The sequence below is a fragment of the Humulus lupulus genome, unplaced genomic scaffold, assembly GCF_963169125.1.
Source record: "Humulus lupulus unplaced genomic scaffold, drHumLupu1.1 SCAFFOLD_27, whole genome shotgun sequence".
NCBI classification, from domain to species: Eukaryota; Viridiplantae; Streptophyta; class Magnoliopsida; order Rosales; family Cannabaceae; genus Humulus; species Humulus lupulus.
This window is the reverse complement of record NW_026908703.1, coordinates 165249-237337: the sequence shown is the minus strand read 5'-3', so window position 1 is coordinate 237337 and position 72089 is coordinate 165249. Positions and strand designations below refer to the sequence as shown.

The 72089-nt window shown below is 32.6% G+C and overlaps 3 protein-coding genes and 1 long non-coding RNA gene across 5 annotated transcripts in view; 1 reads left to right on the top strand and 3 right to left on the bottom strand.

The window, feature by feature from the left end:
* Positions 1–9160: 9160 nt before the first annotated feature.
* On the bottom strand, positions 9161–11735 carry LOC133810885 (uncharacterized). 2 transcript variants are annotated; one of them, XR_009882537.1, is made up of 4 exons: positions 11292–11735; positions 10969–11109; positions 9601–9701; positions 9161–9270 (listed from the first exon to the last, which is right to left on the bottom strand). It is a non-coding gene; the product is annotated as an uncharacterized LOC133810885 (long non-coding RNA). The 2 variants fall into 2 exon arrangements; XR_009882538.1 differs by lacking the exons at positions 10969–11109; positions 11292–11735 and adding an exon at positions 9811–10401.
* A 7402-nt stretch (positions 11736–19137) lies between these two features.
* Positions 19138–21458, bottom strand: LOC133810890 (probable caffeine synthase MTL2). Its single transcript, XM_062246092.1, has 4 exons — positions 21325–21458; positions 20813–21235; positions 19936–20196; positions 19138–19701 (listed from the first exon to the last, which is right to left on the bottom strand). Exons 1-4 carry the CDS (start codon positions 21397–21399, stop codon positions 19312–19314), a joined length of 1149 nt encoding a protein of 382 aa, XP_062102076.1. The 5' UTR covers positions 21400–21458; the 3' UTR covers positions 19138–19311.
* Positions 21459–52408: 30950 nt separating this feature from the next.
* Positions 52409–53638, bottom strand: LOC133810897 (uncharacterized). Its single transcript, XM_062246097.1, has 2 exons — positions 53146–53638; positions 52409–53064 (listed from the first exon to the last, which is right to left on the bottom strand). The coding sequence occupies exons 1-2, from the start codon at positions 53636–53638 to the stop codon at positions 52409–52411; spliced, it is 1149 nt and encodes a 382-aa protein (XP_062102081.1).
* Positions 53639–70955: 17317 nt separating this feature from the next.
* The window catches only part of LOC133810886 (probable caffeine synthase MTL2), a 1664-nt gene continuing 530 nt past the window's right edge, over positions 70956–72089 (top strand). Inside the window, exons 1-4 of the mRNA XM_062246089.1 lie at positions 70956–71058; positions 71163–71585; positions 71701–71961; positions 72056–72089. The exon at positions 72056–72089 is cut by the window's right edge and continues 530 nt beyond it. Coding sequence (XP_062102073.1) covers positions 70984–71058; positions 71163–71585; positions 71701–71961; positions 72056–72089 — 793 coding nt within the window. The 5' untranslated portion in view covers positions 70956–70983. The remainder of the gene's footprint in view (positions 71059–71162; positions 71586–71700; positions 71962–72055) is intronic.

The window sequence follows — 72089 nt, the reverse complement described above, 5'->3', positions numbered from 1 at the left end:
GTTTATATTATTTTGTTTTATTTATCTAATGTTTCTGTTTTTATTTTATATATATATGTATATGTATATATATGTGTGTGTCTCTGTGTATATGTGTGTGTATATATATAGATATAGATATAGATATATATATATATATGTATATGTGTATAAATATATGTATGTGTGTATATATAAGTATATAGATATACATGTGTGTGGGTGTGTATGTTGTATAGGTATATGTATGTGAAGTGTATATATATGTTTTATGTATTTATTTTATATGTGTATAATTGTTTTTGTTTTATTAATTTTGTTTTCTATATTGGAGAAAATTAATTGTTGTAATTATTCGAACCTGTTTTTTTTTGGAGCATTTTATTAATTGGTATGTGTCTCTTATTTCTTGGTTTATTATTATTATTATTATTATTATTATTGTTATTGTTGTTATTGTTGTTGTTGTTGTTGTTGTTATTATTATTATTTACTATTGTTAGATGAGTTTGAATATCTAAATATTCATCTATAGTGAAGTAGGTTTTGAGATATACATTGTGTGCTGCGGTGATAGGGGAGTATGAACTTGCATGTACTAGTGAAATAGGTTTTGTGAAATTTTTGTGTGTTGCGAAGATATAAGGAAGAAATTTATAGTGTGTTGTTTGAATTTTTTTTTTAACTACTTACAAATGGCTAGGTCATTAGTATAGGGGAGATGATGCCCAATATTTTGTAGATTTATAGGGTCAGGATAGTGTCGAGGGTTAGGATTTGATCTTTATAGGGTCGAGGTTCAGGATAGAGTCTTTATAGAGTCAGGATAGGGTTCATAGGGTCGGGATAAGGCCTTGATAGGGTTCATAAGGTCGGGATAGGGTCAGTGGATGGGATAGGGTCCTTATAGGGTCGGGGATGGGATAGGGTCCTTATAGGGTCGGGGATCGAGATATGCTCTTAATAGAGTCGGTGGTCGAGATAGGGTTGGGATAGGGTTCATAAGGTCGGGATAGGTCCTTATAGGGTCGGCATTGGGATAGGGTCCTTATAGGCCCGAGATATGGTTCATATGGTAGGGATAGGGTCATAATAGGGTTCATAACGTCAGGATAGGGTCAGGGATCGGGATAGGGTCCTTATAGGGTCGGGGGTCGGGATAGGGTTCATAGGGTCGATATAGGGTCTTTATAGGGTTGGGATAGGGTTCATTGGGTCGGGATAGGGTTCATTGGGTCGGGATTGGGTTCATAAGGACGGGATAGGGTTGGGGGTCAGTATAGAGTCATTATAGGGTGGGGATCAGGATATGGTCTTAATAGGGTCGGGATAGCATTCATAGGGTCGGGGGTCGAGATAGAGTCCTTATAAGGTCGGGGGTCGGGATATGGTCGAAATAAGGTTGGGATAGGGTTCATAGGGTCGATATAGGGTTCATACGGTCAAGATAAGGTCTTTATAGGGTTGGGATAGGGTTCATAGGGTCGGGATAGGGTTCATAGGGTAGGGATTGAGTTTAGGGTCGGGGGTCGGGATATGGTCTTAATAGGGTCGAGATAAGGTTTATAGGGTCGGGGTCGTGTAATGACCCACCTACTCTAGACTTTTGGACCATTAACGAAACTATACATACAAATCCTTAATAAAACTTACATTTGCGAAAATACCATAACTTTATTAGAAACTTGTAGAAATAAGAGTTACTTTCATAAAATATCAAGTAGGATATGGGATCCCATTGTCTTAAAAACAAAACATAATTTAAAATAAAAGGAGTTACATAGCAAGTGCGGAAAAATACATGTAAAACCATAAAACAAGACTACATCCTCGAAAATCGAACTCTCGACTCCTTGACTCCATTCACCACCGATACACATTCCCCAAGCATCCACGAATCTTACCGCTACTATAGCTATTTTCCTGCACATATAAACAAAAAGGAATGAGCCTAATGCCCAGCAAGGAAAATCTACCACATAGTTCATATACATAAATTTCATAAGAAACATAAAAACATAACATTACACTTATTTCATATACATACTATAATGGCCATTATTACTTGGGGTCCCATAGACTGAACAAGTCATATGCCCATAAGATTAGTGGGGTCCTACTAGCTAAGTAGGTCATATGCCCATAATCTATTTGGGGTCTTGTTAGTCATATGGGTCATATGCCCAAGCCTACAAACATACATATCATAACAATTATCATAACATAAGAAACATAAGATAACATATAAAACATATAACATATGAATTTTTATCCTATTTTCCTTACCAAAATACCAGGATAAGAGGACAGCGCTGGGACTTTGGAACACCCCTAAAACCATTATGAAAGGGTGAGTTTAATGAAGAAAAGGAAATGAAAGGAATGGAAGGAATGGAAGGACTAAACCATTGAGAAGCATACTTACCAAAAACTTATGTGCAAGTTCTTAGATTTCCTAACCAAAATAAAGATTAAGGTTAGAGGCTGAGTAGAAGACTATGAGAACTTAAAATAAGATAATACCAAAGAACTAAGGTGTAGAAATACCTTGAAGACTTGTAGACCAATCTAAACCTCGAACCGAAATACTATAGAACCTTACTTCCCAAGTGTTTGATAAGCTTATGATGATCAAGCTTATGATTTCCCCACCCAAGTGTTTACACTCTCACACTCACCTAGCAACTTGTAGCCTCTGAACTTAGAGTAAAAGGTGAATAATGGCTGGGTACTAGGTCCTATTTATAGAGTTTAGGAATGAAAGGATCTTAATTTTACTTGAATAAAAATAATGGCTTTTTAGGTGAAAATAATTTGAATAATCGTTCAGCAGAGGCTGAAGACTCGTTCAAAAAGGTGCTGGACTTATCAAGAGGTTGAATGGCTGAATGGAAAAAGAATTCAAAAACTTTCAAAATAAGCTGAGAGGGGGGCGATATATCACCCCCTGTGGGCGATATATCGCCTGGGCCAGTATGCCCGAGGCAGTCGTGCATCGTTTCGTGTTTTCCGTATCTACGTGCTGCGATATATCGTCCCCTATAGCTGCGATATATCGGCACACGCTGATTATTTAAACATGAAATTACACATTTTTAGCTTAATTCAAAATGAGTTAACAGCCTTGAATAAGCCCTTAAACGTATTCAAAGCTGCTGACTGACCTTAGAGCATTCAAACTTTACCCTTATTAAATTTAATCCTCAAAATACTTAATCCTTAATCACCCATTCATAACATGTGCTTAAAATCCTATTGGTCCTTATCTAAACCTTATAGTATAATAAATATTATCCTTAATATCAGTCATATTAATCAAACCTTAGGATAAAATTAATATTCTTAAACTATATGTTAAACTTAGAAAATCTACAAGTACTACTATGAGTGTCCAAATAATTCCCGGTTTGAACCAAAAATCCACAGCCATAAAGATAATACTATAAATACTATAATACTACTATCTAACTAGCTAAGTAAAGTTCTTGGACTCTATAGGTCGGGATAGGGTCCTTATAGGTTCAATGGTCGGGATAGGGTCCTTATTGGTTCGGGGGTCGAGATATGGCCTTAATAGAGTTGGGATAGGGTTCATAGGGTCGAGGGTCATGATAGGGTCAGGATAGGATAAGATGGTTACTTTCACATAGTGACAATTGTTATTATTTCTAATAACAAAAAAATGTTATTATTTTTTATAACAAAAAAAACTATTATTATTTCTAATAACAAAACTTTTGATGGTACATGTAATTGCAAAGAACCTTTTTCTTTTCTACTATAAAAATGATAGAGTAACAGAGGGTTCGCGTTGGTGTATGCTCTTGGAAAAAACCTTTTAAGTACCAACATGATCATAATGATGTGTCTATTATTTCATTCTAACTTTTTTTTTATAATAGAAAATAAAATTGGTAGACATGCTCACCGAGAAAGTCAATCAATTGACATAATTAATATTTTAAAATTGTATGTTCTTATATTTACCGTAAATGGCGATTGATAAGAGTTGGGAGAATAAGATGTCCATGCGATAGATGCATGAATCTGAGACTGCAAACTTTGGATGTCGTTCAGGCACATATATTTGATCGGAGTTTCCAACAGAGTTATGAACAGTGGATTTACCATTGGGAAGTCGAGGAAGATGTTGTTGATGAAGGGGTGGATGAGCATGAGCCCGTAGAAGAGATGTGAGATGTTGTTGATGATTTCCTTTTACCGAATAATGCTGAAGAAGTTATTAGTGGAATAGGTAATTACTATGACGAGTTATTCGACGAGATTAAAGCTGAGCTGTATCCAAGTTGTGATTGGATATCATCACTTAACTTTTAGTTAAGTTGATTCACTTGAAAGTGAGGAGGAAGATAACGAACAACACATTTGATGAATTGTTGAAGTTATTAAAGTTTGCATTTTCGAAGGAAAACAAAATTCCAGCATCCCACTACGAGGCTAAAAAATGAGTAAATTAGGGTTGGGATACCAATCAATACATGTGGGTAAATATGATTGCTGCTTATTTTATAATGAGCATGCATCTAAAGATTCATGTCTGGTGTTCCAGAGTAGAGGTCGATAAATGAGAAGAATAAAGGGAAAAAGGTTCTGCATAAGGTGATTCATTATTTTTCGTTGATTTCCTGATTAAAAAGATTGTACAGTTTAAGGCATACAACGGAAGAGATGTTATGGCATCGTACTGGGAGATCAAAAGAAGAGGGGATGATGCGCCATCCTATTGATGGGTTAGCATGGAAGGATTTTTACGTCCGACATCCTAATTTTGCAAGAGATTATAGAAATGTTCATCTCGGCATGGCTATCGATGGGTTTAATCCATTTGGAAACATGAGTTTATCGTACAACATTTGGCCTGTTGTGTTGACGAACTATAATCTGCCACCCTGGCTTTGTATGAAGGACCGTTATTTCATGCTGACTCTTCTTATTCTGGGCCAAAATCACTAGGTAAGGACATGGATGTATTTTTTAGGCCATTGGTGGATGAGTTGAAAGAGTTGTGGATTAACGGGGTGGAAACTAGGGATTTTAAAAACAACATGTTCAAGATGCATGCAGCCCTTTCGCGGACGGTGAACGATTTTGCTGCTCGAGGTAGTTTTTCTGGATGCAGTGGTCAGGGTTACAAGGCTTGCCCTACATGCAACGAAGACACATCCTCTATCCAGGTGATTCCTAAGACATCTTATGATTGTCATAGACGATTCTTGGCTAGTAATCATTGGTGGAGAAAGGATACTGAATTTGACAGAAAAGTTGAAATAATATGTTCTCCTAGAAAGTTTACTTGTCAGGATATCTTAGATCAAGTTAATACCCTACCACCTCAAGTCACGGGAAAACATGAGAGGTTTGGAGGTTTGAAACGAAAAAGAGGTGTGGATGATAGTAACTAGAGGAAAAAAATCATCTCACTACTACAAAACTAGGCTTTCCCGACACCTAACCACGACAGTCAACTCTGTTGACTGTCGTAATTGCTTAACGAAACTCTACGCCGACAGTTAAAAACTGTAGGCATAGAGACCAACGCCGACAGCTAATAACTGTCACCATTGCTTTTGGCTGTCGCTATTGACCCCAGCGCTGACAGTTAATTCGAGAGCAATGCTGACAGTTAAAATGTGTCGCTATTGACACCAACGCCAACAGTTAATTCGAGACCAATGTCGACAGTTAAAATGTGTTGCTATTGACCCCAACGCCGACATTTAATTCGAGACCAATGCCGACAGTTATAAAATGTCACAAAAATTCAAATAATTTTTTTTAAAATATAATAAAATTTTAAAAATAAAATAAAATATGTAAATATGTATTTATTAAAAACTTTTAAAACTATATATTTTTTTTCTAAATTTTTCATATTATTAATTTTTGTATTTATAATAATTTTTATATCAAATTTTAAATTAATTATGGACTTGCTACAGTTGAGGAAGAACTTTCTAGGGTACATAACGAGAAATGGAGAGCTGCAATGTTGGAAGAAATGGATTCTTTGAGAATAAATAAAACATGGGAATTGGTACAAAGACCAGAAAATCAAAAGATAATTGCCTGGAAATTGATATTCAAAGCCAAGGAAGGATCATCAGAGAATAAACAAGTTAGGTTCAAGGCAAGGCTATTGGCTAAGGGTTTTACTCAGGTGGAAGGAATTGATTATATAGACATATTCTCACCTGTAGTAAAGTATAAAACCATGAGGATGATGCTATCAATTGTTGCACATCAAGATCTAAAGGTAGAACAACTCAACGTGAAGACAACCTTATTGAATGGTTTTTTAGATGAAGTTATTTACATGGATCAGCAACCAGGTTTTCAGGTGGAAACAAGTAGGAAAGAAATGGTATGCTTACTCAATAGGTCTTTGAATGGACTTAAATAGTCCCCAGACAATGGAACAAGAGATTTAATCTCTTTGCTCAAGAAATTGGTTTCAAAAGATCAAAGTTTGATTCTTTTCCTTTACTTCAAGGATTTAGACTCATAAAATACAATATACTTACTGTTGTATGTTGATGATATGATAATAATTAGTAGAGATAAGTAAAAAATTAAATTCATTAAAGAGAAGCTGAAATCAGAGTTTGAAATGAAGGACCTTAGACCCGTTAAGAAGATTCTTGGAATTGAAGTCATAAGGCAGAGATAATAAGGAAGAATAATACTTACACAAGCTAGCTATATTTCCAAAGTGGTGAAACGATTCAATATAGAATAAGCCAAGGTAACTACAGTACTTTAGCTGGTCATTTTAAACCGTCAAGTGACCAATGCCTGAAAAATGAAGACGAGAGAAAAGAAATGGAAAAAGTTCCTTATGTTGTTGTTGTGGGTTGTCTAATGTAGATTATGGTCAACACTGGACCTGAATTTTCTTATTATCTAAGTGTATTGAGCAGGTATATGTCAAACCTCATACTTTAGAATTAGAATGCTCTTAAATGATTGTTAAGATACTTGAAGGGAACCTCTAAATATGCTTTGATATATAAGCAAACTTCAGGAAAAGTGACTCTTAATGGCTATGTAGATGCTGGTTTTGCTTCCAATAAAGACAATAGAAGATCCACAACAACTTATGTTTTCCTATTGAACCAAAATTGCATTTGTTGGAAATCTCAACAGCAACAAGTAGTTACTCTATCCACCACTAAAGTTGAATTTTTTGCCACTGTAGAAGCTTTTAAAGAAGCAATTTGGCTACAAGGAATACTTCAATAGCTGAAGCTACTCAATGTTAAAGGTATTGTATACTCTGATAGCCAATCTTCCATTCACTTATGTAGAAATCCAGTTTACCATGAGAAAAGTAAACATATTGATATCTGACTATATTTGGATAAGAGAGAAGATTGTAGACATAGTTTTGGAACTAGAAAAGGTACCTACGGAGGATAATCCAGCAAATGTGGGAATTAAAGTTTTCACATTCAGTAAGCTTAATCACTGCCGAAGCTTACTAAACATTGGAGAAGGATAGGAGGTTTCAAGATCATCGCAAGGTTCACACTCCTACAGTTGAGTCTTGAAGAATTAAGGTAGAATTTATTGAATTAATTCTACAATGACTCAACATCACCTTTTGACAGCTGGGTCTAAATATTATGACAATTGTAAAAGTCAAACTTCTTATTCCAAAAGCATGACAAATATTATATTTAATGCCTATCCCTTTCAGTTTTGGGGTACACTGTTCTAGAGTGAGAAACAAAGAGAGAAAAACACTAAGAAAAAAGAATATTGTACTGAGAAGAAGACTAAGCACGACACCACTGGTTTTTTTGGATTGTCAAGTTTGGGTGTAATGGGGTACATGGATGACTGCGATGACTGAGTGTTCATTTTTATTTTGAGAGAGCCAATATTCTTGTCTGTATAGTATGTATACTTTATTCTCATATATATAAGAGCCTTGTCTTTTTCCAAACTTGATGTAGGTTTAAGATCATTTTATATCTTTATCTAAACCAGTATCACTTGTTGTGTTCTTTAATTTTCCTGCTCTGTTTTGATTTCTGGTTTGTTTATTTAGTGACTTCTTGGTGTTTGTGATATTGCTTCTAGGTGAATCTTGATGTTGTGAAAGACAACATTAATTTTGTAAATTACATTATGATTTTCAATCCCTATGAAGACTATACTTGGCTTATCACTTTACTACTTGTTGACTACATACATTGTGCAAATCTTAAATTTTGCAACAAGTTTTTGCCAGGTTTCTATATCACAATTTCTTTAATGAGAGTATCAACTTGAAGTTTTGCTCAATGGGTTGAATGCCACAACTAGAGAATGTATAAAAAGAGGAGATGGTACCAGGTACCAATTTTTGCCAGATATTCGTGAATGAAGCGTCTATTGGATGTTGGAATAGGACAAGTAGTGTTGTCACTACTACAAAAATTGCATGAGAAGTCGGTTAAAAACCGACTTATAAACATTCATAAGTCGGTTTGGAACCGACCTCCCATGCAATGACTTACCATGTGAATACATGGTAGGTCGGTTGCACAACCGACCTATGGTGTACAGCAGGGTAAGTCGGTTGCCCAACCGACCTATGGTGTACAGCAGGAGAGGTCGGTTGGACAACCAACCTATGGTGTACAGCAGGGTAGGTCGGTTGCACAACCGACCTATGGTGTACAGCAGGGGAGGTCCGTTGTACAACCGACCTGTGGTGTTCTACATCACACCTCAGTTTTTGTACACCCGACTTGTGGTGTTCTATTTTTTTTTCATATTAACTTGTATATTTTTTTTTCATATTAACTTGTAGATACCTCACACTATTGAAATCGAGCATTAGAATGAATAGAACCAATATCAAAATTACAATAAATCTTTAGATCTATACAAATTTATAGTATATACAATATATACATACAAATATAGAATACTCATATCTATCCAAATTTACATATATAATACATTAATACATTGTACAAATATACAAAACATAGATTAATAGATTGATGACCATAAAAAATACCCAAACTCCAACCATAAGAAGCAGAGCAATGGACTTCATGACCACAACAAGCACTCCCATAGATGCCAATACTATTCTTTGTTGTGCCATTGCCATTGCATATTACAGCACCTACAGGTTACAGCACCAATGGGTGACCTAGTATGCCTTAGAGAAATACAAGATGAATAAAAACCTATTTTTTTCGCTGCTCAGCCTCAATTTCATCTGCATCCAGTGGCTTCTTCGGCAAATAATAAATTGGAGGCTCTGTCTTAGTCCTGAAAAGAATAAATTCAAAACAATAAAATATGGGCCAATAAGTAAAACAAATGGGTTTTGAATTTCTACCTAAAACCTTGCTATACAGCAAGAAACTTCACTCATTCATCAAGTTGCTTCAATACTACTATGCACATGAACAGAAAAACTTATCTTCGGCTCAATAAAATGTGAATATGGACACTTTTGGGCCAAACATAAAAATAACCTGCAAAAAAGTTACAGTTAAAATTTTACCATATTGGATTCATAAATTTTGAAAGAACACTGATAAAGGGATAAACACTAACTTAAAACCAAAAAAAAAAAATCATTGATGGAGACTCTACCTTATAAAATTGCAAAGTTTTTTATGGTGCTCACTCCACCGAAGATACAGTAATTCCAACTTCTTCTCTTCTGTCTTGGCATAAACACGTGCCCGCAGAGTCTGACACAACATGGGCAAAAGCATAAAAAAATAATTAGTATAGCTAGATTTCCTAATAGAAAAGCATTGATGTTCACCAGCAGGCCAATTACATATGTGATTAACAAACCAGATCTCTCCTCCGCTTTTCAAGCCTCTACACAGAATATTGCTTGGTGACAAGTCAGTTCAAAGTTTAGCAATTTACATGATAAACATCCAAAACTTTGCCCACGTCCATTCAATATTTTTGCCCAAACTTAAGAGGTTATAAATTTAGAAGTTCAAATCGCTTCTGTTTGCAGTAGAATACATTAAAATTTCATTTATACACTAAAAAAACACTTACTATGCCAAAAACTTGAAACACAAATATATACTCAAAACTATCAACAAACAAACACTTTAAAAAAATATATAAATAATAAAAGCAACCCCATAGTCATATCTTCTTGAATAAATGTCAATGAGGCAAATACTTATATTAATTAACGGGGGAGTATGTTCCTTTTTAAAAAAAAAATAAAAAAAGAACAAAACTTTGTATTATTCGTTTGAATGAAATACAATGTAAAAGGAACATGTAAACATCATTTGGATGAAAACATAAGACCTAAGAAACAATGAAACAAACAAATGAAAGTTATGAAACAGAAACGGCAGCAACTTTGCAACAAGTTGTTCCAATTTCTAACTAAATCTAAGAAAGAGAGTCCCTCAAACCCTTTTAACTTTATAAACCCAAGTTGCCACCCTGAAGTAGGTGTACGTTCATTTCGAAGCATTTATCATGCATCAATTACATGCAAATAATATCAAAGCACTTAACTATGACAGCAGCCATCGTAATAACTATTACACAAATGTGTGATGACCTGCAAACTCTTTATTGTTTTAAATAAAAGTCAAATTAATCACTAGCTCTCATATCTTAGTAACATATTTTCCCCTTTTGTGATGTAAACAACTACCATATCATCTTTTCTTCAATAGCTAATGGGAAGTCAATTGGTAAGGCCAGACAAATATCTAAGATCTTTATGGTTGGTTCCAAAGTGTGATTGATCTATAAATTCAGATATTCAAAATAGATAATAACCTAATAACTCAAACATTAGAGCTTAACTTGATAATTAAATAAAGAGAAGCTAAACACTAGCTCCAATAAAGTTATTCTGTTCAACTTCTATTTTGCAAGGGTCTACCTACTAAGATAACAAACAAGAAAGATGACATAGTTTGAAACCTGAAAATCCAAAAGAAGACTAGTAAAGTGATATGAATTTACCTTCCTCATTGGTCTTTGATTGCCATCTCTCCTCGACCAACCACTCTGCAGCAAATTCCCATCAGTAACTTCCTTGACCGAATCATCTTCATTCACGTCCTCATTTGCTTTGACATCCTCAGTGATCTCTCCATCTTCCACCTACTTCCAAAAATTAGAATCATACAATTTCTAGACTATGTTATAAAGAACAGAAAAAAAGAAGACTTCCCATTGGTTCAAAAATAGTGTTTTTCTTAACTTTTTTATATTTTCTCTTCAACCAAACAGGAAACTAAGTATAACTAAGATAAACCAAAACCCAAGAACTCTACCATCAATACCTAAGGATTAATGAAAATGAAAAAAAGATTGAGCAACATAATTCTAAAGAGCACCATTGGCGGCAAAGTTAAAAGGACCAGTGCCGGGCAAGCGTCCTCGGCGAAGCCCCCGAGGATCCCAAAGGTGGTCAGTAATCTGAAAATTTACCGAGAAAATCAAAGAGAAAACACACTGTGCTACAATATACATCCAAAAGTGAGAGAGAGGGAAAATCAGGCCTCGCGTTGCTGGCGCTGAAGCTCATCGATCTCCTTGCGAAGATCGTCTTCTGATTTCTCAGCGAAAGTGGTTACCATGGATTAAATGGCTAATGGCAATGGCAGTGGGGACAGTGCCAAAACCCTTTGGGAGGCGTCGTCGGAGGCCAGGTCGAGAAAAAAAGAGTGGGAAATCGAGACCAAATGAGAAAAGAAGAATGGGAAGCCGAGGAAGAGAAGAGGCAGCAATTTTGTTTTGTTTTTGCTGAATTTTCTTTAATTCCAAATAATTATTTAATTTATATTAGAAAATTATAATATATTAATAAATATCTATTTGTTTATACTTATTTCTTCCCCAAATAAATTAAATATATATGTATTATTTAGATAAATTAATATATTTTAAAATTTTAATAATATAAAAAAATTAGAGTATCTTTAATAATGTATTTTTATAATGACATGATAGGTCGGTTCTACACAACCGACCTACCATGTCACATGAGAAGTCACTTTCCACACAACCGACCTACTATGTCATCTAAAAAAATTATTAAAGAGAAACTCTAAATTATTTTATAAAGTTTTTTATTTTAAATTATAAATACTATTAAATTAAAATATTTTCTTGTTTATAAAAATGAAATTAATTTTTTAATTACAAATAATTTATTAATTTATTTATATTTAAAAAATTATAATATATGTAATATTAATAAGTATATATATTTTTATACTTATTTCATACCCAAATAGATTATATATATGTATTGTTTAAATAAATTAATATATTTTAAAATTTCAATAATATAAAACAAATTAGATTATCTTTAATAATGTATTTTTATAATGACATGGTAGGTCGGTTCTACACAACCGACCTACCATGTCACATGAGAAGTCATTTCCCACACAACCGACCTACCATGCCTCGGAGGTGTAATGGACTCAGTATATGAGCTATTCGGTTACATGTGAATGTATTTGTTGTTGTAGAATCCCTATGTTTAAGGGATATTATGTAATTTGTTAACCAATCCCATGTTTTAGGGGATGTTACCGTGTACATAGCAAATAATGCATTAAGTGGCATTATATCATTCGATTCGCAGAATATCTTCCCGAAATTCGTGTGAACGAATTCTGAAACCTTCTCTATAATAGAGAAGGAAACTCCATTTGTAAAGAGAGGGAAATCTTGAGATCTTGAGAGAAAACTCTGGCCAACGATTCTCTGAAAGTTTCAAGAAGACTCCCAAGCACTTATAACACAGACTCGAGGACTAGGCAGATTCAACTGCTGAACCACGTAAAAAGATCCTGTTTTCATCTTCTTATTTCATTTCCTGTGATGTATTCTTGTTTAATTGCTCTCCTTTTTAAGTTGAGGAAAAACGGCGTCAACAGTTTGGTGCTTTCGTTGAGAGCCATTAAACAGTGCGTTAGTCTGTTTAGTCAAAGAGCCTCTCAAATTAGCAATGGCTGCAAATGATCCCAATATACCTGAGGAAGAAATTCTAGATGATGATGAATAACCTTGACGGCCTGGAAAGCATCATATGGTGAATTCTGATCCTGATAAGAGGAGTGACTTGTCTAACTCCCGGGGACCACCTACCCCTAGTGTCGACAAGGATATGTACTACAATCCCAAGAGATATGTTCCAATCGTGGAACTCAAGAATGGCCAACTGCGTAAACAGTTGGTAAAGGCTACAAAATGCAATGAATACTAGCCAGACTAGCTGCTAAAGCATAGGCGGCTCAGGCCCCGCCTCCGCAAGATATCCAAGCTCCGCCTCCGCGGGATGCTCAAATCCCACCGCGTACGCCTAGAGGGCGACCTCGTAAGAACGCGGCCTCTAGAAGGGCAGAGCAAGCTCCGCCACCAGCATTGCATCCTGTTCCACTGAGACCCCAGAGAAGTAACCAAGCTGAAGATGTTGCCAACCCAATTGCAGAGGGACAAGTAGGAATAGGGAATAACCGAGCCCCCTCAGTGACTCGGACCCAAAATCTTGGTGCCACGCAGAAGTTTTTTCCTTTTCCTTTCCTCAACCTCATCGATTTGACGTTAGAAGTGAGCTCGAATATCTTCTTTTTCACACCTCACTTTATGTTCGCGAATTAGCCGCTGATTTCGAGTGAAGGGCGATTCGAGGCATGGAGTTGTTGGAAAATAGGGAATTGCGAGCACTGACCCCAATCGTTTTTCAAAACTCTGTGACATCTAGCAAGAAAGAAAAGGGTGAGGGCCAGGCACACAAGGAATAAAGAATGAATTTCTAGATGGTTCGAGCTCGAAGACTCGGAATGGAAAGGCTGTTATATTATTTTATAATATAATGTAATATTATATTATATTATAATATAATGTTTTAGATTAAATAAATGTGACAAAGAGTGTCACATATTGTAATATATAATAGAGAGTTACAATATTTAGATATATAAGATATATCCAAATAATGTAACATATTTGATGTTACAAATTGGTAACTTCCAAATATTACCCATTATTGTGTAAATTTGGTGTAACACAATATTGAGATGAATTTCATAAAACCATTTGAGAAATGCCTGTTAGAGATATGATTTAAACCCCAATAATATGTTTTGGGGGTTACAAAATCATTTGGGAGGGTTTGGAACCATTTGGAAAAATAGCACAAATTTTTTTAGGCCTGTGGGACAGAGAGTCGTGGCCGCGGCCACAGGCCAAAACTGACCCATTTTTTCAGTTTTTTCAATCTTTGTTGAATGGCTCAAAAACCCAAATAACTCCCAAATCTCATTTTTAATTTCATATTAATCCAATTAAACATTGGTAACAGCCATAGGGGTTAGTGGAATTTGAAATTTAAAGGGTGTCTCTAAACTCTATAAATAGGAGCCTATAGCTCACTTGAAAGACACAATATTTCTACCTATTAGAGCACTTGGCTAGAGACACCTTGAGGCTTGATAATTCCATAAATCATTTCCTTTAATCTGAGAGAGATCCCTTAGTGCTTGAGTCAGGGGGAAATAAGCTTTTGAACAAAGGTTTTAAATCTTATTCAAGTTGGCGATTCCCAACACTCTTCACTTAGGTTGTGTAAGTGAGAGTTTTCTTTGTTTTGTTCTTACAATTTCTTCTATTTCTTTTCTTCTCATTCCTCATGTTTTATTTACTTGTAATTTTGTTTAGAGTTGTTATCTTCTTTTCTTTTGTTCCAAACATTTTTACTTTACTTGTAATCTTTTGCTTAGAGTTGTATTTTCACTATTATGTTCTTCTTCTCTTCTTCTTCTTCTTTTGTTTATTTGTACTTTCACTTATAGAGTTGTAACCTTATTTAATAAATCTTTATTTATTTGTAATATATTGCCTGGAGTTGTAATATTCTTACCTATTTCCATTGAGGCAATCTATTTTTTCCTAACAAAGCCAAGCTCGATCGAGATCGAAATCTCAAAGGAATGGGATGAATTTGGAGGTACCCCTGATCCATTGTTAGGCTCGGGCTTCGAGCGTGTATTTGACGCGGAGAAGGGAAAGTGGGTTCATTTTATGAATCCCGGATTTTTGAAGAAAAATTTGACGGTTACTCAAAAAAGGTGATAATTTGGGAAACGTGCAATTTAAAACCTTAAATCAGTACCCAATTTCTTGGTCTATACAATACATTACCCGTAATAAAAAATATATATATATAACAATCAAAAAGCTACACTTGCATCCTCTACACTAAATTTGGGCTTGAAACCCATGGTACCAGAAATTTGTTGAATCCAAAGTCCGCGCAGTATCAGTTAAACTATACAGTAAAAGTTACAAATTACTACAAATATCCTAGTATAAAACTAGCAAATATGCTCACGGTGCAACAGGGACACAAAAATGTAAAAACAAAATATATATAAACATATGGGATCAAGAACATTAACTTACACACAATGGCTTGCGGATACAGAGAGATTGATGATTGGAGGAGTGGTTGCAAGAATTATCTCACGAGGTCGAACAAGCCAAAGTTGTTTTGCCTTCTCGGTTTGGAAAACATGCAAGAACAAAACAATGTTTGAGTTCTGGTTTTTTCTCCTTTTTTCTCTGAAAGTTTAAAATGCAAAAGTGATGGGAATAAGATGTTATGGGCATATTTATAGGCCCCAAAGAATGTCAAATGTCGAACTGATTTGGACTGTTGGCCGAATTCGATATTTGATCGAACGAATGGGCACAGACGTGACAATGGCGGCATAAAGATGGCAAATGAATAGACGTGGGCATGGTACAAAAGCACTCAAGTACTCGAGTTGAGCAACCCCTGGCTGACGCGCGTCCACTCTTGAGTACATTAGACGGTACCGTTTCCAAGGAGGATAGTTCAAAAGTTTCTTTCTCATAGGATTTGAACTGATTCTTTTGAGGGGGCAAAATGTTACACCTAGATTTCGAGATTGAGGAATTATGATCCCAAAATCTAGGCTTGTTAGGTGTAAGCTCAAAACAAGCACAATCGTTATATGCTCCTTCAGTCAAACAGTTTCGCTGTAAATGACAACCTCGTGAGCTCAAGGAGTGTGTAGCCTCGATGGTGCTCCGAGCTTATGAGGAAGCTCGGAATAGCAAGGGTTCAACACTTGCCTATATTTCCTGACGCATCTCTTTCCCTTAAACAAGATGGTTCGAACTCTAGAAGTATAATAAACTCAAATGTGATGACTTCGTCAATGGTTACTTGTTGTGAGCATAGGCAAAATAAGATGACGAGCTTGTGATAGACAAATGGTCTCGGAGGTGTAATGGACTCAGTATCTGAGCTAGTCAGTTACATGTGAATGTATTATTGTTGTAGAATCCCTATGTTTAAGGGATATTATGTAATTTGTTAACCAATCCCATGTTTTATGGTATGTTACCGTGTACGTAGCAAATAATGCATTAAGTTGCATTATATCATTTGATTCGCAGAATATCTTCCCGAAATATGTGGGAACGAATTCTGAAACCTTCTCTATAAATAGAGAAGGAAACTCCATTTGTAAAGAGAGGGAAATCTTGAGAGAAAACTTAGGCAACTATTCTCTGAAAGTTTCCAGATGACTCCCAAGCGCTTATAGCACAGACTCATGGACTACGCAGATTTAACTGCTAAACCACGTAAAAAGATCTTGTTTTCATCTTCTTATTTCATTTACTCTGATATATTCTTATTTAATTGATCTCATTTTTAAGTTGATGAAAAACGACGTCAACAAAACTCAACAATAATTTAAAGAGAGAAAAAAAAACATTATTTGAAGCTTAACCGATACAATTAAATCAATGATAAAGAATTAACCTCACATTACCCTTCCAAATGCATTAATTGATCATTTGGGGAAGAATATATACTAATTAGTATATAATTATTATTGTACATGTCATTTTTATATTAAATTTTCGTGTTTAATTTTTTAAAAATGCAATTTTGATTTTCATAATGTAATAGTTTAAGTTCAGTCTAAATTAATAATTTTTTGTCTTTTTTTTACTCAATATAAAATTATTATTTAATTATGTTTATTAATGTTAATATTTATTAAATTAATTATTCATGATAAAAAGAATAATATTCTCTTTTGATGTAAAATTTGAAGGAGTAGATTGGAGATAAAATAGTAGTTTCATGTAATATATAAATGTGATAAAAATGAGGTAAAAGTTAAGTTATTATGATGTTGTAATTGTAGATAGTAATTATTATGTAATTTTTAATACACTAGTAATAATATGAAGTGCCAACAGAACAATCTCTGCTTAATAAAGATTATAGAGGAATAAATACTAAAAAAAAAATACACACTAATCAATTTTAAGTGATTAATTTATAATGATGTATATAGTTTAATATATATAAATTTTTGTGTGTAACTTTTATTTATTGCTAACATAACATAAAGTTAAATACTAATATACACCAAATTCGAACCATATATAGCCCTGTTTGGGACAACTTTTAAAAAAAAAACTAAAAATTACTTTATGAAAAAGTAGTACAATAATGATGTTTGGTAAACAGTCAGAAATCAACTTATTTAATAATTTATACATAAGCTAAAAGCTAAAGCTAGCAAAACCCAACTTTTAGTTTTTTCTAAAAATAAAATTTTGAAATTTTTTTGCCATAAACTTATTTATTATATTATACAAAATAAAATTATTTAAAATAAATTAATATTATTTTTGTTCAAAAAATATTTTTATAATTTATTAGATATTATTTTATTTTAGTAAAATTAAATTAACAAATCACTTTAATATAGAGTTTATTATACACTATATTAAATCTATCGAGGTCGGCAATCAACATCATGTCGGTCCAGGTCTATAGATAAGTTACGAACTAGCCGCCATATTCCAAGACCAGCTCGGAGCGGGTAGATACCATCGAGGCTGTTACATTCCGAGCTTGTACACTTTTTAAGCTCGGGCTACTTGATCCGAAGACACCCGACAACGGATATACCCCGATGCTATGTTCTTTCCAACTCAGAAAGAACTTCGAGGTTAAATGTCTTCAAGGTTGCCATCTTGATTCGAGAGTTTGACATCTGGGCCACGAACATGCGTTTTAGATATCTCGAGCTCACACTTGACGAGTCTAGCTTTCGAGGTCACAATCTCAGGTCTCGAAATCTGGGTGTAACAGTTTATGATCACTTTATTAGTCTTTTATCAAAAATATATTTAATTTAAACATGTAAATTTTTTTTAGTAAAATATAATAAATAAGACATCCTGATACAAGTTTTCCAACTCACAACACTTTAAATTTTGTAATTTACCAAACACTCAACAAATTTCCCCTATAACACAGCTAAAGTTGTTTTTCCCCACAACAAAGCTACAACTATATTTCCCCACAATACAGCTGTACCAAACTGGCCCATAATTGCGTTAATTTTATGGTTTGTGATGTCGTATTCGTATTAGTCTTCAATTATTTGACATGGCAATTCATCCTCAGATCATTAATTTATAATAAATTGCACATTTAATTTCTCATCCACAAATATTGAAAAATGTTTTTTTTTATATATACTTTTCTAGTGTTTTTTTATAAGCACAATGGTAAAAAACAAATGTGTCTCTATTATTTACTTTTCTTATTGATAAGTTAGGATAACAGTAAATCTCTAGGATATGAGATCTACTTTATGGAAAAATATGCACCACACACTAAATGTTCACTATTCTTGTCCTTCACTTTTATTATTTAAATTATCACTTCATTCAAAAGAATAAATATGTACCACATACTCTCTTTTTTCCGTACAATGATATGAATTTATATTATCAGTACAGGTATATACAACACAATAATATATGTTTTTTTTGTCTGCTACGACCACGCCATATATGTCATCCATTAATTTACGATATTAATTATTGCAAATATAATAAATCTTTAATTAACAGACAATATTCATTAAGCATGTGACTATAAAAAAAAACAGTACTAAAAATGAGGCTTTTCATTTGGTTTTTATACTTAATTTACTTCGGTTGACGAAAGGATTAATTGAGAACGTTATTCCATATGAAAAACTAAAGGAGTTTAAACACCAAAATCATATTTAATTTATATATAACCACCATTCAAACTTTGGAATCTAAATGCAAAATATATACATGATCATCCATTATAAAATAACACATTAAATTTTAAAATGATTATAAAATAAGAACTCCTAAAGTTGTCACAATTTTCCCAATTCGCAAACAAAGAACCAAAAAACTAATTAAAAATCATATCACATATGATAGATTCGAGGATATCTTCAACCATGGTTATTTCTTTGTCAAAGATATACCAAAGTATATGTGAGGCCAATTTTCATTTGCAGTAAATTCAATGATCTTTTGGGTGAATCTCTCGAACAAATCATCCATCACACTTTTTCCAAAATGTTTAATCATAATAGGCTCCAAAACTGCTCTCATATAATTGGAAACATACGTCCCTCTATTAAGTTTGTCAACCTCATCATCATCATTGATGTTGGTATTATTTGTTTTTGCTTCTGCTTCACTAAAACCAGTGTCCCAAGCAAGTTCATAAGCTTCAAGCTTTCGCAACCAGAAAGATCCTTCTTCTTCAATCATATTTCTAACTTCCATCACGGTTGGACAATATATTGGTACGTTGAAATTGCCCACACTTTTCTCTTCAATTATGCCCTAAAATAATAATATATTAATTTTAATTACCTGTGCCATAAATATTTTTTAAAAAAAAATTAATTTTAACTATAACATCTAATTATATTTTAGTCACTGTAAAATCTTGTATCGACATTATATTGAAGTATTTTCTATGTGTGTACATAATAGACACAAATTAATACTAGTGTGTAACAATAAACTCCTTAGCAATTTCTGTAAAATAAATCAATGAAACATAATTAATTGTACCTCGAAGACCATGTCACTTAACACCCTTCCAACTATCTCCAAAATATGTTTAGGATCATTACTTATAACACTGCCCATAATTGTTAGTACCATACAACCACCAACGACCATTTCTTCTGAACGACATCTTAAAAAGATTGTGAAGTCTTCTTGGAATTGGCTCAAGTATGCTTTCACTAACACACCAGGGCTTGTCTTTGTAATATAAATATTATCTTTGTTGTGTGCTTCTCCTGTTTCACTAACCAAACCATTTGGTACCTTAAAAAAAAATACAATTAATGAGTCACATATTGTCTAAAAAAATAATTATGTTTAATCAATGTAATTTAAACAAATTACTTGAAAGTTGAAAAAATTAATTGGTTAACCAAACCATTATGGTTATTGTTTAAAGATCATGTCAAACCGATCATACATTTTACCTAATTCTAAAGCACTCTTTTTTTAATATACATTTGATTAATCATAAAATTTTGATTGTGACAAATAACCAATATAAAAAAATTCGCAATATAATCAAAACATGTCCTCACTAAATATTAAAATTAATTTTGAAAAAATTGGTATTTCCTAATTACTAGAAAATTTTATACTAATTTTGTTGCAATACATAAGGAGTATTTTGTTATTAACCTTTAACACAACAGTGTGTAATTAGAGATATTGTAGCAAACAAATAATAAAGGTGAAACATTATCATATTAATCTTTAATTATCTTGATATATATATTGCATTTTTTTTAAAAAAAATATTTATATATACGCTTTTGTACATAAATTCAGACATATAAAAATTTAACCTAATTTTTATTTATTCTAAGACAACCAATCAGAGATATATAGTTTTTGCAAGTTTTGTATACGTACTAGCTACCTTTGACAACCAATGCAAACTGTTAGAAGAGTGAATGGTGTGCATGGAGTTATTAGGAAAAAGCCTTCCATGAAAGCTCCCCGGCATAGCCATGACAAAGCATAAGGGTTTAAACTTGTCACCATTTTTATTCTTCAGCCTCTCATAAAAGCTCGAAAGCAATTGAAAGAGGGTATTGAAATCGTTTCCAGGAAGATCATTGAGAAATACTTGGAATGTCAATGGCTTCTTTTTATTCATCTCATCATCCAAGAATTGGGATGATGACATTATTGCATCCAAAATGTAAGATGTAACGGTCAGGGCAGTTGGCCCGGAAGAGCAACCCAATTCACCTATTCTCATACACTCTGGCAAGATATTACTATAAACCTCTAAGGCAGTCTCTTCCACTGTGCTTTTTACTTTCGAAATCACAACCTTCTGCAATATATAATAACATAAACTAACATATACTATAATTGTAAAATAATACACATGACATTATTATATGTGTGTGTATCTGCACATACTTGAAGTGAGGAGTTATTTGAATAGCTAGCTTTGCCGACACCACCTTTCATGTGGGGAACTTGCTCTACTTCCATTTTTGGTATTGTTTGGATACAAGCTAATTTTCTTTTTAATGGATCAGAACACGTTGAGATGTGAGAATGAAAACTATTTATAATAAAGCATTTGGCTAAGAACTTGAGGCATGTCCACATAAGTAACTTTTCTTTTTTGTTTGTTTGTTTTTTAAACTGTTATATGGAGCTAGCGGTTGATTACTTTAATTACAAATTATTTGAACCATAATATTTTTTATTTTTTTATTTATTCTGTTTTACATTTTTCTCAAAAAACAAAAAATAGTTTTAACATTGTTAAGTTATTTGGAATTGCCGCATGAAACAATAATAAAATAAAAGTAAATAAAAGAAATATTCATTAAATATAAAAATATAATTTTAAAAAAAAATATGTATAGAAATTTTATATAATAATTATAAACATAGTAATCTTGTGGATGTAGTTGTTTCGTGATGGTGTTATACCGTGTTTCCGATAACAAGAGAATTTGGTTCGGATAATAAGTTTGGAGGCATCTCAATAAGCTCAGATTTAAATAATATTATTAATAATAATGTAACCGTAATTATGAAGTGTCATACCATTTCTGCTCGAAGCAAGGTAGTCGGCTCAGTGATCTAAATGACATATTCCAGCTTGAAGAGTATTACGGTTAGCTCAAAAGCGTGTTTAAGAAGCGTCAGAAAACAGTATTCAAGTAAATCATTCCTATATTCAAGGGATTAGTTTAGAAATTATGTTGTTGACTGATTTATTTGTAATTCAAATTCAAATAAAGATATTTGTATAACTTCTTCTTTGGATCGTGGGGAAGAGTATCTGTAACCAGGTCAATAAATACCTGCACCATAGTGATTTATTTTTCACGCACAAATACTGTACCGAAATTTGTGAAATTGCTTTTAGCTTAATTTAAAGCGAATCAATCAATAAAAGTAACTCATGGACAAGATAGACCTAACTACTGAACCACGTAAAATCCCTTGTATTAATTTTTATTCTTTAAGAACAATTTATCTGTTTAATTACTCTTCTTATTTTAGTTGACGAAAATTTATGTCAACGGTTTGGCTCATTCATTTAAAGCATTAAGCAATTTTCTTTTTCCTAACTTGATCTATAAAGTGTTGTCTTCGAAGAAGGAGCTGATCTTTGACACTGAATCTAAAGAGGATCCCGTGTCTGAGATGACTTTCAAACCCTCTAAGAAGTTTGATCCTTCTAAGTAGCTTAAGGGAATATCTTTGCCACATGTGTGTGTTGCTTCTCCTACAGATTCAGGATGATCACCTTCTGTAGCTCCAGCCTTTCAATCTGTTCAGACAGAATTACACTACAAGAAAAATATTCTATAGCGACGACATCTTTTGCGACGACTCCAAAGTAGTCGTTGTATGTAGCCGAAATCCACGAAAATTTATTTTTTCTTAATTTTTAAAAAAAGTACCCTACACCCACAACATGTGGTCGCTGTACGGTTGTCAATTTTTTTAAAAAAGTACCCTACAACAACGACATAGGGTCGTCAACAACACACGAATAGGTGGGTCATCAACACACGTGTCGTCGCTGTAGGGTCTTCGTTGAAAAAAAAGAGAAGAATGTTTGTCTATATAGCGACGACATGTTGTTGATGTAGGATAAGGAGGGAACTCAACCTCCCAGAGTTGGTTGCCTATTTGTATCCCCTATAGTGACGATTTGTCACCACTGTAGAGTCATCGTGGAAAAAAAGGAGGGAAATATATTATTCTAGAGAGACGACATGTTATCATTGTAGGGTCCACTTTAAACCACTGGTCAGTTATTTTCTACTCTATAGCGATGATATGTCGTCGCAGTATGGCCCTAAAAAATGTGGAAAAGTGAACCGCCAAAAAATTTAAGTCAAATTTCACTAATTATAGCGATGACATGTCGTCACTGTAGGGTAGACGCGTAGCACATGACAGGATTCGTGAACTATTCACTATCCTACAGCAACGACATCTCACCATTTGAGTGAAACAGCGTGTTCAACCTTGGCGACGACATTTTATTACCTTTAGCGATATAACCCCCTAGGCAGAGCCTTTCTTCCTCATTTCTGGTGATTTTCCTCCAAAACAGAGACGTTTCTCTGTGTTTTCCTCTGCCGCCCAAGGCGTTTCAATGCCATTTTTGGCCCACCATTGTTAAGGTTAAGTTCATTTATACCCAATAATGTAGTTATTTCTTTTAAATTTAGTTTTTTTATGATTATTTTTGTGTATTTTGCATGTTATTGTAATGGGTTTGTTAAACTTTTTACTTATTTTTTTTTGTTTTCAGATTATATTGGAGCATCCTGAGCCTTTGCCTAATTCATTGATATCATCACGAGCCTTTGGCTATTGTTTGTAATTTTTATTTTTGTCTTGTTTTGTGATTGATTAGAATATTAATTGATAAGTGTTTGTTAAATTTTTGTTGTTTTTTTTTTCTTTTTCAGATTGCATTGGAGTGTTTGGATATAATATCTAGCTTTTGGGTATTGTTTCCAATTTTTAATATTTTTTGTTTTATTTTGTGATTATTAGTGTATTGATAAATAATGATAGTTAATTTGTATACATAAAAAAATTTTAAATTAAATTTTTATGTTTGTTAATTTTATAGTTAATTTGATATTAAGTTATGAAAAATTGTTCAGTTAGATTAATTTTTTGTTTTCAATTGTATATATGTTAGGTTAAATAAAATTTGTGTTTCAAATTATATATATGTTAGGTTATATAAATAATATGTTAATTTGAGAATATGTTTTTGTTGTATATTTGTGAATTCAAAATGATTCTATTAAATTTTATGTATGTTCTGGGACTGGTATATATGTTTTTATGCAGAATTTAAATTTTAGGATAGGTTAGATTACAGTCGTTATGTTGTCAAATTTTTTGTAGATTTAGAAAAACTAAACATTACAAAATAGTTTTAAAGCTAGTGTGTTTAAAATTTTTAATTAAAAAAATTATGAATTATAAATTAAAATAATAATTTTACAATTATAAAACTTTATTAGTAATATTTTTTTTATAAAATCAGTAGAAATTAAACTAATAATATTTAATGGTAATTTAGAAAATTTATAATTAAATATTAGTTTCTTTGTATAACTTTATAATATATTCATAAAATTTGATAGTATATGTAGATAAAATAGGTAATTAAGTTAACTTTAATCTTAAAATTAAGATAATAAAACTTTATTCTTATTTTTTAAAAATAAAAAGTAAAAATTATATTAAGAATGTGATAATTATTAAATAACATAATAATAATTATAATTAAATATTTGATTATATAATGAAACTTTATAATACATTCATAACTAACAATAATATATATTCATAAAATTTGACAATATATATTCATAAAATTTGACAATATATATTCATAAAATTTAATATTTATTCATAAGATTTCACAATTTACTTGAAAAAATTTGTGTTTTGGTGATAAAAAAAATTATTAGCAAATAAAGATAGTTTTTTATGATTATCACGTCGTGATAATTTATTTTGCCCTTGAACCAATTATGACGATTGACAAGAGTTGGATTACCAATAGACGACGTAACTATGATAAGTTTTGGAGGTGGTCAAGCATTTATACAAATGGCCAAGAATCATGTGAATGCTTCGGGAGAAGTCAGATGCTCATTCGTTCATTGTGTCAATATGCTGAATCAGAATATGGATGTGGTGGAGGCTCACAAACACAAATATGGGTTTCTGCAACGATACATGAAGTGGACCTACCAAGGTGAAGTTGATATGCCTCTAGTAGTGGACGATGGGGCTTTAGTGACTGGTGAGATGATTGACATCATCAATGATTTTATTGGTGAACAAGACACTAACGAAGAATGTGTAAATGAAGGAATTTTAGATGGTGGTGGCAATAGTGCGTAGAATCATTTTGATGACCTGTTTCAAGAGGTCAAAGCTAAGTTATCCCTTGGTTGTACATGGTTGTCTTCCTTGACCTTCTTGATGAATATGATACACATGAAGGTTATGAAGAAATGAACAAATAGATCATTTGATGAACTTTTGAAGTTTATGAAATTTGCATTCTCGAAGGAGAATAAGATTTCAGCATCATTCTATGAGTCTAAGAAAAAAAATAAGGAAGTTAGAGTTAGGTTATCCTAAAATACAGTTGTCTGTTTTTTAATCTCAATGTCATCCAAGTAGCAAAAAGAAAATCATATCCCTTGACTATCTTCATCGAAAAGAAGCGGAGTGGTTTGTACTCAACAATTGCTTTGAAATCTAACCATATATGGAGTAAGTAGCTTAACACATATATGAATCCATTAAATTTAATTCATAGCGAACTGTTATCTTACCTTAATCCTTGTGTTATACAGTGAGTGCCTTCGAGAAAATTCAAACATAAACCTTCAAAAAGATTTCTCTAGCTGGTTTAAATTAAAGATAAATTATCGAAACAATAGAATTCTTACGAAATTCGTATCGATTAGCAATCATCTCATTGTGTTTTCTTTTTTTGTGGCATACTCTATAGATGGGTCGTTTGCGACAAGTACAATCAACTGAGTGTACTGATGAATTATTTGCTTTAGCAAACGGGTCCAATCAGAATGCATACTCCTACACGGCTTGCATTGTTAAAAGTATGAAGATTTTGGTACATTGTCGTGATGAAAGATGTATACCACTCAAAATAGTGGAGTTTCGATGCCAGGAACCGATGGTTTCACTTTCTATGGCCAACTTGAGGATATTGTAGAGTTATGTTATTCCCATAGTTACTCAATAGCATTGTTTCGATGCAAATGGTTCAACGCCAATGCAAGTGAGGGTCGAAATGTGACTGAGAATAACATAACTAGTATCATGATTAATTCTGAATAATACAAGAATGAGCAGTTTATTCTCGCCACTCAAGCAAATAAGTTTTCTGCTTGGAAGATCCTTGAAGAAACTAAAATTGGAAGGTAGTAGAAGAAGTAAATCATTGAAAAATCTGGGATCATCCAAGTACCGATGAAGATAACGAGGTTGATGTAGTGCATGATAGCAGTTCATCAAATTTTGTACTCACTGTGGAATTAGGAGAGTTGGATAATATGCATTTGGATCGACCTAGTCACACCAGCATAATTGGGGAAACGTCTCGACATGTTCCGGATGTGGATGATGATTTCATCAATGATGATGAAGATGATGAAATTACTGAAGATGATTTAGAAAATACAAATGATGATGTAGGAATCGACATTGATGGGGAATAATATTTTCTTATGCATATTCATAGGAATCGACATTGATGAGGAATAATATTTTCTTATGCATATTCATATTTGTATGTTTAATGTGTATGTTTTAATTTCAAGACTTTTCTCAACAATGTTTGTTTTCCAATAGTTTCAAATGCATTACAGAAATTATTTAAGTTATGTAATTAACCTCCAACTATAATTGATTTTAAGTTAATAATTATTTAAACTACAAAATATGTCAGCTCGTTCTCATGGTGATGATGGAGCAGGTGATCCTCCCCCAAATCCCACTCGAGTTCCTACTTCCTCTGAGACAGGTAATATACTATAATTAGTTTATCTTTTATCAATAAATAAAAAATTGTTATTATTTTATTCAATTTAATTTTATTGTTTAATTAACATATGCAGCAGCTACCGCAAAAAGAAGAGGTCGATCTCGATCCAAACATTTGCAGTACACAGTGTAGGGGTCTTGGCTATCCAGGGCGTTACACCCACACATTTCTGTGATGCATTTCTTGGACGACTTTCCAATGAGATTTATTTTTAAGGTCATCAATGTAGAAAACTTGGTTAGCCTGAGTTGCTAAGATAAATTTATCATCTTTGAAGGCCTCCGAATTGGTTTTGATACTTGTTATGTTTTGCTCAAATTTTAATCCTGAAGACCGATTAGTGTCAAACCATTTGCACTTAAATAATACAACAGAACAACCAGAAAGATATGACATCACTAAAAATTATTCCAGCTGGCCGTAATAAGTATTATTTTTGACTCCCGCTACAGAGACTCCACTATTTTGAGTTTTGCGATTCTTGTCCCTGTCATAACACAACAATCTTACTCCATTTACGACACACCCAGGGTACGACGCAACGCGAGTTGAAGAACCGTTTGTTAAAGAGATTAATTCTTCATGTACTTCAAAGGAACTTGTTCATTGAAGATGATGAATCTTATTACAAAACCAATTAGGAAATTCCTCTCTATGTAATTGGTCTAGGTTTTCAACACCTCTAGTCTGTAGAATTTCCCTATGCTCTCTGCAACAAACAAAAACAACCAATTTAAGAGCTACTAATAAGTTTTATAATAAACATGCAATGAAATGATGAACTACTTTAATTACTTGTTGAAGAAATGGCAAGATCTCATTGAATTTATTTAGAATATACCAATCCGCTGTTTTCTTCACTTCATCTTCCAAAATTGTCAAGGATTTCTTACCAATTGGACGACCCTGAGATCGAAAGACCGACATCTTTTTAAGTGATGGACCAACATCTACATTTCGATCTGGACGATTGAACTTTGTCTCAACACCTTTCAAGTACATGGAGCAAAATGTTAATGCCTCATCAACCACATATCCTTCTGCTATTGACCCCTCTGGACGTGCTTTATTACGGACATAATTCTTCAATTTTTTCATATACCTTTTAAAAAGATACATCCACCTCATGGGAACCGGTCCTCCAAGTATTGCTTCTTTCGGTAAATGTATTAGTAGATGGACCATGATATCGAAAAAAGCAAGTGGGAAAATATTTTCTAACTTCCAAACAATCTCAACAATTGAAGTTTTGACTTTTTTTAAATCTGAGACTTTTGAAATTCTCGCACAAATGAGCTTGAAGAAAGTGCTTAACTCAATAATAGTTGTACTTATCGATTTCTCTAGGAATGCATGCACACCAACTGGCAAAAGGTGTTGCATAATGATATGACAATCATGCGATTTCAAACCAGTGATCTTATTTTCATTATCAATCACATTTTTCCATAGGTTAGATCCAAAACCATCTGGAAACTTCATTGATTTAAGAAATCGACAAAACTTTTGGCGATCTTCAACAGTGAAAGTGAATTTGGTCGCAGGCTTCTGTATTCGACCATTCAACTTCCTCAGCTGTAACTCTGGTCTCATCTTCATCTTCTCCAAGTCTACTCTGGCACTAACTATGTCTTTGGTCTTATTCTCCAACCCAACTATTGTGCCTACTAAACTGTCGCACACATTTTTCTCAACATGCACAACATCTAGATTGTGTCGCAACATTATGTTGGCCCAATACAGGAGCTCAAAAAATATACTTTTTTTCCGCCAACCTACTTGCTCTTTTGTATGCTTTCTTTTTTGGCCGCCATAACTCACTTGCTTACCAGGAAGAGAATCGGGTATAAAACCCATTTGTGTGAACATTTCTTACAGGGTTAATGGCTTTGGTGGTAGTCTTTTTTCAACGACACCATATGTCTTCTTTTCCCTTCTAATGGCATGTTTCATTGGTAAAAAATGTCTATGGCCATAAAAAGCAATCTTCTTTTGTAAACGAATAGATGGTGTTGCCACATTGCAAGTAGAGCAAGCATGATAACCTTGGCCAGTCCATCCAGAAAGGCTACTCCTTGCTGGGTAATCGTTTATAGTCCACATCAAAGCTTCTCGAAGAGTGAAGAAACTACCATCGACTGCATCTCGAGTCTGTACACTAGTCACCCATAGTTCTTTTAACTCATCAATCAATGGTCTTAAGAAAACATCAAAATCTTTTCCTGGCGAATGAGGTCCTGGAATTAATAAGCTCAACATGAAATTAGTTTCTCTCATGCACAGCCATGGTGGCAAGTTATATGTCGTCAACACAACTAGCCACCTACTATAAGAAAGACTCATATTACCAAAGGGATTGAATCCATCTACAGCCAATCCAAACTGCACATTCCTGGGTTCCATTATAAATGTTGGATTATTTCGGTCAAAGTCCTTCCAAGATTTCCCATCAGTAGGATGACGCAATACACCATCTTCTTTTATGCATTGCTCGTGATGCCATCTCATATGTTGAGCAATGTGCCTCGATGCATATTTTCGCATTAACCTAGGGGTTAAAGGAAAACAACACATCACTTTATGAGGCACTTTCTTGCTCTTGGTGTTCTTGTCCACCCATCGATCCTCCCCACAAACAGGACATTTGCTTTTTCCAGCATGTTCTTTCCAAAACAGTGCGCAATCATGCTTGTAGACATGGATTGACTCGTAGCCCAATCCAAGTTTCCGCAACAACCTTTTCGCTGCATAATGCGATTTTGGAACCTTATTTGGGGCTGGAAATGCATCATGTAACAACTCCAGCATTCCATCAAATATTTTGTTGGGAATTTTGCCCAACACTTTGAAATGCATTAACTTCACTAGGAAATTCAATGATGTGTAATTTTGACACCCGGGGAATAATGGAGCCTCGATCTCAGCAAACAAATCGTTATAATGTTGCCCATCCCTATAGTCTGTTGTAGGTATCTCTTGATCTCGCTCATTCTCTTCATATTCGTCATTGTCATTTTGCATAACATCATTGAGAACACTCATCATTTCATCTTCATCATTTTGATCTATCACTTTCCTCATTGGTATTATTTCATCCTCTCCATGCTAATGCCAATTGATATATTTCCGTAGAAAACCATTTATAAAGAGATGATTTTCTAATACATCAATCGTCTGAAATTCAACGTTGACACACCTCCTACACGGACATTTCACCAATCCCCTTGAGTCAACGCACTGCCGAGCTCTCTGGAGAAAATCCATCACACCAGACTCATACTCATCGGATAATCGATCTATCAAATTAATCCAGCTCTTGTCGATCGACATTGTATGAATGTAGCACTGCACGGAACACTAATCATCAAACTTACAATCAATTTGTGTGTGTGTCCTAATTCAGAGAGAGGCAAATTTAAGAGTCTTCAATGACTCACCCTCTCTGAACGGGTCTAAGATATCTAATTATGTTGTTTTATGAAATCTAACTGTAATATATATTTAAGTGTGAATATTATTAAAATTATTTAATTTTGACATATTTTTTTCTAACTTAAAATATTAATTTTAATAACAAAAATTAGTGAAAATTATAAATGTTAATTAATGATTTATTAAATTAAATTTTATGCTTTTACTTTATTGAATAATATAATTAATTTTCACACAATTTCTAGGATTTGGTTAAAAGTTATATAATTACTTTATGATTTTTTTTACTAAACCTATTATAAATTTTATTCAGTGCTTTTATTAATATTCACAAAATCTCTAAATTTTATAATTCTATGTAAAATTCGGCAGCATAACGACTGTATTGTCATTTATCCCAAAATTTAAAAACCTGCAAATAACACATAAAACATATGCAGTCCCAGATTATGCAGAGAGCAATATAAATACATTTTAAACGACTATATAATTTATAATTATTAGTCTAAATTTTATTAATTATTCAATTTTCTAATCAAAATATGAAAATTCTACTAAAAATTAACAACAACAAATCGTCAATATTATAAAATCTGATTTTTTACTACTAACATAACCAAAAAAATTAAAATTAACAACAACATACTAACATTAGCACCAAAAATTTCAAATTAACACTCAAATATTTAATATGTTTACTAATATGTTTAATACACATAATTTTCACCAAAACAACATAGAATCTATCTTAATAAAAAAAATACTAATTAATCATATAACAATTTTCTAATTCCTAATCTCATTTTTACTAATAAATATTTTTAAAACCTAAAAATAAATACATTCTCCCTAATATAATTTCTGATTTTTATTAAAACTAATATTATTTTGTTTATATAAAAAAACTTAAATTATTAAAAAATTGAAAAAAAAAAAACTTAAAAAAAACAGAAAAATTTAAAACAACTTACCAACACCTTCAATTCCATGCAATATTTCTCTGTAGTTCAACAAAAACCGTACCCACACCTTCAAACAAAAATTACAAAAATACATTACCATTTCATAAATATATATATATATATATAAATGAAGAAATAAACCTTACCTTTAACAGATAGAGAGAAACCCCTTCACTTTTGGATATTTTTGGACATAAAACCGAAATTTTTGGGAAGAAAATGGGGGATTTTGGCAGAGAGAGGCGGAGGGCACGGTCTAAACCAGAGGGAAAGAGAGGAAGAAGAAGGAGGTTCGTGCAGCTGGCTATATTTATAAAGTTCTCGGTATAGGAACTTACCCTATTCCAGAACCGTGAAAAGGTCCTGCGCATCTGAAATGTCTATACCGAGAACATGTTCTCGGAAAAGTGTTCTCGGTATAACACCTTTTTTTTGTAGTGTGATTAATAATTTGAGTTTAGGGTACCAAATATGTATGATTTCAAATTACATGTATCAAATTAGCATTATTAAAAACATAACGTACAAAGTCTGTATTTTAATAAAACACAGAATACCTCCTTACTCTAGTTTGGTTATGTATTTCCAAAAAGTATGTTGATTGAAAATTTGATATCAATAATATTTATGATACAACAAAGTTAACCTTAAATGACTATTCAGCATAATAAAATGAGGGTTGGTACAAAATGGCTCTTAATGGTGTGTGAAAGTAAGTTCACATATTTATATTTTTAATTTGGTAGTAAAATAGCATAAATGTCTTTTTAATATTACATATTACCAAATATGTTAAATTAATTTTTTTTTTTTTTATAGGTTGTTGAATGATATACCATACCACAACATACATATATTGAGTTCAAAAATAATATACCAACAAAACTTACAAAATTATTTCTAAAAAATGTATATACTATGCTAACAAAATTATATACTACCATTAAAATGTATATACCATGATACAAAATCATATACTACAATTATGTATAATAAGATAGAAACTAAATATCATAAATATATCTATTATATATAATAAGTGTGTAGATAACGGAAATTCTTTGTTTTAACAGTTTTTCATTTTTTTTAATGTTAACTTTAACGGAATATTCTTATATTTAATAGAATATTATTATATTTAACGGTAGTTCGTAAACCCTTAAACTTAAACTTAAATAAAATACAATAAATAATTAAAAAAATTAAAATAGGATATTTTTTAGATATTTTATAATGATAATTATTTAAAAATAATAAATAATTAAACAAATCAAAATAGGATATTTTGAGATATTTTACAATGATAATTATTTAAAAATTAAAAAAAAATAAAAAAAAATAAAATATGATATATTTTTAGATATTTTACAATAATAATTATTTAAAAATAATAAAATTGTTGACGCCGTTTTTCGTCAACTTAAAATGTAGAGCACGTAAACAGTAAAAACAATGGCCATAAAGGATAATAAAATAAAACAATGAGAGTTTTTTACGTGGTTCAGCAGTTAACTCTGTCTAGTCCACGAGTCCTTTTTATTAAGACTCAGGAAATTTCTGGGAATTCTTCAGGGATGAATTCTCCAGAGATTCTCTCAAGATCACAAAATTTCGGGTCCGTTACAAAGGTACATGATCTCTCTATTTATAGAGGAGATCTCATAATACAATCTCACACGTTTTAGGAAGTTATTATGTACATTAATAAATTTAATGACTTTAAAGTTTGTAACTCCTATATACAAGGAAACGTCCCCTGAAGACCAGGGGGCGTATGACCGACTAGTTAATATTCCTTTATTGCAGGGAAGTTACAATAATAAATATCTCTTCAATGCATAGACTGCGTCTCCTCAGGTGACTTATTGCGTTGTTCGAGATTAGCAATCAGCATCATGCCGGTCTAGGTCTCTGAATAAATTACGAGTTGCATTATTTTCCCCAAGACCAGCTCGGAGTGGGTAAATATCACTGAAGCCACCTTATTTCGAGCTCACACCTATGCCAAGCTTGGACCTCTTGATCCGAGGCCACCCGACAATGGACGTCCTCCGATGTTCTGTCTTTCGAGCTTATAAGGACTTCGAGGCTACCCATCTTCGAGGTTTCCACCTGCTTTGAAGATTCGGCATCTAGATTACGAACGTGTATTTTAGCTATCGCGAGCTTACACCTGGCGAATCCAGCTTTCGATGTCACAATCTCAAGTCTCGAAATCTGGGTGTAACAGAAATCATACGTTTTATAACTTAGATAAAATTTAATTAAATTGAAACTCACTTATTAGAATAATATCATATTAAATATATAATATAGTTTTCTGTCAATTATTAACAAATTCCTTCTAAAAAACTAGTAAGAAACTTAAATTAAAAATTTACGTATAATATTTAATACTACATTAAACATATAATATATAGTCTCTTTTTGTCTTTCCCAAATTCAAAAATTAGAAGAAACATAAACTTAAACAAAAATAAATAATTTTTTTAATTAAAATAGGATATTTATTTGAAATTTATATGACATTATTATAAATTTAATAAAAATAATTAATAAATTCTATAAATAAAACTAAGCAAACGTGCACATTGTACGTGGCTTGTATCTAGTATATATATATCATCTTACTTTTAATATGTGTGGTGATTATATAATATTGCAGAAGATGGTTATTTCAAAAGTGAGAGCCACGGTGGAAGAGAGTGCTTTGGAAGCTTACTGTAATATATTTCCAGATTGTATGAGAATAGCTGACTTGGGTTGCTCTTCCGGGCCAAACTCTTTGGCTGTTACATCTTATATTTTAGATGCAATAATAAACCAAATGACTATGAAGAAGAAGAAGAAGCCATCGACATTCCAAGTGATCCTCAATGATCTTCCTGGAAACGATTTCAGCACTGTCTTTCAATCACTTTCGAGCTTCTATGAGAGGCTGAAGAAGAAGAAGAATGAGAAGGGAGACAATTTGGAGAAAGTATCATGGATGATTTATTTGAGAGGTTCACTCACAAAATCATCGAATCAATGGCCAATGAAAATTGGCACTACACAAACTTGGCTATTTCTTCGACAAAGAATCAAGGTTAAATATCAGAGTTTACATTTGAAGTATATGGGAGGGAAATAGGATTTATGGTTATCACCACTACGCAATACTAGTTTACTAATTTCTTATGTGAGAAATCATTGGTAAAATTATAACACAAATGTTTGAGCGTTTGTGTTGGATAGAATTATTAATTGAACTATGGGGATGCATGTGTGTATTTTTTGAAAGATAAATTTTAAAAGATATTATCCTATCCTTAACTCTGTTTTATTTTTTAATTATTATAATACTTATTAAAAATATACACTACTACAAAAATAACCTTTAACTTCGGGTTTTTCGCTTGTTATTCTTCGGATTTTGCGGAGATATTAACCGAAGTTAATCCAAGCAAAGTTAAAAGTATTTAAAAACCGAAGTTAAGGGTATTTGTTACTAAAAAAATTATATTTATTTGATTTATATTATTAATTTAGTTTTTTTATAAAATATTTTAATAATTATTTTTTTAATTCTAATTTGTAATTATTTTAATATTAATAAATATATTTGAACATTCCAATAAACTTAAAATAAAATAAAATTCACAACCTATATAAAAGCTAAGTACCACATAAACATCTAAAGTGTTCATACAACTAACCATGTGAAGTTCACCTAAGTAATTATTTGAAATATTGAAATTTCTTAAGTATTAAATATTTTTCAAAAAAATTAGCAGAATTTCCCCAATAAATAAGACTACTCAAACCTATTGACATTCAATTTACAACTAAAATTTACAATAGTTTACAGAGCAGATAAGCATAATCATGTCAAGTTTATCAGAAATTGGAGGAATACCTCATTCCGAAAAGCAAAGCTTAGTCTCCAATTACAATAGAACTTATGTTAATCCATTTTCATCTTGAATGCTTGCCTTGAATTTTGACGGTATCCATAAGCCCTCTAGTTCAAAGTAACATTATCTAGTCTAGAGGCATGCTAAGGTTACTTCATACTAGGGACTAATGGTTATCACCACAACACACAAATTCCCGATATCCTATTCAAAACCTACCGCCAAACCTAAATTTTTTTAATTATAACTCTATGAATAAATACTATATATTTAAAAACATGTCCAATTAATAAATCCTAAAAAATTGGCAGAGTCTCCTCTGTTTTCTATAACATATCTCAATTTCATAAGTACCTATGAATTCAATACAAAGAAAAACAACAATCAACACGCATAATTCCATTTTTATACCACCGCAACACACAAATTTTCCAGAACCTACTTCACTAATTTTCAAATTTAATTTGTACTAAATTCAATATGATTTAACTATAATTCTATAAAAATGTCCAATAGTAATAAATGAAACTAAAATACTTACTCACCTTCAAATTAATATTCAAGTCAGTAACCGCCAATTCAAAACCAATATACCACAAAAACAATAATCGTCCTAAAAAGTTCAAACAAAAATAAAGTATTAAAATTATTGAGTTTATATATAACTAGTACCAAACATATTTAATATTTAATACAAACTAAACATTGAAACATATTTATACAAATGACTCTTTGGACAAAATATTAACTTGATTTTTTTTTACAACAACATATTAATTTGTTTTATTTCATCAAAAAAATATTAACTTGATTAATACACGAAATAATTATTATAAATAATAATATTTTATAAAATAACAAAAATTATAAATTTATCAATATAATAATATTTAATTTGGATTAATAAAAAAATTATCATAAACACATATTTGGAAGAATCGTACCATTTTAAATAGTCAACTGCAACTCCAAATCAAGATTATCAACATTAAAAACCTATACATTATCAATATATTATGAAAAATATAATAAATCCGAAATAATCAGCAAAAAAATATAAAAAAATCATATGAACAAATATTTAACGATCCATACATATTTCAAAGCTCAAAAACGTGTTTGGATGTTGAAATTCCATTCTAAATCCCAAAACAATGGGTATTTCGACCACCACCCATATACCCATTATAAAATGGACAAATTTTTCCTCTCAATACTAAATATAACCATTTTTCTATGATCCAGATGAGTTTTTTTAGCAAAAGTGATGGAAGAAAACAAGAAAAATGATTGAAAACAAGTGAAACCCTTTTTTCTCTCACTGTGGTAATGGGGGACTTTGGGTCTGTTTTGCGTTTCAGAATGATGAGACATACAGGTGTAAAAAGGTTTTAGAGCCCTTTCTTAATTTCAATTTTTTTTAAAAAAAAAGCCGAAGTTAAAAGCTTCGTTCTACTTTTCTTCAATAAAACCGAAGTAATAGGTTAATTCCTATGAGTGCTAAACCAGAAAGCGAAGTTAAAAGTCCATCAAAAGCTTTAACTTTGCTTTTTATGTACTTCTCAACAATTCTATGTATAAAAACCGAAGGTAAAGTCTATTTTTGTAGTAGTGATATTTTAAAATGTTACAACTAAAATTGTTATATTTTGACCAAATTTGTAAAACACACGATTCGAATTGTTATCTTACAAAACACAGGAGCCGATCGCGTATTTGGAAAAAATACAAGGGCCAAACTGATATTTTCCGTTATATGAATAAGTGTTCCGCAAAGTTGCATTATGTATAGCCATCATTAGCATATACTTTTTAAGGTTTTTTAATTTTCCATATCTAAATAGTAAACATACACAAATTAACATATGTTATGATTTTGGCAACTCCCAATTATGTATCTCTTCTATATAAAAAGTGTGTAGATGACGAAAATTCTTAGTTTTAACGGTTTTATATTTGTTTCCGTTAACTTTAACAGAATATATTCTTATATTTAACGATAGATTGTAAACATGACTTAAACTTAAATAAAATAAAATAGGATATTTTTGAGATATTTTACAATGATAATTATTTAAAAATAATAAAATCATATATTTAATAACTTAAATAAAATTTAATTAAACTTAATATTATATTAAACATATAATATATAATCTTTTGTTGTAACTGCCAAATTCAAAAACTAGAACAAACATAAACTTAAACAAAAAAAAAAATTAATTAATTAAAATAGAATATTTTAAAGATATTTTATGATAATTTAAATAATTAAATCATATTTATTTAAAAACAATGAAGATATACATATAATTTTTTTCTTATAAATTTGTGTGATAGTTTGTTTTGTATCAAGTGATTGGAGCTCTTTTTCTTCATCAAATTCACCAAAGGACATTGTGAGATACATTAGAAACTAAAAATATTTGATGCATGTATGTCAGTATGATTGCTGTTTATTTTACAATGATCATGCATCTAAAGAGACATGCTCAGTATGTTGAAGTAGTAGATGGATTACTTCTGAAATGACGAAAGGAAAAAAAAGTACTAGACAAGGTGATGCGTTACTTTCCGTTGACACCTCAATTGAAAAGATTGAACAGTTCAAGGATTACAGCGAAACACATGATATGAAATCACACCGGAAAATCGAAAGATGATGGGGCGATGCGACACTTGGTGGATGGCTTTGCATGGAAGAACTTTGATGTCAATCATCCTGATTTTTCAAGGGATCCCAAAAATGTTCGTTTGGGCTTAGCTATCGATGGATTTAATATATTTGGCAACATGAACCTCGCATACAGCATGTGGCCTGTGGTGTTGGCGTACTATAATCTTCACCTGGGTTGTGTATGAATGACAATTATTTCATGTTGATCCTTCTTATTCCCGGGCCAAAATCATCGGGTAAGGATATGGATGTATTTCTAAGACCATTGGTGGATGAGTTAAAGGACCTGTGGGTTAATGGAGTTGATACAAGAGATAGTACGACCAACACAATGTTCAAGATGCGGGAAGCCCTTTTGTGGACAGTGATAAACGAGTTTTAGACTCATTTATCTATGTGTTTTTCAGGTAAAGTATTAGGTCTTTGTTTTGTTTTGTTCTATTTTATGTTTGTTTTTGTATGTTTTATGGTGTCAAAGGACTTAGGTGTGGAAACATGGTGGAAACATAGACAAAATGACAAAAAATTGGTGGAAAACGTGTTTCGGAGCACTTCCTACGACCGTAGGAAGTGTGTCTTGCGGCCGCAACTCCAGAGGGTTTTCTGCATTTCTAGAGCATTCCTGCGACCGCAGGAATGACATCCTGCGACCGCAGGAATGACATCCTGCGACCGCAGGATATGTCTACAAATGGAAAAAACACAGATTTTTAATTAAGGGTGTTTTAGTCATTTCATGTTTAACAAAACACTAATTAGGTTAAATGACGATTAAGGAGAGGCAAGGGGGTACTTTTGGAGTTTTGGACTGAGAGAGGAGACTAAGGAGGCTTTTGGATTGATCATCTAGAGTTCTTTTCTTTTCTTTTTAATTTTAGTTTATGTTAATTTCATGTTTATGGATTTCTTAATGATAAACATGAACTAAATTTCTGTTTAGGATTTCTAATTGACTCTCTTGAAACTCTATTATGATTTAATACATTTATCTATTTCCTCTTCATATGAAATCTATTCAATTTGTGTTTATTGTGTATGTAATTGACTGCGCATCTTTTACATATGATTTACGAATTTGAATCAAAATCTGAAAAGTGAGATTTGAATATGCTAAAATTGAATAGACATAGATTTCAATTTAGAACGAGAGTATCGAATTGGTTTATGTGATTGAGGGTTGTATTCACTGCTTCCTATTGTTTGAATTTACCATAGAAATATAGGGAATTCACACTAGGTCAAGTTTTCTATTTCTTAACTCGAATAGTTAACACTTTTGCATACCTATCATTTCAATGAGAAGAGTTTCAGTAGTAATTGCATTAAAGATTAATAGAGTGGATAGTAGAGAAGATTAGGATTCCTAATTGTTTTACAGTGAATTCAATCCAAGGTTTTGCTATTATTTGTTATTTTATTTAATTTTTAATTATTATTTCTGAATATTATAGTTTCATTTGCTGTGTCTATAAGAATCAAGAATTCTAATTGATCAAATAGAAAGTGAAATTAATTGACTGGTAATTGAGAATTCAGTCCTTGAGGACGATACTTGGTTATTACCATATTATTACAAATTGCGACTGTGTACACTTGCATAGCTTAATTTTTGCAACAGACAGTGAACGATTTTCCAATTTGCAACAGTTTATCTGGATGGAGTGGTTAGGGATGCAAAGCTTGTCCTACGTGTAATGAAGACACAACTTCCATCCGAGTGATCGGTACGACATCATATGTTGGTCACAGAAGATTCTTGCCAAGTACTCATCGAATGAGAAGAGACATTGAGTTTGATTAAAAAGTAGAGACAAGACGTCCTTCGAGACGGTTTACTTGATGGATATACTATAAGAAGTTAATGATATTGCATCATATGTTCAAGGAAAATACGTCCAATTTGGGGGTGTGAAACGTAAAAGAGGTGTAGATGAAGGTAATTGGAGGAGAAAAATTATTTTCTACGAGCTTGAGTATTGGTGTACAAACAAATTAAAACACAAGATAGATGTAATCCATGTTGAAAAGAATGTGTGTGATAGTCTCCTTGGCACCATCTTAGACAATGATAAATCTAAAGACACCACTAATGCAAGACATGATTTGAAAAATATGGGTGTGAGAGAATCATTGTGAATTTATGAAGATGAGAACAGGAAGTTGATGAAGTCGTATGCTCCTTATGTGTTAACTCCGGCCCAGAGGCAACAGATTTGTCAGTTTATAAAAGGAGTTAGATTTCCATATGGCTTTTGTTCAAATTTGAAGAAGAAAGTATCCGAGAATGATACAAATATTCTTGGGTTGAAGTCACGCAATTGTCATGTGATAATGCAACGATTACTTTCTCTCGGTGTTCACAAGTTTCTCCCAAAATCTATATCGATCACCATTACAAAATTGTGCAATTTCTTCAAGCAAATGTGTTCGAGGACTTTAAATGTTAAAGATTTGGAGGAAGCACAAAATGACCTTATTAAGATATTGTGTAAGATGGATTTGATTTTTCCTCCAGGTTTTTTTGACATAATGATTCTGTTGACCTATGAAATTAGTCAACGGTTGATTGTACAGTATACGACACCTTTTGAACGAAATAAAAATAATATACGACAGAGTACAAATATCTTAAACAAACACACATAAATTTTATAGTGGTTCAGCCCTGTTCTGATGAATAGTAATAACCTAATCCATTTAGTCTTTAGTATTGAATCACTCGATAGACAATTACACTAATGAACAGAAGTATTCACTCGTTACTAATTTGCCCAGAGTTTCTCCCAAAATATTCCTCACATCAGATCCCAAAATTCCAGCCCCTTTTATGAAGCTCTGGATCCTTTATTTGTAGTACCCAGGGATTGTCACATGATCAGCAAGACGTGGTTTGGTACACGATCATTGTGAGTGGAGATACGTGTCCACCTCTCCATGATTATGAGATCGCGGGTCTTCTTGTTGTTTCTCTGGATCGTGGTTGACGATGCACGATTGAAACCTTCGGCAAAATGCTAAGTCTTGGTTGGTCTATGAGACTTAGGTGTTAGGCCTGATGACCCTTTAGAGCTTGGGTGCTAGGCCTGATGACCTTCTGGGTGCTAGGTTTGCTGATCTTCTGGGTGCTTCGCCTAATGACCTTCTGGGTGCTACACCTATTGACCATCTGGGTGCTAGGCTTGTTGACTTTAACTTGAACAAGCGTGAACTTTATCTAGAGAAGTGTATTTGGGAGTTTAGGTCGACCACTCTATGAAGAATAGGGTGGGCCGACAACCCATGTGGCTCTTGAGCAGGTCAAGCCGACCACCCCTTGGGGTTGGGGTCAGGCTGACCACCCTTAGGGGGTTTTGGCCTGGCTGACTTCTCTATAGGTCCTGGACCTATATTTTTTTCTCATCGGCCTTTTTTTAATACTTCGTTGTTTTTCCCTGATTTGTGATGCCATGTGCCGCTTTCTCATTCGCCACGTCGTCCCTGGATTTTTCAGGGATAACATTTTCCCCCAAAGTTTATCGTGATGTGTTCAACATTACGATAAACTTCATCTAACCTGAGAAACATATCGTAGCAGTACTATAACAAGAAAGTCCCTTGGGACATTACATAGTACTTTTATTAACTATCGATTTCAAGGATAATTGTAATTACTAAAAATAATTATATTTTTCAAGGAAAATCAATTTCCTAAAAATCTAATATATTTTTCAAGGAATTTTGATGTCCTAAAAATATAATGTATTTTTATAGGACATTAATTCTTAAAAAATACAAAATATTTTTCAAGGATATTAATTCCTAAAAATACAAAATATTTTTCAAGAATATTAATTCCTAAAAATAGAAGACATTTTTCAAGGAATTTGAATTTTTAACAATACCATACATAATTTTCAAGAATTTTGAATTCCTAAAAATATGGTTATAGCCTGAGAGGCTATAAGTAGGGCCTCACTCTTCAAACTCCTGACCCATCTGACTCCTTCAGGAAGTTCTGAGCTGTGGAATTCTTCATCAACTCTGCGTATCTCCTCTTTGGTAAGTATTCTTTCCTAATTTTTAAGTCTTTGATGAATCTTTCTGAATCTCCTTGTTTTGTTTTATTTTGATCCAAAATAATTGACTTGTTTGAATAAAAAAACTATTCTTAATCAAAAATTGCCTTGTTCATTGCCTCTTTTTGAGTGCTGCTTAGAGTCTAGATGCCTATAGGCTGACCACCCTTTAGATTCATTGGCCTGGGCGATTTCCAAGCTTAGCAAATTAGGGTTGGGTGATTTCCAGGGTTCCCCATCTAGCCATAGGCCGACCATCCTAGGTTTTCCTTAGCCTGGGTAATTTCTAGGCTTAAGGGATTAGGGTATAGGCCGACTACCCCTAGGGTTTTCTTAGCTGGGTGATTTCCAGGTCTATGTGCCCTATGATTGGCGATTTCCAGGGTTTCACAACCTAGGTGTAGGCGATTCCAAGGGTTTTAAATTCTCAGTTTTGGTTTAACCTAGATCCTCCCTGTGTTGCACCATTTTTTTATGAGACTTGAACCCTAGCCTTTTTTGCGATTTTCTGGAGCTTAAATCCTCAGGGTGGTCGGCCTAAAGTGGTAGGCCGACCACCTTAGCTCCTCTTTGTCTCCTTGATGCTTCAAAGTGTTCTTCAATCCCTAGGATGGTCGGCCTAATCCAAGGCCGACCACCTAGTCTTCTTTTTTGTATGTTATTGGATCTCCAATATCCTAGGGTGGTTAGCCTAGGCCTAGGGTGACCACCTAGGTCTTTTCTTTTGTGTTTTGTAAGCTCAGGGACTCAGGGTGGTCGACCTAGACTTAGTTCCACTAGGCCAACCCTTACTTTGAGACTTCGATCGATTTTTCCAAGTCTTGGGGGGTCCTATCACTACAAAAAACAAGTCTTTTAGCTATACTAATATATTAGTAGCAAATAATATCTTTTTGGTAGCTAATATAGTTTTTGCTACTAAAATTTTTTGGTAGCTAGTTCGTAGCTAATATCCCGTCGCTAAAAGTATTTTCCTACCGAAAAAATTAGTAGCAAGTGCTCTTTATTTGCTACTAATTTTTTGTAGCAATACATATTATATTTAGTAGCAAAATACTTAGATTTTGCATCACTAATTTTGTTTTTGCTACCACAAAATGGTAGCAAATGTTTTAATCGAGTAATTAATAGAATGATTAATTAGTAATATGATTTTGATGGTATATTAATTGGTAGCAATATATTTTAAAATTGGTAGTTAAAAAAATATTTTCTACTAGCAAATTGACAAATATTTTTATTTGGTAATTTGTATTGTACTTTTTCTTTGTTCTTTTTGCAATTAATTAATTATAATTATTCAATAATTTTAATGTAAATAAAATATCATGAAAAATATAAAAATAAATATAAACTTATGATATATATATATATTGTATACATTACATTGATGACGAAAACAAAGAAGGTTAGATTAATTAAAAATATTACAACTTTACAAGGTACAAAATTCATATACAAGATGCAAGGATTGCTGGATTAATTAATAAAAGAAATTACAAAATTGTGTAATGCATAGTGGCTTTCCTCCAAATTCAAGTGTAGAACAACAGCTATTAATCTTCAATCTTTTGCGCCAACTCTGTACAAAGAAAAAAATATATAATTATGATGAATTATCAATGAAATAACTGAACATACATACATTTTCGAGTAAGACATTGCAGAGAGAAGAAATATATAACTATAAGAGAGAGATATATATGTTGCTGGTAGAGGAATTATATGAGAGAGAGATGAGACATTGCTTGATTCCTTTGCTTCGATATCAAGAATGATAAGTATTTAATTCTTTATATATGCATATATATACATATATTTATATATTGATGATATATTTTATAAATGAGAGCAGTTTCTAGAGAGTGAGTATTAGTGGTGAGATAGCGTGTGGGAAACAGAGTAGTGGGCAGTTTTTCAAGATAGTGAAAAATAGTATTAGTTATATAACTTAAATTTTTTATATATTGATAGTAAACTATATTGAATATTATATTTATTAAATGTGTTAAAAATTTTATAAGTATATATTATTATACATAATTTTAAATAATTATAACTATATGGATGTATAATTATAATTATTATGTCATCAAACAAATTTTTACTATGATTTATTAAGTTATTATTAAGTAGTGTATTATATGTTGTATACTTTTAGCTACTAATAATTTAGTAGCATAATATTGTGGTTCAAATATTATTTTTGCTACAAATGAATAATTAGTAGCAAAAAATTTCAATAATTTAACAAAAATAACTTTTACCTTTTGCTACTAAAAGATTAGTAGCTAAACAATGTCTGATTTGCTAGCAAAACAAAATAGTAGCAAATAATATATAATGTTGTGAATTTTATATTTTGGCGCCAATAAATTTAGCTACCAAAAGAAAATGGGTAGCTAAATTTAGTAAACAGCTACTAATAATTTTTGTAGTAGAAATATTTGGTCTTATATTTTTATATTTTGTAACTAAATTATTTTGCTACCATAATTTAGTAGCAAAATATAATTAATTGCTACCAATAATATTTTGTAGCTAAAAGCTTGGTAGCTAAAAATCATTTTTGTTGTAATGTATGGTAGGCCGACCCCCTATATAGATTTTGTCATTTTTGCTCCTTAGTAAAATTCATGCCCCCAGCTACTGGCCTATCTGGTCTGTGGTAGGGAGCTTTTTTATGTTGATATACTAACTTTACTCTTTAATTTTCCTTTGTTGCAGATGTCCAACTCCTCTTCGTCAAATAAGTCTGTAAGTGAGCGTACTCCACAGGCGTTCTTGGAAAGGGTGAAAAGGATTTTCCCTTGCTCTGCATTATTTTTATTCAGTGAGGAAGATTTCTTGAAAAAGTATAGCCCAATGGCGAGAGTATAACAAACAACTCGGCAACCTTCCAAAGATGATCCTCATATTTCCAGGCACATCACTCAGGGCTCTTCGCATGGCTCTTCTCAACATAGTACTCCCCATGGCTCTCAGGGCACATCTCAGCGAAGTCATTGTTCTCAGTGGAGTCTGTCCATTCAGCGAGACTCCTTGCAATGCCCTTTGCATTGGGATATCAGTCAGGTTCCCCATCACTCTTCTTCTCAGCGAGAGCATACGAAGGATTCTCATCGCCAGGCTACTCATCCTCAAGAGCATTCTATTCACAAGTTCTGGCCTAAGGTGGCTTGCCCTTCTTCCAATAGTAAGACAGTCTCGCCAGTTGTGCATCAGAAGAAGAGACGACAAAAAGAGTTCCATTCATCAGATTCTGGGAGCACCTTTACAAGTGAAATCATATGAAAACCAGTTGAGAAGCCTCGCACTGCAAATTATGAGGTTGTTTGATTGAAGGGGGCTGCCTCTTTCTTGACTGAAGAGTAGGTAAAGAACTTAAGGAAGACCTTTGACCTCTCTAGCGTTTCTATTACAATTCCTGGTCCAAATGATAAAGCTGAGGACCCCCCTTTGGGTATGTGCGCCTGGACACGCTCTACTATAAAGTCTGGTGCCCTACTTCCTCTTCATCCATACTTCCGAAGTGTGGCTGATTATTTTGGTATTAGTCCTTTTCAGTTGGCTCCAAACACGATCTTGGTGTTATCTGTGTTGTACATTATCTATTATCGTAGACAATGGGCTGCACCAGTACCTCATGAGATCCACTACTTATTTGATCTGAAGACGACCCCTTCTCAGCGCAACTCGGGGTACTTCCACTTCCACCATTATACGAGCGAGGATACCGAAACTTTCTTGGAAGAGATCTCTGGAAATAGCATGGTGTTTAGATATGCCGACAACTATTTCTTCACTAAGGATGCAGAGGCCAACTACTCCAAGTTTAAGCATGTCGGGCTTTTTACAGACCGCTCGCAACATAGGCTATGACTGTTAGGGCTAAGGCGCTGATTTCCCTGACCCTTGAGGAGAAGAATGTCAAGACCATCATTACTTTAGAGAACCTTAGGAAGGTCGAATTATTTCCTTCTACTATCGGCGACGTTTCGGATGAAGATGGTCCCGAGCCTGTGAACACCATAGACTCCTCGGGACCTATTCATGTCGAGTAGGTACCCTCTTTGTAATGACCCAACTACTCTAGACCTTGGACCATTAACGAAAACTATACATAGACACTAATCTTTAACAAAACTTACAAGTGAAAAGATCATAACTTTATTAAAACTTTGAAAAAAACAAAGGTCAAACTTACATAAAATTTAAGTTAGGATATGGGATCACATTGTTTTAAAACCAAAACATGACATAATGATAATTAAAAAGAGATTACATAATAAAATGCGGAAAAATACATATAAAAACCATAAGAACAAAACTACATTCTCGAATCGAAACTCTCGGCTCTTTGAATCCATTCCGCCTCAATACACATTCCCCAAGCTGCCAAGAACCTTACCCGCCACTAAAACTATTTTCCTGCACATATAAACAAAAAGGAGTGAGCCTAATGCCCAGCAAGGAAAATCTAACATATAGCCATATACATAAAATTCATAATGCAACATAAAAACATACCATAACACTTATGTCACATACATACTATAATGGCCATTATTACTTGGGGTCCCATAAACTAAACAAGTCATATGCCCATTAGCTTAGTGGGGTCTTGCTAGCTAAGCAAGTCATATGCCCATAATCTATTTGGGGCTTGTTAGTTGTATAGGTCATATGCCCAAGTCTACAATTATACTTAACATAACATATTACATAACATAAAATCATAAGATAACATATAAAAGCATATAACACATAAATCCTATCCTATTTTCCTTACCAAAATAACACATTAAATACTGTAACTCCTATATGCAAGGAAACGTCCCCTGAAAACCAGGGGGCGAATAACAGATTTGTTAATATCCCTTTAATGTTGGGATGTTACAACAATAAATATCATTTAACGCATGGAACACGTTACATCAGATGACCCATTAAATCTTTCGAGGTCGGCAATCAGCATCATGTTGGTCTAGGTCTATAGATAAGTTACGAACTAGCTGCCATATTCCAAGACCAGCTCAGAGCGGGTAGATACCATCGAGGCTGTTACATTCCGAGCTTGTACTCCTTTTAAGCTCGGGCTACTTGATCCGAAGACACCCAACAACGGATATACCCCGATGATATATATGTTCTTTCCAACTCATAAAGAACTTCGAGGTTAAATGTCTTCAAGGTTGCCATCTTGATTCGAGGGTTTGACATCTGGGCCACGAACATGAGTTTTAGATATCTCGAGCTCACACTTGACGAGTCTAGCTTTCGAGGTCACAATCTCAAGTCTCGAAATCTGGGTGTAACAGTTTATGATCACTTTATTAGTCTTTTATCAAAAATATATTTAATTTAAACATGTAAATTTGTTTTAGTAAAATATAATAAATAAGACATCCTGATACAAGTTTTCCAACTCACAGCACTTTAAATTTTGTAATTTACCAAACACTCCACAAATTTTCCCTATAACACAGGTAAACTTGTTTTTCCCCACAATAAAGCTACAACCATTTTTTCCCACAATACAAGTGTACCAAACTGGCCCATAATTGCGTTAATTTTATGGTTTGTGATGTCGTATCCGTATTAGTCTTCAATCACTGCTAATTTATTTGACATGGCAACTCATCCTCAGATCATTAATTTATAATAAATTGCACATTTAATTTCTCATCCACAAATATTGAAAAATGTTTTTTATATATATACTTTTCTAGTGTTTTTTTATAAGCACAATGGTAAAAAAACAAATGTGTCTCTATTATTTACTTTTCTTATTGATAAGTTAGGAAAACAGTAAATCTCTAGGATATGAGATCTACTTTATGGAAAAATATGTACCACACACTTAATGTTCATTATTCTTGTCCTTCACTTTTATGATTTAAATTATCACTTCATTCAAAAGAATAAATATGTACCACATACTCTTTTTTTCCGTACAATTATATCAATTTATATTATTAGTACAGGTATATTCAACACAATAATATATGTTTTTTTGTCTGCTACGACCACGCCATATATGTCATCAATTAATTTACGATATTAATTATAGCAAATATAATAAATCTTTAATTAACAGACAATATTCATTAAGCATGTGACTAAAAAAAAAACAGTACTAAAAATGAGGCTTTTAATTTGGTTTTTATACTTAATTTACTCCGGTTGACGAAATGATTAATTGATAACGTTATTCCATATGAAAAACTAAAGGAGTTTAAACACCAAAATCATATTTAATTTATATATAACCACCATTAAAACTTTGGAATCTAAATGCAAAATATATACATGATCATCCATCATAAAATAACACATTAAATTTTAAAATAATTATAAAATAAAAACTCCTAAAATTGTCACAATTTTCCCAATTCGCAAACAAAGAACCAAAAAACTAATTAAAAATCATATCACATATGATAGATTAGATGATATCTTCAACCATGGTTATTTCTTTGTCAAAGATATACCAAAGTATATGTGAGGCCAATTTTCATTTGCAGTAAATTCAATGATCTTTCGGGTGAATCTCTCGAACAAATCATCTATGACACTTTTTCAACCTCATCATCATCATCATCATCATAATAGGCTCCAAAACTGCTCTCATATAATTGGAAACATAAGTCCCTCTATTAAGTTTGTCAACCTCATCATCATCATCGATGCTGGTATTATTTGTTTTTCCTTCTGCTTCACTAAAACCAGTGTCCCAAGCAACTTCATAAGCTTCAAGCTTTCGCAACCAGAAAGATATCCTTCTTCTTCGATCACATTTTTAACTTCCATCACAGTTGGACAATATATTGGTACGTTGAAATTGCCCACACTTTTCTCTTCAATTATGCCCTAAAATAATAATATATTAATTTTAATTACGACAAGTGCTATAAATTATTCTTTAAAAATAATTAATTTTAACTATAACATATAATTATATTTTAGTCACTGTAAAATCTTGTATCGACATTAATAGGCATAAATTAATACTAGTGTATAACAATAAACTCCTTAGCAATTTCTGCAAAATAAATAAAAGAAACATAATTAATTGTACCTCGAAGGCCATGTCACTTAAGTATGCTTTCACTAACACACCAGGGCTTGTCTTTGTAATATAAATATTATCTTTGTTGTGTGCTTCTCCCGTTTCACTAACCAAACCATTTGGTACCTTCAAAACAAATACAATTAATGAGTCACATATTGTCTACAAAAATAATTATGTTTAATCAATGTAATTTAAACAAACTACTTGAAAATTGGAAAAAAAGAATTGATTAAATTATCAAACTTTATTAGTTTATGGTGATTGCTTAATTAAAGATCATGTCAAACCGATCATACATTTTTCTTATTTCTAAGCACTATTTTGAATAGACATTTGATTAATCTTAAAATTTTGATTTTGATTTATAACAAATATATAAAAAATAAAAAAAAAACTATTCGGATTATAATCAAAACATGTCCTCTAAATATTAAAATTAATTTTGAAAAAATTCGTATTTCCTAATTGATAATTTTATACTAATTTTGTTGTAATTTGAGATATTGAAGCAAACAAATAAAGGTGAAACATTATCATATTAATCCTTAATTATCTTGATATACATATATTGCATTTAAAAAAAAAACTATTTTATATATACGGATTAGTACATAAATATTCAGAGATAAAAATTTAACCTAATTTTTATTTAATCTAAGACAACCAATCATAAATGTATAAAGCGTGTTTTGCTCCTTAACTAAAAAATTATTTTTTGTTATTAAAAGTTAAAAACTTTTTTTAAAAGAACAAGTTAGGGTGTTTGGTTTTGTTTTCAGAAAATAATTTTTAAAAACAAAGTTACAAAAACAGAAAAATTTTGAGAACAACAAAAAATTGTTTTCTGTTGTTCTTAATTTTTTTAATTATTATTATCTAACATCATTTATTGTCACATCATTTACTCTCTCATTAGTTTCTCTTTTTTCACTTTCTCTCACATCACTTTCTCTCTCCTTATTTTCTCTCTCATCACATTCTCTATCCTTACATTTACTCTCTCGCTATTTTCTCTCTTCTTACTTTCCATCTTTTTATTTTCTCTTGCATCACTTATTATGTCATCATTTTTTCTTTCATCACTTACTATATCCTCACTTTGTCTCTCATCACATAATATATCCTCATTTTTTCTCTCATCACATAATATATCATCATTTTCTCTCTCATCACTTTTTCTCCTCACTTCTCTCTCTTCAATTTTTGTCTCATCACCTTCTCTCTCATTTTTTCTTAGATCAATTTCTCTCTTCTCAATTTCTATTTATTCAAATTTTCTCTTCTTACTTTTTTTTTTTTTTTTTTGGTAAATCAACTCAAAATTGTATTATGCACAAAACCAAATACAAACACCAATCAGTTAATTACAAAGTAATTGCCCCACCCAATCTATATCATTTTTGCTAATTCCTTTTGTATCTATGAAAGTAAATCTATTACAGATTTCTCTTTTGAAAGTTCTAATTACATTTGTGACTATTGGAGATTTAGAGTTCCATAAAGCATCATTCCTTGAGCACCAAATATGATACACACTTGCATTTATCGCACATCAGTACATCCGCCTTCGACATTTGGAATGACCACAACGCCTAACCCAGTTCACTATTCCCCTAAGCTAGCACAAATTAGTCCCAATACCCAGCCAATTCAACACCTCATGAATGCACCTAGTACTAAAGGCACAACCATAAAACAAGTGCTCATGAGATTCAGTAACCTGCCCACACAACACACAGCAAGTATCAATATTGAAACCAAAACGAAGCAATCTGTCTTTGGTTTGTAATCTCTTCTTGAGAGCAAGCCAAGCTATGAACTTATGCTTGGGAATACTCATCCTATCCCATATAAGAGTGAAAATCCATCTGGTCTCATTCAAGCTCTTCAATCTACTATACAAGGCAGCTATACTAAAGATATTCTTTCGGAATTCAGCTGCAACCATACCTGCTCGAAATTCCTCCTTGATTCTAACTACTTTAGACCAATACCAGCTGCTTGTAGGGGGAGGCATATAGCTCCACCACTCCTTCTCTTTCAAATACACATTGTGAATCCATTTGACCCACAAATTATCTTCTTTTTTTTCAATCGCCCAAACAAATTTACCAACTGCACACTTATTCCATAAACCAACATCTCTAAAGCCAAGACCTCCATTCTTTTTAGGCTTACAAGTCTCCTCCCAAGCCACTTGACCAGGCCCATCATAATCAGCTCTACCTTTCCAAAGGAAAGCACGGCAAAGCTGATTTATTCTTTTCACAACAGCCTTCAGAAGAATAACTATTAAAGACCAATAGGTATTAATAGAAAAAAGGACTGAGTTAATTAAAACACACCTGCCAGCAAACGAAAGGTTTCGAGTGCTCCAAGTGCGAATTCTTAGCATCATTTTGTCAACCAAGCATTCACAATCCGCCTTTGTGATACGCTTGTTGCTGATCTTCATTCCCAAATAATTAAATGGTAAGAGACCTCTTTTGAACCCAGTCATTCCAGTCAATCTAACCCAAGTTTCCTCTTGCATCATTGCTCCATATATAGCTGATTTACCTTTGTTTGAAATAAGCTCAGAGCTATCTGAAAAAAGTTGAAAACCTTTTAACAGTAAAAGAGCTTAATCAAAATCTCCTTTGCTGAACAATAACAGATCATCAGCAAAACAAAGGTGAGTAAGTCTCAACCCCTCACATCTTGGGTGGAACTTAAATCTCTGATGCTCAGTCACTTTGACAAGGATTCTTGAAAGATATTCCATCCCAATAACAAAAAGCAGAGGAGACATTGGATCCCCTTGACGTAACCCCCTCTTAGAAGCCAAATAACCATTAATGGATCCATTTATCATGAAGGAAAACCGAGGAGTTGTCACACAATCCATGATTAGCTCTATAAACTTGCTGGGAAATTTAAGCGCCATTAACATTTCTTGTAAAAAGTCCCAGTCAAGGGTATCATAAGCCTTTTGAAGATCAATTTTCATCAAACAAGCAGGACGCGCACTCTTCCTACCATAATGTCTCACTAAATCTTGGCAAATCATGATGTTGTGAGCTATAAACCTCCCTTTAACAAAGCCACTTTGATTTTCTGAGATGATGGATGGCAGAACCTCTCTCAGCCTAGCACAAATCATCTTAGTGGCCACTTTATAAACTACATTACAGCAGGCAATCGGCCTATAATCACTCACATTCTGAGGACATTTCATCTTATGGATGAGAGTGATAGTAGTAGAGTTGATTTCTTTTAAAATTTTCCCCGAGTGAAGAAAAGAAAGAACTACTTTAACCAAATCCTCACCTATAATATCCTAAGTATGCTTGAAAAAAGCGCTGCTGTACCCATCAAGTCCTGGAGCCTTATCATTTGGAATCGAGTACACTGCAGCCTTGACCTCAGCTTCGGTAAATCTCTTTACCAAGAACTCAGCTTGACTCTCCGAAATAACCTGCCCTTCTTGAACAATACTAGCAATCACAGACTTCCTGCTCGCCACTTTCATTCCCAACAAGTCAGAATAATACTCTTGAAAAGCAAGGCTCACTCCATCTTGAGTATCATGGCGATTCCCTTGAAGATCCCAAGTAGAATAGATTGCATTTTGAATTCTTCTGCTTCTAATACTATTATGAAACAGTTTCGTGTTTTGATCCCCTTCTTTCAACCACTGAATTTTCACTTTCTGCTTAAGAAATTGTAACATATCCTCATGAGCCTCAACATACTTTTTCCTGGCTGTAATCTCTTCATGGATAAAGGAGATGTCACCTGGGTGCTCTCTAATCTTCTCTTGAGCTTTGATCAACTCAGCAAAGGACTCTGTCTCTTTAACAAACACATCACCTTTCCCTTCTTTATTAATCAATCTCAAAACAGCTCTTAACCTCTTCAATTTCACAACCAGCCTATACATTGGGTTCCCATGAACCTCTTCCTCCCTACTTTGAGCTACTTTCTGATGGAAATCTATATAAGTACTCCAGAAATTAAAGTACCTAAACGGTTTCCTAACTTCCTACTGAGGATAGACTGCTACCACAAATGGACAGTGATCAAAATCTCCCTCCAGCAAGAAACTCACTTCAGCAGCCTCAAACAGCTCACGCCAGTGATCATTAGCTAAAACCCGATCAATCTTTGCATAAACTCTAGCTTTTCCTTCTTGTTTATTGTTCCAAGTAAAAAAGGAACCAGAAAACTTAACATCTTCAAGGCCACAATACTGAACACAGTTCTGAAAAGGAAATAAATCCGAGCCATCTCCAGTGTAACGAAGTCTATCTTCAGTTGACAAGATAGCATTAAAGTCCCCCAACACAAGCCAAGGGAATTTAACTTCAATCTTAATTTTTTTCAAATCACTCCATAAACTCTCTCTTCCTTTAACAACATTGAATTCATACACTGAAGTGAGTTCAAACTTCTCACCAGTTTTGGCTTCCACAATACAATGCATCCATTGACTTGAGCTTCCTTGAATACTCACATCAAAACTTCTAGGATTCCAAGCCACAATAATTCTGCCGTTTGGATGATTCATCAAATTAGTAGTGAAACACCACCCTTGAAACATATGGAGTTATAAGGCTCCCATTTCGGTAGCCTTAACCCTTGCTTCTAGGAGACTAACAAAGCCCACATGATAATTAGAAATCATTTTCATAACTTCTCGTTGTTTATTGACTTTGTTAAGTCCCCTAACATTCCACCCCAACAACTTATCCATCTACTACTGGAGGAGCTCCCCCTCCACTAGTAGTGTCCCTTTCCTCCTGATCTTCACCATGTTCCTGCCCCTACCTATGAGCCTCATCTTTCAAAAGATTGAAAGAATTACCAACGATCACTGGTGGTATGCTACCAATCTGAACTCTTTTACCTTTGGCTTTCTCAAAACCCTCTGCATCAATCACTTTATCCGCCCCCCCCCCCCCCCCCCTTTGCGATCCTTCTTCCTTTGTAAACTGAACTGGCATTGTACTAGCATCTGGTATGACTTTTGGCTTCCAGACTTTATCAGGAACATTTTGTGTCTTCTTCTTACATACCTCTTGCTTATGCCCAAATCCTTTGCAGCTAGCACACCGGTCTGGCTTCCATTCAAAATAAAGGTCTACATACACTGCTTCTCCATTTTCATCTCTAAATTTAATCACATTCGGTAGCTCCTGAGAGATATTTACTTCAATCAACACCCTAGCATATTGTAATTTTTCTCTAGCCAAAGTTGCTCTATCTTGCCGAATATACTTACCCACAGAGTTCATAATTTTTGTCATAGCCTTCTCTCCCCAAAACTTTAAGTCCAAATTACATAATTGAACCCAAAGTGGCACATTCAGAACAACCTCTCTAGTAAATCTAGTATTCGGATCCCAGTTCTTCATTATAATTGGTTTTTTATCAAAAAAATGATAGCCTCCATTCATGATCTCATCTTTTTCCTCCAGAGTATTGAACCTCACCATGAACACACCTGGTGCTAATAAACCAACTTTTTCCACTCCTTTCCCCCTCCAAATTCTTCTAAAGAATCCCTCCATTACTGAAATAGGAGGATTAGAACCCAACACATAGCAAACTATTGTTGTACTCCAGTATAGGATCTCATCCTCTATGTCCTCTGGCTCAATTTGCACACAATCAACAACTTCCCCTGATTTTCCAATCTGATCCTCTGAATCAAGATTCAGAATCAGGATGAGCTTGGGTTTACCTGTATCATTAGATGGAACGGAAGCCCCTTTCAACACACTAACCCAATCTTTCAGCGTCGATCTCACCTCTAAATGCTGTTCCAGGATCTTCTCCGAGTCAGGCGTTTCGCTGCGGACTGGAGCTTCAGATGCGGCAATATCGGCAATCTCATCCTCTGCCTCCTCTGCCGATTCCAGGTTGAAATCTATGGCCTCCACTCCAAGAATTTCATTCATAGATTTCTGTTTCTTTACTGGATCTGAGGATGATGGACCTTTCTTCTTCTTCAGTGTGACTTTCTTCTTCGAAACCCTCGGTCTCCCCGCCATGGCGCCAGCACAAGCTGAGAGAAGAGCGAGAGAACTAAACTCTGTTTTTAATAGGATAACGATTTTTTTTTTCCTCTTCTTACTTTCTCACTCCTTATTTTTCATCATTTTTTCTTTCAAATTATTTTATCTCATTATTTATTACAAACTTTTAAAAGATTTTTCTCTTTGTAAATATATTTGTTAATTTTTTATTTAAGATTTAAAAAAAATAAAACTAAAAAATTATTTTTAGAAAACATTAACCAAATACTTCTTGTTTTTTGAAAACTACAAAAACTAATTTCTGTTCTAATTTCTGAGAACACAACTTTGAAAATAAAAAACAAAAAACAATGTCAAACATGCCCTAGTTTTTGCAAGTTTTGTATACGTACTAGCTGTCTTTGACAACCAATGCAAACTGTTAGAAGAGTGAATGGTGTGCATGGAGTTACTAGGAAAAAGCCTTCCATGGAAGCTCCCCGGCATAGCCATGACAAAGCATAAGGGTTTAAACTTGTCACCATTTTTATTCTTCAGCCTCTCATAAAATCTCGAAAGCAATTGAAAAGAGGGTATTGAAATCGTTTCCAGGAAGATCATTGAGAAACACTTGGAATGTCAACGACTTCTTTTTATTCATCTCATCATCCAAGAATTGGGATGATGACATTATTATTGCATCCAAAATGTAAGATGTAACAGTGAGGGCAGATGGCCAGGAAGAGCAATCCAAATCACCTATTCTCATACACTCTGGCAACATACTACTATAAACCCCTAAGAGCATCTCCATTGCAGGCTAAATATAATATTTTATTCAATTAATACAATATTAACTAAAAATAAGAAAGAAAAAACAAAACAGCGTTGCCAATGGGAAACGTTGCCAAAAAATAGAGTTGAATATTGTAATGACACAACTATTCTAGACTTTGGACCATTAATGACTACTATACTAATCTTAAGAAAACGTACATATGAAATAACCATAACTTTATTTAAAAACTGTAAAGTAAAGGTTAAATACATAAAAATTCATTTAGGATATGGGATCCCATTGTTTTGAAAACAAAACATAACTTAAATAAATTGGTTACAAAATTAAGTGCGGAAAAATAATACATTGAAATCATAACTAAAAGACTTAAAAACTTCATCCTCGAATCGAACGCGCAATCCACCAATTCCATTCTGCCTCAATACACATCCTCAAGTTGCCAAAAATCTTTCCGCCGCCATAACCATTTTCCTGCACATATAAACATAAAGAAATGAGCCTAATGCCCAACAAGGAAAAACTACTAACCACATAAAGATACACATAAAATCATATCATAACATATGCTAAAAACATGTCATAACATATACTATATAAGACTATACTAATAATGGCCATTATGACATGTGATAAACCATCTACTTCCCCTGTCTAATATTTGAGGTAGGTTAGATTACATGTAGTGTATAATAACCCATCTACGTCCTTCGTCTAATATTTGAGGTAGGGTAAATCATAACATAACATATAAAAAACATAAACTTATCATAACATAACATAAAAACATAACATATCATACAAACATACAAGATCTAGCCTATTTTCCTTACCAATATACCGGGATGATGAGAACAAAGTCGGGATTTTGGAACACTCCAAAAAACCATAATATAGAGGTGAGTATACTAAAGAAAAGAGATGGAAAGAATAAACTACACCATCGAAATGATACTTACCAATGAAAACCTTAAGTTCGAAAAACTTAGATGCCTAAGAATAGAAAAGACTGAGTTAGGATTTGAGTAGAGAAAAACTATAAGAAGCAATACAGAAAGGAACTAGAATTAGGAATACCTTGAATGCTTCTATGACCGAACTATACCTCGAAACCGAAATACACTATAACCTTACTTCCCAAGTGTTTATTAAGCTTATAACCCCAATCCAAGTGTTTATCACTCTATAGTCTCACTAGCACATGGAAGGCTCTAATCAATGCTTGAAGAATGAATGAAAAGGCTTGGTGCTAGGTCCTATTTATAGAGTTCTAGGAATAAAAATCTTCTTTTTGGCTTTGAATAAAAATAATAAATTTAATTGAAAATATTTGAATATCCTTCAGCCAAATGCTTAGGAATTGGTCAAATTTTTCAGAGAGATTTAAGGATTCAAAGCTTGATTTTTAAAATAATAAAAACAAATAGAATCTTAACTTCTAACTCCCTAAATTTCGTAACTCTAAACTCCCCTTCAGTAAAATCAACATATCTAGAGCTGTAGAACTCCGATTTAGACTCTCTTTATACCGTTAGAAATCTAATTAAATTATCTACAACTTTCTAGAAATACTATTTTTCGAAATTCATAACATAACTGGGTCAAAAATAGGTCGGAAGTTACAGTGCCCTAAAGTTACGAAAAATCTATTTAATTATCTAAATCACAAATAAATAAAATTGTGACAAATATCATGCTCCTATCAGATTTTAGTGAAGACTAAGTCTTATATTTCTCTTATTTTATCATTAAAATAATAATTCATTAATAATCATAACCTTAGGAATAACCATGCTCATGACAAGTGTCATATTCTTATTAGCTCTATCTAAACCTTAGGTTATAATAATTATCATATTAATAACCAACAATATTAACCAAACCTTATGTTATAATTAGTATTCTTAAACTATAGGTTAAACTTATAAAATCCATAACTATTGCTAGGAGTTTCCAACTAAGTCCCGGCTTGAACCAAAATCCATAGTCTATTACTACTACTACTACTATCTAACTAGCTAAGTAAATTCTGGGACTCTACAAATATATATGGTATTTGATTGATTTTGGGACTCACATGAATATAAGCAACGATGGTGACCATCGTTGCTGATGCTCTAAGGCACTCTCTTCCACTGTGCTTTTTACTTTCGAAATCACAACCTTCTGCAATATATAATAACATAAATTAACATATATTATAATTGTAAAATAATACACATGACAGTATTATATGTGTGTGTATCTGCGCATACTTGAAGTGAGGAGTTATTTGGTATTGTTTGGATACAAGTTAATTTTCTTTGTAATGGATCAGAACACGTAATTGAGACACGAGACATGAGAACTATTTATAATAAAGCATTTGGCTGAGAACTTGAGGCATGTCCACATAAGTAACTTTTTTCTTTTTTGTTTGTTTGTATTTTAATACTGTTATATGGAGCTAGCTGTTGATTACTTTAATTACAAATTATTTGAACCAAAATATTTTTTATTTATTCTATTTTAGATTTAAAAAAAAAAAAAGTTTCAACATTGTTAAGTTATTTGGAATTGACCCGTTAAACAATAATAAAATAAAAGTAAATAAAAGAAATATTCATTAAATATAAAAATATAATTTTTTAAAATATATATAAATTTTATATCTCTTCTATATAATAAGTGTATGGATAACGGAAATTTTTTGTTTTAACGATTTTTTATTTTTTTTAATGTTAACTTTAACAAAATATTCTTATATTTAACAGAATATTCTTATATTTAACTGTAGTTTGTAAATACTTAAACTTAAATAAAATAAAATAATTAATAAAATTAAAATATTATATTTTTGAGATATTTTTCAATGATAATTATTAAAGAATAATAAATAATTATACAAATTAAAATATGATATTTTTCAGGTATTTTAGAATGATAATTATTTTAAAATAATAAATAATTAAAAAAAATTAAAATATGATATTTTGAGATATTTTACAATGATAATTATTTAAAAATAATAAAATCATAAGTTTTATAACTTAAATAAAATTTAATTAAACTTAAACTCACTTATTAGAATAATATCATATTAAACACGTAATATAATTTACTGTAAATTAGCAACAAACTATTTTTTTTTTTAAATAACTAGCAAGAAACTTAAATTTAAAATCCACGTATAATATTTAATATTACATTAAATATATAATATATAATCTCTTGTTGTCACTCCCAAATTCAAAAAGTAGAACAAACATAAACTTAAACAAAAATAAATAAATTATTTAATTAAAATAGGGTATTTATTTCAAAATTTATATGACATTAATATAAATTTAATAAAAATAATTAATAAATTCTATAAATAAAACTAAGCAAACATGCATATTGCACATTGTTTGTATCTAGTAATAATCTTGTGGATGTGGTTGTGTCGTGATGGTGTTATACCTTGTTTCCGATAACAAGGGAATTTCGCTCGGATAATAAGCTTGGAGACATCTCAATAAGCTCAAATTTAAATATTATTGTTATACCCAAAAATTGGAGATCAATAACGTGGCAATAAAGGTGACAAATGGCAGTACATGGTCCGTAAAAGACACATTAAATAGTCAATAAATACATTGACTCCTCAGAGTTGTGATAAAGTGACCCGGTAGACTGACGAAGAATTTGGACTGCCTGAAAGATGTTATAACCAAGCCAAGTGCACCTTGGTTCGAGGAAAGCTAAGGAAAGTGCATCCTAGGAGGCTAAGGAGAGTGCATCCTATGAGAGATAAGGGGAGTGCATCCTAGGAGAGCTAAGGAGGGTGCATCGAGGAGAACTCAAGAAAGTGGTCCTAGGAGACCCCAAAGAGGATGTGGTCCTAGGAGACCCCAAGAGGGTGATCCTAGGAGACCCCAAGGATGAGATGCCAAGGAGGTTGCCTCAGACCTATCCGAGGTGAGAAGCTTCAAGGAGGTTTCCTCGGACCTATCTGAGGTGAGAAGCTTCAAGGAGGTTGCCTCGGACCTATCCGAGGTGAGAAGCTTCAAGGAGCTTGCCTCGGACCTATCCGAGGTGAGAGGCCAAGGAGATTGGTTCAAGGAGAAACATGGCATGCTAGAGGAGAGTGCCATGTTAGAGGAGAGAAGTGCATGTCCTACCACCATGCACGTTCGACCCACAAAAACATGTCCTACCACCATGCACGTCCGACCAACACTTACATGAGTGGTCAGTAGGAGGTGGATCAACTAGCTAGAGGAGACTAAGTCAAGATTCCCAGAAACAACTTCAACAAGATATGCGGGAATCTCCCATTCTTCCCACAAATGGAGGGTTTGTTACATTTTGAATTTTGAATGTTTCTTTGTAATTTAAATGTAATAAATATAATAAAATATCACAGTTCTAAGGGATACCGTATGTATGACCCTAAGCCTATAAATAGAGAGCTTATGAGATTAGAGAGGGGCTTCTTCTGCTTCATCTTTCCAGAGAGAGAAAATTTGGGTCTGAGTATTCTAGAGAGAAAGTGCTGAAATAAGAGAGAATTCTTGTATTTTTGTAATCTGTACTGAAGAAAATCAGTTGGCTCAGTCCATCTGATCTTGAGTACGGATCTATAAATCACAACTCTAAGTGGATTAGGCTATTACCGACAATGGGGGCTGAACCACTATAAAAATCTTGTGTGTTATTTACTTTTCTTGTTTAAACTGTCTGTTGTCGTTTACATTCTCTTGAAGGCTTGTCGTTATTGAAGTTCTCACGTCATTGGCTAAAAACGCAGTCAACAATTATTATTAATAATAATGTAACTGTAATTACGAAGTATCATACCATTTTAGCTAGCTCGAAGTAAGAGAATCGGCTAGGAGATCTAAATGACATTCCAGTTTGAAGAGTATTACGATTAGCTTGAAAGTGTGTTTAAGAAGCGTCAAAAAGAAATATTCAAGTAAATCATTCCTATATTCAAGGGATTAGTTTGGATATTATGTTGTTGATTGATTTGTTTGTAATTCAAATTCAAATAAATATATTTGTATAACTTCTTCCTTGGATCGTGGGGAGGAGTATATGTAATCAGGTCAATAAATACTTGCACCATAGTGATTAGCTTAATTTAACGTAGATCAATCAATAAAAGTGATTCTTGGACAAGATAGATTTAACTACTGAACCACATAAAATCCATTGTGTTCATTTTTATTCTTTAAGAACAATTTATCAGTTTAATTGCTCTTCTTATTTTAGTTGACGAAAAATTACGTCAACGGTTTGGTTCTTTCATTTAGTGCATTAAACAATTTGCTTTTTCCTAACTTGATCTATAAATGTTGTCTTCACAGAAGAAGCTGATCTAGACACTAAATCTGAAGAGCCTCCTATGTCTGAGATGACTTTCAAACCCTCTGAGAAGTTTGATCCTTCTAAGCAACCTAAAGGAATATATTTTCCACCTGTGCGTGCTGCTTCTCCTGTAGATTCAGGATCACCTTTTGTCGCTCCATCCATTTAATCTGTTCAGACAGAAATTGCCAAATTTACCACTCGGTTTGGTAAATTGGAGGAGGGCCAAGCTTCTACCCTTCAACATCTCAGTTATATTAAGAAGTTTCTTGCTGCATGAGTAGTATTTATGTCAAGTTGAACCTTGTGTTTGGTTGTTTCTTTTGGTTTTCTCTTTGGTTTTTTTTTCTTTGGCCCTACTGATAGACAAAAAGGGGGAGTAGTGTGTTTATTTTTTGTTGTTGGTTACAACTCTGGACCCTATTTTTAGGTGAGTTGTTGTGTTAAACTTTTTCTTTAAAAGTTAACATGTTTGTTTATTTTATGTGTTAGTAACTCTTATGTGCAGGGGATATTGTATATTCTCATTGTTTCTAACATTTCTTCTTGGGTATTTACATCCAAAATATTTTGTCAATCAAAGTGTCAAAGGGGGAGATTGTAAATTCTATTTTTGGCAAATTATATTTGACAAGATAATTTTTTATTTATTTCTTATAATCTCGGCATTCAATTAAAGGTTATTTCATTTTTATTCTGTTCACATTTATGTTCTGATTATATAAAAAGTTGATTATATCAATATATTCTATTTATAGAAAGTTTAACAATATACTTAGCTTTTAACATATGAATCAAATAATAAATGTTGATTTATTTTATATTTGGATGATTTTTTTTGACAACCTCATTCTTTTGACCAGATTTCAACAGATAGGATCGGATTGATCCTTATTAAAACCGAAGATAGGGTCTTGCAATGACAGCTCAAATAGAGACTATTCTACAGCTACAGACAGTCTGTCTGTTTCCTTAGATCACGGATGATTCAATGTAATAAAGACTGTCTTATGTGAGTATGTTGTGTATAAATACTTACCATAGCAGCCTTGTCTAGGTTAACTCTTTTGTCTATTCTTAAACTTATTTTACATCTTTACAAAAAGAGTGTTTCTTGTGTACAGGTTAGTGGTTGGGCTATACCTCTGTTATTTTGTGTCTTTGTATGTGTTTTGTGTATTGAAATAATTCAACAAAGAGAAGAGCAAAGAGCACACGTTTGGGAGAAGGTTCATCCTAGTCTTGCCTCTGGAGGAAGCAAGCACTCTTCAAGCAAATCGAAGGGAGTTCGAGCTCTTGAAGTTTCAATAAGGTTCATTCATCAAGTGGAAAATACATCAAGCTTGTGACATTAAATCAGAGGGAGTCTAATCTTTGCTTAAGTCAAATATACTTTGTATTTTTGAGAAACTTTATTAATGAATCTTATCTCTAGGCGTGGTCCCGTTGACTAATATCTGAAAGAATATTGACACCAAGTCAAAAAACTCAATATGTTTTTAATTTTCTGTTTTATCATTTTGTTGTGTATTTCTGTAGTTACAGAATCTCTGTTTGTAGCTACGAAATATTTGTTCCAGTACCAACATTTTATTCCGCATTTAATTAAATATAAAGTTGGTAATCATAAAATAAAGAATTTCAAATATGTTGTTATAAAAGTTAACTATAAGACAACTCAAAATAAAATAAAAATATCTCACCTAATTGTGTTGTATCTTCTTATTTATTGCTTCTTTTTTTAATAATTATAGCAGTAAAAAAGTAGCACACAAATGGTACACCAATAATCTTTTTTAAGGAGGAATTTCTCAATATTTTTTATAGCAGTAAAAAAGTTATTAGCCACCATTGTACTTTGCTTCTGGCTCTGCCACCGTCACGTACTAGTAATGTGCACAAAGATGAGCAATTTTTGCTCACCTTAATTTTCGTCTTCTTTTATAAATGCATATAGTTAATTTATAGAACAATAATAGAAGAGTTATATATATCATAATAAATCCACTCAACCAAATTCTTCTTTAAAAAAAATTCAATTAATAAATGATCAAATGAAAAAAGAAAAAACTCATTTGATGAAAAGTGATGTATTTGACAAATGAAATAGTAATGACACAATTCATTTCACTTCACTTCATAAGAAACTATATATATATATATCGACTTTGTAATTGTCCTAATAATAGTATAAACATGGTCGATTTGTATTTATTTGACGATCATTTTCTTTTCTTTTTTTGGAATAGTTTTCTTTCTTTCTTTCTTTTTCATTTTGTTTGGTTGTAAAAGACAGCAATTTTTCTTGCCTTTCTTTTCGTTTGGGTTATAGGTACCGCTTGTACAAAAAAGGGAACTATGCTAGGAAGGATAGAGATTTTAGAAATGATAGAAAATATGATAGAAGGAGAAGATAGTAATTTTCTTCTATATTGTTCCGTATAAGTTAGAATAATAGAAAGGAAACTAAGTGTTAAAATTACTATATTATTCTTTTTAATATAAATATTATCCCCTCCAATCACATCAATTGAATTTTATGAAACATAATCTCTCACAAAATTGTTGTAATTATATATATAGTATATATAAACTTGTTTAAATTAAATTAAATTAAATTTGGAGAAATGGATTTTTGTTAATTGGCTAATGTTTATATCATTAATCACCAAGTATATAATGTTAACAATTATGTTAAAATTAATGATCATTTGTAGTATAGAATAATAGTTAGAAAATTAATATCAAATTTAATCACATGATTATCTTATCAATTATAATTTGCAAAATTAAGTGAAATTTGTACTTCATTGAAAATGAACACACGCATAATGTCACATGAATATATGTGACTATATTACGTACTTGGTGAAAATGGTCAAAATTAGAAGACTAATTACATGCACTTAATTAGCGTACTCTATACAAAATCTTAGTAAATTAGACTAATTATTAGTGAGACTGAAAATTTGATAGCACTATATATGATATAACAAATTTAAAAAATCACTCTTCAGTAACAATAATGTATAGTTTTCACATATATAATCTGTACTGTTGTATCACTACATTCTCATTATAAATAGTTATCAATCGCATCATAAATTTGAATTTGAAACCATAAAATTGAACACAGTTTAGTTATATTGATTAATAATTTGAGTTTATGGTACTAAATATGTATGATTTCAAATTACATGTATCAAATTAGCATTATTAAAAATATAACGTACAAAGTGTATATTTTAATAAAACACAGAATGCCTCCTTGGTCTAGTTTGGTTATGTATTTCCAAAAAGTATGATGACTGGAAATTTGATAACAATAATATTTATGATACAACAAAGTTAACCTCAAACGACTATTTTGCATAATAAAATGAGGGTTGGTACAAAATGACTTTTAATGGTGTGGGAAAGTAAGTTCACATATTTATATTTTTAATTTTGTAGTAAAATAGCATAAATGTATTTTTAATATTACATATTACCAAATATGTTAATTAGCAAATTACTATTTTATTCTAAATATTTTAATATTATGGTGTATGTATATTATATATTATTTTTTTGTTAATTAGTTTTTATTTTAAATTATTATTATTTTTCGTTTTTTATGAGTTGTTGAATGATATACCATACCACTATATACATATATTGAGTTCAAAAATAATATACCAACAAAATTTACAAAATTATTACTAAAAAATGTATATACACTATGCTAACAAAATTATATACTACCATTAAAATGTATATACCACGATATAAAATCATATATTACAATTATGTATAAAAAGATAGAAACTAAATATCATAAATATATCTATTATATATAATAAGTGTGTAGATAACGGAAATTCTTGATTTTAACGGCTTTTTATTTTTTTTAATGTTACCTTTAACAGGATATTTTTATATTTAACAAAATATTCTTATATTTAATGGTAGTTCGTAAACCCTTAAAATTAAACTTAAATAAAATAAAATAAATAATTAAAAAAATTAAATTAGGATATTTTTTTAGATATTTTACAATGATAATTAAAGTGTTTTTCTCTCAGCAGACGCTGGAGCTATGGCGAAGAGAAAGATGAAGCAAAAAATGGGTAAAACGCCGGTGACAAAAGGACCTAGGAAGAGAGGATCGTCTTCTTCGGATCCGGTGGTCAAGACTAAAGCAATGGAGGAGATCTTAGGAGTGGAGGCGATTGAGTTCTCGGAAGATGAAGGTGATGTGAAGGATGGATCAATCGAAGATGAAATCGATCGAAGCAAGGAACGGACTCAACAACAACAGGCTCTCCAAATGGACTGTAATCGATATATGGAAAATATGCAGAGGTGTGCTACGCAAATAAGGTCAAGTAAATCTGTTCTGGCTCCGATTCTTCGATCAAGGCAAGAGATGCAAAATTTAAACACTAAATTTGATGATTCCTTAGATGGGGAAACGATAGCATCTGAAGGGGTCAAAATCGATATGGAGGATATAGAGGATGAAATAGCATACTGGAATTCAGCAATGGTCTGTTATGTAATAGGGGCCAATCCACCATTAAGTGTGTTTGAGGGGTATGCTCGAAGAATTTGGAAAGATAAAGGAATAGACAAAATAGGAGCTATAGCACATGGAGTATATATCATTCGATTTGAGGATCCGAATATCAAGGACAATATATTGAACGGAGGATACATGTTCTTTGATAATAAGCCTGTAGTGATGAAGCCTTGGGATGCTCATACAGATTTCAAGAAAAAAGATGTTACTTCAGCCCCAATGTGGATTCATATTTATGGGTTAGATATCAAATACTGGGGGGAACGTGCCCTGTTTAAAATAATGAAACATATTGGGGATCCACTGATGATAGACTCTTTCACCAGGAATAAAGAAAGATTGCTATATCCTAGGGTGCTGGTTGAAGTGAAGATAAAGCAAGATTTTCCTGAAATAATTTCATTTACTAATGAGTTGCATAAGGACATTCATTTCACAGTGAAATATGAATGGCTCCTGATTACATGTGGGAAATATCATGGATTAGGACATAGGTCTGAGTTATGCAAGAAGGAAGGAGAGGTGAGACAGAAATGGGTGGTTAAAAAGAAAGAAGAAGGAGATGGACAGGTGGAGAAGCCTCCAGGGGCGGATCAGGAAGGATTTATTCCAGTTAGGAATGGCAAGAAAGTGCTATCAGAAGGAACTAGTGTGACTACTGTCTCTAATAATTTCCAGATTTTAAGGGATACAGGCAAGGAATTGGAAGGATAGTTTAATGACAATCAGAAGGGAGGGGGAGAGCCTCCCCAAGGAAATGGATAGAATATTAAGTTGGAATGTCAGGGGATCAACAATCGCCACAAACAGGAAGAGGTAAAGAAATTGATCAACTCAATGAATGTGGGATTGGTTGGTCTCTCTTGAGAATAAAATACAAACTCATAAATTGGGGTTTGTATACACTAGTATGTTTGTAGGGTGGTGTTTCTCTTCAAACAATGCATGGAATAAAGGAGGTCGAATAATAGTAAGCTGGAATCCGAAGATGTTCTCAGTCAACATTTTGAAATGTACAAGCCAACTAATGCATTTAGAAGTATTTTCAAGGGCAGGGAAGGAAAAGTTTTTGGTTTCATATGTATATGCTCTGAATGATGAGAAAGGTAGGGTACCACTATGGAATGACTTAAAAGAAATTGCAGCTATGAGTAGAGGTCCTTGGCTTATTCTAGGGGATTTCAATGATATATTAAGTGCTGAGGAAAGAATTGGTGGAAAATATAAACACGTAATATCAGGTGCTTTCAAGGAGTGTGTGGAGAGTTGTGGGGTGGAAGATATAAAATATACAGGGTCATTTTATACCTGGAACAACAAACAAGATCAGCATGCATGGATTTACTCCAAGATCAATAGGGTAATGGCAAACCAAGATTGGATAGAAAAGTTTCCCACAGCTAAAGTAGTTTTTTTACCAGAGGGTAATTTTGATCATTGCCCAGCGGGGTTATCTGTGTATCCCGATGGCAGAAGGTAAAAAAACCTTTTAGATACTTCAGAATGTGGCAAAATTATCCAACATTTCAGGAGGGTTTGAAAGCAATATGGCAGGAATAAGATACAAGCACTCCAATGTTTCAGCTGGTGAAGAAATTAAAGAGAGTCAAACAGCTATTAAGGGAAATGAACAAATCTGAGATAGGAGATATTCAAGCTACAAATACTCAGTGTTATCAAGCAATGATTGATAGTCAAATTGCATTACAACAGAAGCCCTATGATAAGGAGCTGATTACACATGAAAAAGAAGATAGAGCAAGATATAATGCAATAAATAAAAGGTATCTGTCATTTCTTTATCAGAAGGCGAAAGTACAATGGCTGAAAGAGGGGGATGACAACACCAATTTTTTTTCCATAAGAGCATCAAGATGAGAAGGGCAGAGAATAGGATCTATGCAATCCAAGACATGGAGGGGAGATGGGTGGATAATCCACTGGCAGTAGTCACAGCCTTTATGCAATTTTACCAAAGGCTACTCAGAAGTAAAATGGAGGACAATAAGCCAGTACAGACAAACATAGTTAACAGAGGTCCAAGGGTAACAGATGCTCACTGCAAAATTTTACTCTCAGAGTATGATAACGAAGAAGTAAAGGAAACAATGTTTGAGATTCCTGGATCTAAGGCCCCAGGCCCTGATGGATTTAGTAGTTTCTTTTTCCAGGATAATTGGAAGGTGGTTGGAAATGAGGTTTGTGAGGCAGTGAGATCATTTCTACACTCAGGGAAGCTGTTGAAAGAAATTAATTCAACAACTTTAACTCTGATTCCTAAAGGCAAATGCCCAGAATCTGTGAAAGATTACCGCCTCATAGCCTGCTGTAATGTGATATACAAAGTGGCAACCAAGATGATATGCAAGAGACTTCGGCAAGTGCTACCAGATATTATTGCTCCGAACCAAAGTGGCTTTGTCCAAGGGAGGTCCATCACTCATAACATAATGATTTTCCAGGACTTGATTAGGCATTTTGGTTGGAAAAACTCAAAACCAAAATGCATGATAAAATTGGATTTGAGGAAAGCCTATGACACGATTGAATGGGAATTTTTGGAAGAAATGTTATCTACTTTTAACTTCCCTGATAGCTTTATTTGTCTTATTATGAACTGTGTTAGGACTCCAAGATATAGTCTAATGTTTAATGGAGTTTTACATGGATTTTTTTAAGCAAAAAGAGGGCTTAGGCAGGGGGACCCTTTATCTCCTCTACTGTTTGTATTGGTGATGGAATACTTATCTAGAATCATGCTGAAAGTTGGCAAGAAAGAGGGATTCAAATTTTATGACAGATGTGATTTACTTAAGCTTAATCATCTCTGTTTTGCAGATGATGTATTGATTTTCTGTCATGGCGATTATAAGTCAATATATATCTTGCTTCAGGGACTTAAACTCTTTTCCCTTACTTCTGGATTGCAATCTGAATGAAACCAAAACAGGGATATATTGCAGCAATATGGCAGAGGCAGAGGTTAAAAGGGTCACAGCAGCTTCAAGCTTTACTAGTAGCAAAGTTCCATTTTGCTATCTAGGGATTCCTATATGCCCAACAAGAATCTCAGCAGCTGAGTGTGATATTCTAGTGGAGAAAATGGTTCAAAGGATCAAAATATGGAGTACCAAGAATCTATCATATGCAGGCAGAGCTACATTGGTGAATTCAGTCCTTCTTACCATCCATTCATATTGGGCACAGGTACTAATTTTACCTCAAAAAGTCTTACAAAAAATTGCATCAATATGTAGGAATTTTTTTATGGAAAGGAGGGGTTGAGTTTAGAAGTTCGGGACTAGTATCATGCGAAGACATGTGTACAACTAAGAAAGAAGAAGGATTAGGGTTTAGGAAGATAAAGGAATGGAACATAGCAGCAATGGGGAAATATGTGTGGGCAGTGGAAATAAAGAAAGATTCCTTATGGGTAAAATGGATTAATGCAGTATATATCAAGGATACCAACTAGTGGACTTATAAAGCACCAAGCATGAGCAGCTGGTATTGGAAGCAACTAGTTAAAGTCAAGGAGAAATTAAAGGACCTACAGATGTTGAAGCTTTTCTCAAGAGGAGAGTATACGATGAATGAAGGGTACCAAGCTTTGGTTACTGCTAAGCAGCCGGTGAAGTGGTACAAGGAAGTCTGGAATAGGATTACAACACAGATTTATATTATGGCTTGCTGTATTAGATAGGCTGCAACTGAAAGAGAGGCTATTCAGATTTCATGTAGCTCCAGATGAATATTGTCTGTTCTGTGGAACAAAAAAGGAAAATAGAGAACATTTATTTTTTGAATGCCATCTGTGTTTTCAAGCTCTGAAACAAATCAAAGAATGGTTGGATTGGCGTACAGCAGCAAGTACAATACAGAAATTACTGAGATGGGTAGCTAAGGCAAGGATGACAAGATTCAGAAAACAAGTGTATTCAACTACTGTTGCAGCTCTGGTTTATCATCTATGGTGGTGTAGAAATGAGGCATTGTGGAATCACAAAGTATATAGAGTGAGCATATATAGTTGTCAGCAGAATTCAAAGTAATGTAAAAAGTAGAGTTAGGAATTATATGCCGAACAAAATACAACATATAGATCAAGATTGGTTTAACCAGTTGTAATAGAGAAATGACAGGCCAAATATGGTGCTGAGATAGTCGTAAAGTGTTTGTTTTTTAGCAATATACAGATCTGAATTACCAAAAAAATAATAATTAAACAAATAAAATAGGATATTTTGAGATATTTTACAATGATAATTATTTAAAAATAATAAATAATTAAAAAAATTAAAATATGATATTTTTTTAGATATTTTACAATAATAATTATTTAAAAATAATAAAATCATATGTTTTATAACTTAGATAAAATATAATTACACTGAAACTCACTTATTAGAATAATATCATATTAAATATATAATATAATCTATTGTCAATTATTAATAAATTCCTTTTAAAAAAAAATAGCAAGAAACTTAAATTAAAAATTCACGTATAATATTTAATACTACATTAAACATATAATATATATTCTCTTGTTGTCTTTCTCAAATTAAAAAATTAGAAGAAACATAAACTTAAACAAAAATAAATAAATTATTTAACTAAAATAAGATATTTATTTGAAATTTATATGACATTATTATAAATTTAATAAAAATAATTAATATATTTTATAAATAAAACTAAACATACGTGAACATGTCGCTTGTATCTAGTATATAAATATATATATTTATATAGCATATAAATATATATATTTATATAGCATATAAATATATATATTTATATAGCATGCATACAACAAATTACATATACATTAGTTATTAGTTAGAAAATAATATACTAATTAACGACCCATAAAAAACTTAAAAAGTGAATATATTTTTAAAATAAAAACTAATTGAACAAAAATAATATATTAAAGTTATATACTCTTAAATAAATAAATAAATAAAATGATAATGGTTCATTTACTATAATTTCTTAAATAATATTGTATACATTCACATATGCTTAATCTATGCCGTCGGATTTATTTTTAATTAATCCAACGAACTACAACAACTTTGAAATTTGTGAAGTGGTATCGACAACACATTGTCATTATAAATAGTCCTCATATCCCATCACTTTTCTTAATATTTCATCTCAGCATCTCTCATCCACACAATCATACGAAGAAAAAAAATATGGAAGAGAAGCAAGTTCTCCACATGAAAGGTGGTGTCGGCAAGGAAAGCTACGCAGAAAACTCCTCACTTCAAGTATGAACAGTATACATAAATATATGTATGTGTATATATATATATATATTTCATATATCATCTGACTGTTAATATATATGTGTGGTGATTATATAATATTGCAGAAGATGGTTATTTCAAAAGTGAAAGCCACGGTGGAAGAGAGTGCTTTGGAAGCTTACTGTAATATATTCCCAGATTGTATGAGAATAGCTGACTTGGGTTGCTCTTCCGGGCCAAACTCTTTGGCTGTTACATCTTATATTTTAGATGAAATAATAAACCAAATGACTATGAAGAAGAAGAAGCCATTGACATTCCAAGTGTTCCTCAATGATCTTCCTGGAAACGATTTCAACACTGTCTTTCAATCACTTTCGAGCTTCTATGAGAGGCTGAAGAAGAAGAAGAAGAATGAGACGGGAGGAAAGTTTGATCGTCCCTTATGCTTTGTCATGGCCATGCCAGGGAGCTTCTACGAAAGGCTTTTCCCTAATAACTTCATACACTTCTTTCATTCTTCTTACAGTTTACATTGGTTGTCCAAGGTATATATATAAAATATCATGATTTACTATTATTAAATATTGTTTAGACGACACTTATTTGAAATTATTGTTTTATTCGACCAAAGATACTAAATTTATATTAATATGTTTCAAGACTCCCAAAGGGTTGGTTAGCGAGACCGGAGAAGCACATAACAAAGGGAATATTTATATTACGAAAGCAAGTCCTGATGTGGTTGGGAAAGCATACTTGAGTCAGTTTCAAGAGAATTTCACAACCTTTTTAAGGTATCGTTCAGAGGAAATTGTCACTGGTGGATGTATGGTACTAACAATGATGGGCAGTGCTACAAGTAATGACCCTAAACATAAGATGGAGATAATGGGGAGGGCGTTGAATGACATGGTCTCCCAGGTACCATTTTGTGTAATATAATATATATAAACTTTATTTAATGTACATGCAAATATTATATATATATAATAATAATAATAATCTATTATTTTAGGGTATAGTTGAAGAGAAAAGTTTGGACAATTTTA

Excerpts from the sequence above, each read along its gene's own strand:
- LOC133810897 (XM_062246097.1), bottom strand. The coding sequence starts at position 53,638 with ATGAATCATCCAAACGGCAGAATTATTGTGGCTTGGAATCCTAGAAGT. Across the intron at positions 53,065-53,145 it reads GGAGGGAGATTTTGATCACT|ATTTCCATCAGAAAGTAGCT; the intron begins GTCCATTTGTGG and ends GTACTTATATAG.
- LOC133810890 (XM_062246092.1), bottom strand. The coding sequence starts at position 21,399 with ATGGAAGTAGAGCAAGTTCCCCACATGAAAGGTGGTGTCGGCAAAGCT. Across the intron at positions 20,197-20,812 it reads GTTTGCATTGGTTGTCAAAG|GTACCAAATGGTTTGGTTAG; the intron begins GTAGCTAGTACG and ends TTTTTTTTTAAG. Across the intron at positions 19,702-19,935 it reads TAAGTGACATGGTCTTCGAG|GGCATAATTGAAGAGAAAAG; the intron begins GTACAATTAATT and ends TTATTATTTTAG.